At 37.4% G+C, this 72,089-nt stretch overlaps 5 protein-coding genes and 2 long non-coding RNA genes across 7 annotated transcripts; 5 read left to right on the forward strand and 2 right to left on the reverse strand.

The window, feature by feature from the left end:
- The first annotated feature begins 5,896 nt into the window (after nt 1–5,896).
- Nucleotides 5,897–8,072, forward strand: LOC112191621 (cytochrome P450 76A1). Its single transcript, XM_024331005.2, has 3 exons — nt 5,897–6,233; nt 6,342–6,982; nt 7,279–8,072. The coding sequence occupies exons 1-3, from the start codon at nt 5,897–5,899 to the stop codon at nt 7,900–7,902; spliced, it is 1,602 nt and encodes a 533-aa protein (XP_024186773.1). The 3' UTR covers nt 7,903–8,072.
- Nucleotides 8,073–27,033: 18,961 nt separating this feature from the next.
- On the forward strand, nt 27,034–29,465 carry LOC112193273 (cytochrome P450 76A2). The gene is made up of 2 exons (XM_024333349.2): nt 27,034–28,025; nt 28,676–29,465. Exons 1-2 carry the CDS (start codon nt 27,102–27,104, stop codon nt 29,288–29,290), a joined length of 1,539 nt encoding a protein of 512 aa, XP_024189117.1. The 5' UTR covers nt 27,034–27,101; the 3' UTR covers nt 29,291–29,465.
- A 2,906-nt stretch (nt 29,466–32,371) lies between these two features.
- Nucleotides 32,372–33,028, reverse strand: LOC112194210 (protein BOBBER 1). The gene has a single exon (XM_024334456.1). It carries the CDS (start codon nt 33,026–33,028, stop codon nt 32,372–32,374), a length of 657 nt encoding a protein of 218 aa, XP_024190224.1.
- Nucleotides 33,029–38,634: 5,606 nt separating this feature from the next.
- LOC121052276 (fe-S cluster assembly factor HCF101, chloroplastic-like) lies at nt 38,635–39,973 on the reverse strand. Its single transcript, XM_040516977.1, has 5 exons — nt 39,930–39,973; nt 39,431–39,511; nt 39,140–39,229; nt 38,974–39,027; nt 38,635–38,748 (listed from the first exon to the last, which is right to left on the reverse strand). The coding sequence occupies exons 2-5, from the start codon at nt 39,482–39,484 to the stop codon at nt 38,635–38,637; spliced, it is 312 nt and encodes a 103-aa protein (XP_040372911.1). The 5' UTR covers nt 39,485–39,511; nt 39,930–39,973.
- Nucleotides 39,974–42,140: 2,167 nt separating this feature from the next.
- LOC121052095 lies at nt 42,141–45,385 on the forward strand. The gene is made up of 4 exons (XR_005807972.1): nt 42,141–42,332; nt 44,121–44,521; nt 44,671–44,747; nt 45,194–45,385. It is a non-coding gene; the product is annotated as an uncharacterized LOC121052095 (long non-coding RNA).
- Nucleotides 45,386–49,003: 3,618 nt separating this feature from the next.
- On the forward strand, nt 49,004–50,616 carry LOC121052277. The gene is made up of 5 exons (XM_040516978.1): nt 49,004–49,433; nt 49,775–49,828; nt 50,173–50,217; nt 50,338–50,415; nt 50,536–50,616. Exons 1-5 carry the CDS (start codon nt 49,197–49,199, stop codon nt 50,614–50,616), a joined length of 495 nt encoding a protein of 164 aa, XP_040372912.1. The 5' UTR covers nt 49,004–49,196.
- Nucleotides 50,617–50,974: 358 nt separating this feature from the next.
- LOC121052155 lies at nt 50,975–52,157 on the forward strand. Its single transcript, XR_005808201.1, has 3 exons — nt 50,975–51,003; nt 51,881–51,970; nt 52,124–52,157. It is a non-coding gene; the product is annotated as an uncharacterized LOC121052155 (long non-coding RNA).
- The last annotated feature ends 19,932 nt before the right edge of the window (nt 52,158–72,089 follow it).

A 72,089-nucleotide genomic window follows, 5' to 3' on the forward strand; every position in this document is an offset into this window, starting at 1 on the left:
GTTGCGGTTTGGAACGCCAAGAGGATGGCGTGGCAGTGCAAAGCGTAGCGACGTGGGTCGGACGGATCTTGTCGGACGGTGCTGTACGAGGGGGAAGGGAGGAGCAGGCTGACTAGCTCGAACTGGTCTGATGGGCCTGGGGCAAACTTCCTTTCGGATTACCATGTTGGGCTGGGTTTCTGCCCTAGTCCAATGTTTATTTGGGCTAGGTTTTAGGGCCTAGGCCTAACCCTATGTTTTTTTAGTTTTATCTACATTACAATAATTCCTTGTATTAGGAAACTAGGTACCGATGTGCACTCTATGTCTCTGTAGAGTTTCTGGAGTAGTACCGAAGGAGGATATCCGCTATCCTTATGATCTGAAATGTATAATGAGTGGGTTTATTTCTACGTACCATTGTGGGTACTACCACTACCTTCTTGTCTGTCTATGTCCTTAAATGACAGTGGAAGGGTATGTAACGGCCTATTCTGGCTTGTGATGAATATATTATTTCGCCCGTGGGCTTGATTAAAAAAAAAATTAATAATAACCTCACTCATATAATTTACAAAATGATAATATGAAAAACTTAGCCATTTCAATAATTTAATTACTCTATAAATCTTAATTACATGTCCATTCCTTAATTAGACAATATACAATATAAATCTTTTATCCAATAAAAAAAAATCAAACACAAGGTATTGGGTTTCAAAAATTAATTTAGTCAACAAGAAAATGTTTTAACATGAACTATTCTCTGTTTTTTTTTTTTTTACTTTTTCTTTTAGCTATGCAAAAAAAAAAAAAAAAAAAAAGAATAATCATTTTTCTCTAATGTTTATTTTCTTTCTCTATTTGCTATACCTCATGGTTAATTATTTCAATAGTTATTAGACTTAGGTCATAATAGGATTGATTTTGTGCTCCCTCACCAATATGGGTTCAACATATATGATGATAGAAATTCTTATGTCACATGATCTTAAATTCTTAATTATAGTTTTAACTCTTATTAAATATATATAAATGCTTTAATAACTGTGTTTCTGTTGACTTCTCTAAGGTAGCTAGGCAGAATGCTACACCCAACAGCGGGTACCAAGATAACTTCGGGATCCTGTCAAAGGAAATCCACAACGTCAGAGGTATAAACCGTACTGGACGGTTTATGCCTCTCCAATGCTGAAGAAATGTTATGTGTATAATTTGACAGAGTAACACTAAAGGGAAAGAAGTTATTATCCTCATGAAGGTGGTTGAGTTAGATTTATATACTCTAATGTGGGACGCGGTTCCACGGTTTGCAGAATATCAATGGGTTCTAGTGCGTGCTTTAGCGAGCCCTACCGAGCTGAGTTAAGACTTGTGCTTCCCAAGGTGCTGCCTATTGTGGACACTGTCCTACTGGGTACCGGGCCCAACGCATGGCCTACCACTTAGGTGGCCCTACAGGGTCTGGCCGTAGTATGAAACCTTGTGACAATCCAAGGTATTTGCTGGTATGTACAATGACTATCTAGTGAAATTGAAAAATGAAAATGGATAAGGAAAATAATAAAGAATGCAATCTATTATTATTAAATTGGAAAGTCTAGATTAAAAAAAAAAATTGGTACAATTATTGTCCTTGAGAGTAATTTTATATGAGGATATATATGTCATTTAATAATTCATAATAGATCAGTGAGGTCACTGAATAAATTTGAAGGTCTGAATTTTTTTTTTGAGAGAATTGTCAACTCATTGCATTGATCAGCGAAATTACACATAATGATTCATCCCTGTGGGACTGTCAAAAAAGTCACTACCTAAGTAATTCAACATTTTTAAAGATCATGAAGCTCAGCCAAAACTACCCTAAAGCACCCATGAGAATCAAAGGGGCACGGATGCTACAGACATTTTTGGCGACATATTCTCAAAGAGACCCTATGAACTCCTTCCCCAGAGGAAACAGAGTCCTTACAACATAATAATAGTAAAAGATAAATAAAATCTAAGCCCACAGAAATAGGCCCAGACCCACACAAGAAACCCTAGCAGATGGAAGCCCAAAAGAGCACCAAGCCCAGCTGAAATTGATAAGGCCACCCATCCACTTGGGCAACCCAGCCATCAGCCGCCAACCACTAGTCTTCCTCCCTTCAACGATGCTGACGACAACTGACCTAGCAGTCCACCGTAACCATCGCCGCACCAAGCTGCAGTCAACCCCAGTCCAAGGTAATTGACGTCGCCACCTCTGTCGCAATCCTCGACCACCAGCAACAGAGGTCGAGAATCCACCCTAAGCCACTGCCCGAAGCTCCAGTCCGTACCCCGACCAGCCGCGACCACCAGATCTTCCTGCTCAGACAGCACCAAGCATCGAGACCCCGGGACCATCACGGATCCAGATTGCCCAGGAACACATCCCACCGCCGCTGCCTTGTGCGGCCCAAAATTATCATCTCTGCTGCCAAAGCACACAACCCCGAACAAGACAACAAGAAGAAAAATTTTGAGAAGCCGACAATGAGGATCCCCGCCGCCTTCAATCCCCCGTCGACCAGATGAGAGGGAAATCCCATTTCCTCCAGCCCAATTTGCAGAGCCGCCGCTAAGAGGCCACGGCCTCCACCCACCTCTCAGAAAGAGTAACCTAAGCATTTTTTCGTATCAATTTGGAGGTCTGAATAGAAACACTCCAAATATATATTGATTTTAAAACATAAAGGAGAATAATTTCACCTGGTAATTCTCAACCTGCCTTTCATTTTATTAATAGAATAAAAGAGTACAAAAAGGTTTCATACATAAATTTTGGTATAAAACTATTAATTATTTCCTTGTTAATTAGTTTTTTTTTTAATTTTTAATTTTATTTTGAAATGTGGCTAGTACGGCTACTCTCAAGCCTTGTTTAATGAAACTGAAGAATATAAGGGGAGGACATAGAGCCTAAACCCTATATTACAATAAGCATAAAGAGAACATCCTCAAATAATAGTAGGAGTCTCCACAAACTCTATGTATTCTAACAATCACCAATTAGCTAAGAGTGCATGAATAGCTACCCTATTTGTGTTGACATAGAGGTGACATACTAGAAAGATAACTCTATTTTAAAGAAGCATCATTACAAATAGCACAACTTTCCCACTATGTTGCTACACAGAAATAAATCCGACAACACTCTGTTTTATCCTACCACTAGGAGGTTGCGTCCATTTGATCCAGCAAACAGCTCGCCACCTCTCTAGGCAAGATAAGGCACACAGAGTGTACATACCGGGACAAAGTCCACGTTGCCCTACCCAAAAGTAGTAGGGACTTATTGCTGGTATAGAGCCATGTCTTACTAAAAGTAAATAACAATAAAACAAAGCATAAAAGTAAACTGGGTCAAGGATCAAAGCCCAACCCAACAAAACTACGTCAAGGGTCAAAGCCCAGATCCAAAGCCCAACAAACCCAAGCCTGAGTAACCAGGTGTAGAAATCACGATGTTCCCATCCTGCCGGCGCTACCGATTTCGTCCCACCACCGGTAGAAGCGCCACCATCACCTACCTCTCACCAGCTAGTCACGCTACCCTTTCTCAAATCAGAACCAAACCATCCAAATCAAATCAGGTCCAACCGATCAGATCTAAGTCCAGTGATTATCAGAGATGTCACTGCCCGGTCATCACCCTCAGGCGACCTCTGATCCCACAACACCGCCTCAAAATGCCCACCAGGCCTTCCACGCTCATCCCTAGGACAAGGCGACACCAGCCCTGATTTCCAGCCATCAACTCGCCACTACCCGTCACTGTTATCTCTTCCAAGCGCCCTGGACAGCAACGTCACCACCTTGCAGCCTTCTCTCTGACTGGGCCATCCACCTTCGAACACAAGGTTCTTTCTAGCCTTTCCGACGGTGCTGCCGCTGGGGTGTGCTGTCGGACTGGACATACAAACTTGCCAGGACGACCAGATGAGCATCCTAGGGTTTTGGGAGTGATAGCTCTTGCATTGAGGCTTGAAAATATCACAACCGAAATGTATTAAAATAAAAAAGTGTGTGTAATTTAATCCAACCATTAATTCATGTTGGTGTAAGTGCACGTCGGTACTCTAAATCCTCCATTTACTGTTAATAACTAAGTAATTTTTGATGTGATTAATTCTTTATAAACAGAACATTCAGAGAGATTTAGTAAAGGAATAGTTATGTTCATAACATTATCCTATGAACAATAAAAATGATTGGGCAGAATTTGGATAGGCGTGCAAATTAATTAATTTGAGAGAGAGTATTTTTCGAAAACATAAGCTATGTGTGTCCAAATGGCACCGAAGATGAATGATGAATGATGAATGATTTGTTATATTGAAAACTTTGTTTTATTTTATTTTATTTTTTAAGGAAAAGTACGTACAATAATATCGATTTCTAATAGTTTGTGCTTGGACCACAAAAGGTCATGAATGAGCTAAGCCTTGCTAAAGGCCCTCATTTTTAATCTTAATCTTAATTTTTTTTTTTTTTGAGAATAAGAAAACTTTATTAACTGAAAATAAAGATTACATAAGTCGGGAATGACCCGGTGTAGCCTCAGTATCATCCAATACACTGGGAATACAAACACTACTCATTTCCCTCATTTTTAATCTTAATATTAAATCTGTGTCCTCACTGAAAACAAAGGTTAATTGCATAAGCCAAGATCAGGTGAATCCAAATCCTATCAAAAGCAGGGACCAGAAGCTTGAAGTTAATCAAAACTAGATGCTCAAGTGAGGCAAGAACTCACTCACTATATTTCCTTTGTAAATTTTATGTCGGATTTCGCTCTTTTAAAATATAAAAGGTGTGAAATTATACAAAGTTCATAAATGTTGATGTTCTGCATATTTCTCGTTTTAGAGGAGTCGGATCATTTCATAGTTTAAAGAAAATGAAACCATTCATTATAAAACACAAAAATTATTTTATGCATTGGTAGTGCAAGTGACCCATAACTTATTACGTGATTTCAGCTATTGACATTTATAGTTAACTTTTTTTTAATATAAAAAAAGTGCACTTGATGTTATCCAATTGTCAATTCCTGCTAGTGCAAGTGCACGTCGATGCTCTGAATCTTTGATGAGAAAAATGAGAGAATGTATATCTTCTGGGTTTTCCATCTTTAATATCCACGCTTATAATATTATTTGTTCCCATAACTACAAGAAATTCTATGAATTATTAAAGCAAGAGAATGACCTAAAGATTGAGGTGATATGATCTCGTGCAAGTGCACGTCGTGTTCTGAATCTTTGTTGAGAAAAATGAGAGAATGCATATCTTCTGAGTTTTCCATCTTTAATATTCATGCTTATAATATTGTTTGTTCCATAACTACTACAAAAAATTCTATAAATTATTGAAGCAAGAAAATGACCTAAACATCTAGGTGATATTATAGAAAAAAACAGAAGTGATATAATATGGTACACATGGTACAAATGGTCCCAAAGCCCACTCCCCACCGAGAATGTTTAAGAAATTCAAGATACACGTAATAAAATTAAAGCATCATAGATTAAAATATTAAAGCTGTAGATTTCAAGAAAGTTGAAATAAATTCAACATGATTATATGTGTTTTTTTTTTAAAGGAAATTACATTGCTAGAAATTATTATAATTGTGTAAATTAACATTCTATATAAGTTTGAAAGCAGACGTAAACCACAAATTGCTAATTTAAATTGCTGTTTAAGGCATGATAAAGGGTTTTCTGGGTTAAATAACTTAAAGATTCTCCATAGAAAAAGACAAATCTTCTCATTTGCTAAGCGTTATTTGCTTCGCTTTGACACGTGATGTAATCAGAAATTATATATAAGAACGCTACTTGCTTGGGAAAAGAGACAATAAATTACACATACACCAAATATGGAGAGCTACAAGTTGGTGGGTTTAATCATAGGGGTGTTACTACCATGGGTTGCGTGGGTATCAGCAACAAAACTTCGACGGCATCGTTCCAAGGAGCTAAGGCAGCTTCCTCCAGGACCAAGATGGTGGCCACTGGTTGGGAACATTTTTCAACTAGGCTGGGCACGGCCCCATGAGTCATTTGCCATATTAGCCCGCAAGCACGGCCCTATCATGACCCTGTGGCTAGGGTCAATGAGCACTGTGGTGATTTCATCGAGTATTTTGGCTCGTGAAATGTTTAAGAATCATGATGTGGTGCTAGCTGGTCGAAAAATATACGAGGCCATGAAAGGTATATATATTTTTTAAGAATGTGAGACTTCTATTCATCAACTTAATTGTTAAAACCAATCATTTACAAAAGAAGTATCTTGTTTTTAACTTTTTATTTTATCCTCAGGTGATTATGGTAATGAGGGTTCACTCATCACCGCCCAATATGGTCCACACTGGCGCATGCTGAGGCGACTATGCAACACTGAGTTCTTTGTCACGAGCCGCCTAGACGCCATGCGTGGTGTTCGTGGCACGTGCATCGATCGCATGGTGCAGTTTATAGAGGATGCTAGTACTAGTGACAAATCCGATACTGGTGCCAATGTCAAGAGCATTGATGTGGGTAGGTTCTTTTTCTTGATGGCTTTTAATCTAATTGGGAACCTTATGTTCTCCAAGGATCTTTTGGACCCAAAGTCGGAGAAAGGGGCTGGGTTCTTTTACCATGCAGGTAAGGTTATGGAGATGGCTGGGAAGCCTAATATGGCAGATTTCTTTCCTGTTCTGCGCTGGCTTGACCCGCAAGGCATTAGGAAGAATACCCAATTCCATGTCGAAAAAGCGTTTGAAATTGCTGGAGAGTTCATCAAGGAAAGACTGGAAAGTATGGACAGTGATGGATATGATGTTGACATAAAGAAGACCAAGGACTTCAAGACCAAGGACTTCTTAGATGTGCTCTTGCAGTACGACTCGCAGGGTGATGGTGTTGATGAAGAGGCCTATAGGTTCTCATCTCCGAGAACCATCAACGTGATTGTCTTTGTAAGCAACCTACTCCTTTGAATATTCAACATATTATTTGGTATGTTATACAGATTTTGTTTTCTTATGTAAGTTGTTAATTAACTTAATTATGTGATTAGAAAATAAAAAGTTTGCTTAAAGCACACTAGCTAGTCGATCAAAGGTACTAACAAAAGTTTTAGTTGGCAATTTATCATATTTAACTAATCACGCAATTCACATGATAAGTAGCAATTGAAGTATACTAGTAGCAGGACAATTATTGAACCGTCTTCTAATTAGTCATTATATTAACTGGTATTGTATTACTTCAGGAAATGTTCACGGCAGGGACTGATACCACTACAAGCACCTTGGAATGGGCGATGGCGGAGCTACTTAACAATCCAAAAACCCTAAAGAAAGTTCAGACCGAGCTAAGGAGCACCATAAGTTCTGGCAGGAAGCTTGAAGAGAGAGACATTGAAAACCTCCCCTACCTCAAAGCAGTCATCAAAGAGACTTTGAGGCTTCACCCACCTCTTCCTTTCTTAGTCCCACACATGGCCATGGGCTCTTGCGAAATGCTAGGACACCACATTCCAAAAGACACCCAAATCCTAGTCAATGTTTGGGCAATTGGACGTGACCCCAAAACTTGGGAAGACCCTTTAATATTCAAGCCAGAGAGGTTCTTGGAGCCTAACATGGTTGATTATAAAGGACACAACTTCGAGTTCATACCATTTGGTTCTGGGCGTCGGATGTGTCCTGCTGTGCCCCTAGTCTCAAGGGTGCTTCCTCTAGCCCTAGGATCGCTCTTACATTCCTTTGATTGGGTTTTACCAGATGGCCTCAAGCCGGAGAATATGGACATGGCTGAAAGGATGGGGATAACACTTCGCAAATCTGTCCCCTTAGAGGTGATACCTATACCTTACAAAGGAGATGCTAAGTAATACTAAAAGGATCGTGCTTTTGGATCGTATTGGCTGACCACATAAAATGGCAGTTGATGTATACATATCATGCATACACTTTTTCGAAAATGTAATCCGGCCGATCCATTTAACCTTGCCCATCCGGATACTAGTAATGCGTTCAGTTTCAGAGCACCATTCACAGCAAAGAAAACAAGCAATGGGTCAATTGTAATATGGTTCTTGTAAATCTCTTGATAATGAATTTGAATGTGCGTATGTGATCGATGATATCCTGTCACAAAAATTCTCTTCCTTCTAACAGAGAATTATTTGTGTTTGTTACGCCCCTTATCTCAATTTATCGGTTTACTAGTCATTTGGATGGTAAACGACAATAATTAGCTTCAATTTTAACTTCGTTTCGACACTATTTTTGAGGGACTCCAAAGTTGACTTTTTCTTCCATTTGTATTTTGAGAAATCTTCATTCACAAAAGTTGTAGAGAACATTAAATTGAGTCCGTGGATGCATGACACGCTTAAATTGGAGTTCTTATGAAGAAGTTATGATCTAAAAACCAAACTTACCTTTTCGAGAAACTCTATTATAAATAGCAACACTTATTATTTCTATCTGAAACCCAAACTTCTCTTTTCTCTCAATGCTGACTTGTGGCCAAACCTGACCCGACCTTGAGACCCGATGGGCTCTTCGCAATTAAGTCGACCCAGACCACTGGACCGGTGGCGTTTGAAGCACCTCCTCAAGCCGGTGAGGTTTCTGGCCTCACCTTCCATCAATTTTTGCCCAGGAAAGCAAATCAAAACAAATTCCAACTTGGCAACTTGCACGTGCTTACTCAGTCAGAATTCACAGCTCCGGCCACCTTAGGAGACAAAACCTATTGGGTTTTGTAGTGCATTAAGCTCTTAGCAAACCCTCCAAATGGTGTAGCTCGAATCGATTAGAGGGAATCAAATTGAGGGTTTAAAGATTTCGGCCCCTTTTTTTGAGGTAAATTCTGGCTATTTCGTTTAGAATTTGACTTTGATGTATTGAGAATGTTGTTGGGTTTGTTGAAAGGAAGAGCTTGGCATAAGTCTTGTGCGATAATTTGGTTGTCGGAGTGGTGGCGCGTAAGGCCCACGAGCCATCGCTTGTGGCAGCGCATGCAACCGATTTTGTCAATCTGCCTTGCTTCGTCAGATACAGCTTGGCGACACGAACGTGTCGATATGATTTCGATTGAAATTGGTGGATGTTGTGTATTGATCGGGAATTTCCGAAGTTCGAAATTTCAGATGTCGATTCATGGAAATCCGCTCGTTAGATTTCCGTCATTTATGTTCTAGCACATTGGAACTGATCAAACGATGAAGATTGTGAAGTTTGAGTTAATTCTGAGGAGAACTCGAGCTTTAGATTTCGAAGGGTCAACATTATAGAGTTTTGGGTTTTATTTAACGTAAATTTTACTTGGACCTTTCGATTGGTTATTCATGAGTGCTATTATGTACAGGACGACGTATCGAGACTTTGCTCGACGAGGAATCCCAATGCCTAGCTGCTTTAGCCATGTGAGTGAACTTTTATTTTAAATAAAATGCATGCAATTATCTTTCTAATTAATGCTTTTAATTATCTTGTTGGTATATTGGATTTTGAATTCGGAAATGACTTGCGATTATTTCATTGGTTCAACTTTCTGTTAAGAATTTCGGATTTGAATTATGATTAGGGATGTTAATGGGTCGTGTCGGGTTGGGTTTGTGTCAGGTCAAGGTATTTGTCGTGCCTCAAGAGACTAATCCAAAACCAACCCATTTAATAATCGTATACAAAATTTAAATCCAAACCCAACCTATTTATTAAACGGGTTACCCGTTTCCAACCCGCTTGACCCATTTAATAAATAAGTCGTGTCGTGTTAAATAAAATGACCCATTTAAGGGTTAATAATGTGACCCATTTAACTAAAAAAATACATAAATTGATTAAATTCACTAAAAACTCCACAAGACAAAGAATATAAATAATTATATATAATTCATAAATAATTAAATTCAATAATTATAAAGCAAAATATTTCAAATTGTCTAGTTCTATGATCAAATACTCCCAACGTTCAAAATTTCAAGAAGAAGTATAGCATAATCGGGTTATACGGGTTTACTTTGTGTTGACGGGTTGACCCATTTATTAAATGGATCATGGGTTGACCTACGGCCGACCCACTTTTTAATCGTGCGGGTTCAACCCGTTTTATTTCGTGCGCGTTTCGAGTCGTGTCGGAATTGACAGCCCTAATTATGATTCTTTATTTGTTATTTTTGGCTTTGTTTGAATTGCAATAAGAATGAGATAATTTACAGCATGATTTGAGATTTCATTACTAGAGAATAATAGAAAGTAGAGGTGGCAAACGGGCCACTAAGCACGAGCACGGCACGCTTAAAAGCGGCCCAAGCCCGTTAGTGGCCCGGCACGACCCGAGCACGTTAGAATAACGGGTCGGGCTGGGCCTAAGAATATTGGCCCATTGGCCCGGCCCGGCCCGAGCCCGTAATGGGCCCGGCACTGCCCGAGCACGATATATTGTGGGCCGGCCCGTTACAAACACAAAATTTCATTTTGTTTTTAAAAATATTAAAAAACTACAATGATGAGATTTGAATATGAGACATTTTTATTTAAAATTTCATGACAATTCCACCAATGCTTTCTTTTATATTGTCAAAATAATGAAACAAAACATTATATCCCTGTTTTGACATAAGTATTTTTTCTAAATATTAAATATATGTTTATTAATAAAGACTAATCTCATAATAATACAACTATAGAATGAAGGAAAAAAAAGAAAACGAAAAAGAAAACTATAGAATGAAGGAAAGAATAATAGATGATTTGGTATATTAATAAAGATTAATCTCACAATACTATACTAAAAACAATATATTTTGAGTTTTTTTTCTTTCTTTCTTATAGTGGAATATAAAAAATTATTAGAAATCTAATCTTAAAAAGCTAAGATTAAGAAAAACGTTGTAGAATTTAATTTATTTTAATTTTTTAAATAGTTAAATAAAATTAATTTTTATTTGTTCAAATTAAGATTTTAAAATCGTGTTTTATAGTGGGTAGGCACGAGCACGGCCCGTTATTGACCCGGCACGATATAGGCTCGGGCCATGGGCCGGCTTAATGTTTAAGTAAATGGGCCAGCACGAGCCCGGCACGATAATAAATGGGCCGGCCCAAGCACGGCACGAAGCACGACTAGGCCCGCTTAAAATGGGCCAGGCCGGGCCGGCCCGGCCCGTTTGCCACCTCTAATAGAAACCTTACAGCATGCTTAGTTTTTATTTGAAATTAAATTTGAGAAAGCATTAAATTTTATTTTATTTCCTTGAAATTATTTATTTTTTATCCACTCACTCTAACAGTTTTTCTAATTGATTTTCCCTGGGCTTTTTGGTGCCCAATTTGCTGTGTAGACTGATTAGTTGAGGTTGAGTGTGCGTAGGAGTTGAGGCATATTGTTCACCGCTTCCATCTTCGTTGTAGGTTACACGTTAACCTACTTGTACTACTACTATGTTTTACTTAACGATCTAGGTTACTTTGATTGCTAAACTTCAGTTGTATTGATAAGTTGAGCTTCGAGATTTGTGTTTAAGAATTCATGTGAATTATTGTTGTGAGATGTTGTCAGTTATTAAAAGTGTATCATTTGTCTTCACAGGTCTGGGTAGTCCTCTTTTAGGGTAGATTCTGCCAAATTATTTGTAGGATTTCCCCTACAGTGGGCCCCATAGCTCACTTTAGATTTCAGAGTGAAATCTGGAGCGGGTTCTGTCAATGTCTCTGACTAAGTTTTAATTATGAAATTTTCTAATTTTTTGTTTTGTTTTTTTTAAATGTTAAATGAAAATTGGAGATTTCATATTAAATGAAAGTTGTGTTATAAACTAGAGAATAAGAGAGAGATAGAATAGAAAAACCGAATATAGATGAGGTAGAAGTTAATATTCATTCTCATGCATGGACCCCTTTATATAGGAGTTGAGTTTACATCTTAAAGACATAATTAAAAGATGAGAATTTATATGGAGAACCACATATTTATAATATTTACAACACTCCCCCTTGGATGTCCACCAATTTGTGATATGGTGTTGGATGCGCTTAATGTTGCCTCCTCAAAAACCTTGCCAGGTAACAAAAACCCAGTGGGACAAAAATAACCCTCGTCGAAGGAGAAAAAGAGTACAACACTCATATGTCCTGGGTAGCATATTTTGAACACTCCCCCGATGAGAATCTCCCCCTGATTATTGCAAGCTTTAATCATGTATGTAACAAAAATACAAAATACATGCACCATGTATATTGGATATGGTATGTCGATCACATAGGTGAGACCTAGGATTAAAATTTCTATATCTACATATCTATTGGAACTTTAAAAAAGGGAGATATCGGAAATATAAAAAATATATCGGGAAAATCCGGAAAAATATATCTTTTTTGAAAGAGTCAATTTATTGGAATTACATATGCATACATATGAATATCAACTTCATCTACATCCAAAAAGAGACTCTAGGTGGTTGAAAAGTCGCTCGTTGGTCTACGAAAGTGCAATAATCAGACCAAGACATGTGACCCATATAATACGAATTGTAGTGATGAACATGATAGTTATATATCTTTTTAGAGCTGCCGACTGTTTCCCCTATATGGGGATAATAAGGATGAATCCATATATAGTTCCTTCTGCAAAGTTACTTGGCCTCATTTGAATAATTGAACCTTTATCTTCTTTCTATTGTTCAACTACATACTACATAGAGTCACAGCTATATAGTACCAAATGATTCATATAATTGCACCACATTTTTTACACTCTTGTGCGGATCATAACCTAATTTCTCTTAGTCTGAAACTTTAATATAATTGAGGCCAATCGCATATAATTGAGAAAGATGAAGTGAATGAGTTACTTTTTGAAATTGCTTCAGCATAAATTCTCCTTGTCCAGATTCGTCTTCAGGGAATTATTCCTCACTTAAATTCCACTCCTCACTCGGATTTCCCTCGAAGGGAATACTTCCCACCCAAATTCGTTTTGATGAGATTTCTCTTCACCTATATTCACCTTAAGAAGAACTCTCCTCACACAGATTTACATTTAGAGAATTACTTCTCACCCAGAATCGCCTTGAGGGTATTTCTCCTCACCCAGATTCGTCTTAAGGAGATCTCTCGTCACACAGATTTGCATTTAGAGAATTATTGAAGTTTTCTATTATTATTTTTATTAGATTTTACAGATATTTCTTCATTTATCAAGGATATATCCTAAATATCTAATATATTGGAGATATTTAATAATATTGGAGAAATTTTACAGAAACGGTAGAAGATAAGATATTAACCCCCTAAGATATATCGGTCCCTCAAAAAATAGAGATATCAGGGGATATATCAAAACTAGCCAAATATTTCAATCCTTGGGTGAGACCATGTGTGCTTTGCATAAAGGGGACTAATCATGAATTTCAATTCATGCAAAGTTTAAAGTAATACCAATAAAACTTTGATGATAAATCTTACTTCACATGACCTTAGGCAATAATTTTCTATCCTAAAGTACTTGCAGATGACAATATTTCCCCTAATTTTTGGTATTATGAGATTTCCCTTTAGCTAGGTCCACTATAAGTGACTCTGAGATATTCAAATACCTCTAGTGAATTTTCATTGTGTTAGCATAAGTCATTATAGGGGAAGCAACTGATTTTTTTTTTTTAATTAAAAGTTCTCTTCTTTTTTTTAACAGAAAATGATAATTTTATAATCAAGCTGGTAACATTATAAAGGAACATGCTACGAGATAGCTCGTAAATATAAGTTTCTCACAAATAATGCTACACTTACATATATCTGTTAAACTAAGAAATACACACAAAAAAAAATACATAGCAAAAATAAAATCAGAACATCCACGCTCCATCTAACTGTGTGATGACCACAACTACATCAAAAATTCTGAATGAGTGTTCTCATCCAGACTAACTATTAGAACCTTTCATGGGACAATACTGAACACCCTAATTGTTGATTTTTTGCCCGTAGGGTTAAGTATTTTGTTGCAGAAGATGCGGTAATTAATTAAGTAAAAGAAAAAAATTGTAGGTCTAGCAGCAAAAGCGCAGGATCAAAAGTCACCCTCAACCTAATCCAGATGGTCCACATTCTTGGGAATAAGAGGGGCCCATGTATGCAGAAAAAAGGGACCAAACACAAGCCTAGGATCTATAGGCTGTTAGACCATAATTATATTTCCTTAAATATTGAATTTAACTTGTTTTTGAGACTATTTTAGTTTTCACTAAATCATTTTCTTATTTATCTAGAAATATTGCAAAAGTGAATGAAACATCCATTTTGGCTTTGAAGTAGAGAATTGGAGTTAGGAAGAATGACGGTCCAATTGTGGAGCAAAATGTTAAATTTCAAATTTCGGCGAACCACCACAAATGGTGGCTCACCACCACTCATAGTTGTGCCATGTATTTTCCGGTTATATTCATGGAGGAGTAAGGAGGAGGAATAACATTGTACCTATTCCATTACATTTATTCATCATCATTCTATCACAACCAAATCCCAAACATTTTGGTTCAAAATCAACTCCATCCATCATCTCTTTTTTCCACACCATCTCAACTCTCTATATTACCCAGAAGTTCACCATTATTAGGGTGTAAGTAATCACCATCTTTTCTCCATCATTACCTACCCTAATCTACACCACTCTCTCCTTACCTTTTTTCCTTTATTTTGGGATCTATTACCACTCAAATACTCTTCCTCCATGCCTCTTACAAGGTTATAGCTGCTCCTTTTTTCTTCTAGTGATCATTTCACACCTCTCTCTCCATCAATTTAAGCATTCCATCCCCCTACAAGCAAGACAACCACCCATATAACCCATTTGTTTCTCCATCTTCACCACAAAACCTCTATCTCCACCTCCCAAAATCCAAACTCATACCATCCATACAACTCTATCTCCTCCATCACCACTACCATTTCCTATCCTCTACCTCCAATAACACCACCACTACAACATCATTTCTTCACTCTCTTTTCTATCATCATTTTCTCGATCTACTCCACCTATTTATACAATACTTAATACAAGCTTCACAATCTTTTATCATCAAATCGTTAAGAGCAAGAAGGAGAGGGAATCACCATCATCACCAAGACGTGAGCTTGGGGACCATCTGACATACCACTAAGCCAACTCTATCCCTTTTACTCTATATTATATTTTTATGTTTACTTTATGAAGTTAGTATATGCAATTACAAGTGAGTAGTACTTTGTTGGGGCTAGGGTTGAAAACCCTTGCCAATCTTATATCAATTGATGTTATAATATGATGTGATGCAATTTTCTTTTAAATGCCTACATGCTAGTTCAAGAGTTGAATGCAAATGCTTAGACTTTACCACTTTGAGTATGTGTGTTTACTATGTTATGATACAAAGTTTAGAGATTGGTAACATTTGAATATTAAAGCATGAAAGCACACTAGGTGTGCATGTAGGGGTTGTGAATTTCAATCACTTAGAGATAAGTTTGGTTGGTTTTCATGATTTCTTTATCTCCAAACTTTATGCACTTAGGTAGTTAAGTACTACACACGAGAGGGGCTACTTGATATCACAAAAGAAGCATGTCTCTTGTTATAACCGAGATGGATGCAAGGAGAGAAACTCTTTAATTAATTTAGCATCATTCGTATCAAAATGCATCAATACTTGCAAGAGAGGTTAGTGGTAGACAATCTAAATCCTAACTTTCATCCAATTGATCACTAGTTTAGTTTAGAGTAATTTAGTTTACATTTGAGTCTCTAGTTGTTTTCAATTCAAACTATATTCAAAAAATAAAAATCAAATCACTACTCTATCTTGCACATATTCACCATGAACCTAGATTTCATTTTGATTCTAGGTTCATGATTGTACATTTGCATATTCTAGCTCTCCCACTACTTCAAAAAATTAATCACACAACACTAATCACACAACGGAACAGAAATCATCTGTTGTGTGTTTAAGTAAACTTTATTGCACAACGGTACTTGTTATATTCTGTTGTGTGAATGCCAACAAAATGAAAACTTTTTTATCAAAACTACATTGCACAACAGAAATAAAGTAATGTTTGTCGTCTGAGTCTTACAAAATTTAGCGACAGATTTTCCCTCCCAGAACGAGCTCACCAAAATGAAATTTGAACCATCACACAACAACTTTTTGTTATCTGTTGTATAACGAAGTGTTGTATGAACTTTGAGAAATCCTACTAGTACACCTAGTGCAAAATGCACAAATTTGTACAACAGATTGTCATGGTTCTGTTGTCTGAGCATGTAAGCAATTTGCACAGCGCGACAAAGTTCCAATTTGATGAAACCTATGTAGGCACAGGCGGCAAATTTTCCCTCCCAGCGTGCTTTGTCATCGTACACTCACACAATGGCGCTTTATTTATCTGTTGTTGGAGAAACATGAGACAAATTGAAGTCTCCCACCAAACAACTTAATTGAAACCTTTACTCCCACCAAACCCGATAAGTGCTCTTATTCCTTGCAAATTAAACAGCCCCGTTTACTCCCTCCAACCAACAACCCATATACTCGAAATCAAACCCTAGCCCCTCTCTCTCTCGCTGTGCCCCCCTCTCATTTCACTCCTCGCTCTCTGCGATTCTCTAAGTCGCCGAGCTCTCTTAGTCGTGAAACCACCCCCCTTCTCTCTCCTTCCCCTCTCTCCTCTACGAAATCCCTCTCTCTCTCTCTCGTGAAAGCTCTCTTAGTCTCTCGATCTGAAACCATGACCTTCGTCTCAATCCATCGCTTAAAACCATGGCCTTCGTCGTTTCAGCCGTCAAGCAAGAAATCCCCGAACTCTCCCGTCGTTTCATCCTAATTCTCTGACTTATTCGACGGATGCAGGATGGCCATGGAGACGGTATCGACTTTAGGAGAGTTCGCGCCGGAGTCGAGGTCAGTGATGAATTTTGTTCAAATTGCAGGCTAAGAAATGGTGAATTTCTAAGAAAAGTTGTCCTCTCAGTCCTCCCTTAACACTCTCAGTCCTCCCTCTCTCAATTCTCTCTCACAAACCCTAAAGCGGCCGATTTGGACCTCTCTCTCACCGACAAAAGGTTTGTTTACAGAAATTGAAAGGTTCTGGGTTCTGGGTTTGTCATTGGGTTTAGCGTTTTGGGTTTGTCATTGGGTTCTGCACCTGCATCTCTATGATTGGGGGGTACCAGGGTTGTCTTGACTTAAGATTTAGGATTTGTCTCAACTTTTATTTGGAATTGGGGGTTATCAAATGTTGCTAGATTTAGCGTTTGGATTGATTTTTTTTTAGATGGTTATATATTGTTTGGATTGCTATTGAATTGTGTGTTGTGAATTTCAGAACGCTGGGCAAAGCAATCAATGGCCACCTTGCTTGTGTGGGTGGATTGTATTACTTGGTAAATGCTTTATCATTTCTGCTTCTAAGAGAATGAAGAAGGCTGGATTGGTCGAAAAAAATATGGTGAGTTGGAAATATGTTTCTAGATTGCAGTACTGCCCATAGCAAAAGTTTATACAATATATTCTTCGTGTCTTCTTATAGCTTCGCCGGCACATGGAAGGAAGCTGTTCACAGGGGTAAGGTAAAATTACACTTCTATTTTGTGTTCAAAATTGCATCTGGTATTATGGTGTGCCAAAGGTTGCTTACCTTTTTGTTTCTTGCAGCTTGTTTTCTCACTTTTGCTTCCATGTTTGATATACTCTCAACTTGGACAAGTGATGACTTGGGAGAAAATTCTCAAGTGGTAAGAGACAATGATTTGGAGCTTCTTTTGAGGTTCACTCTCTGCACATTAATTATATATGTCTATAGGATCGATCATCAACTGGAGAAAATGATTTTTTTCCTAGAGAAATTGACAGATTGTGTCGAATATGTGAACTTGACAATGTGGTATATTTAATTGATTGTTTTCTGTCATATTATAATTGAATTTAAGTCTCACTCGTTTATGTTAGTGCTGCCATCCTTATAGTACTCTCTTACTCCAAATTTGATTTGGATGTTAAATTATGGTAATAGCTATGATAGAATGAAGCCCGAATTGATTTTGTTCCAACTTTTTCACACAATCACAATCAACTTTTTGGTCAAATTCTGGGCTTTGATATGCATAGGAATTGAATTTTTGGGTCATGTATTCCTGCTTCATTTTCTGGTTGTCTTCTGAGCTTTGTTTATAATAAATGCTAAAATAACAAGCAACATACTTGTTCTATAGGCATGGAAACATTGTATTAATGATATCATGCATGACTGATCTCCTTATTATATATTTGATTTAGAATAACTGATCTCCTCATTGAATACCTCCTTCCTTTTGTTCTTTATTAGAATTACCAGGCTATGGTGGCACAGCTTGAACACCAATTTCTACTCAGAAGACTGTCCTTAGGCTTGTGGTATTACTGTCAGGTGTGAGCTTCTCTTTGACAAATTTAGCCACTTTAAGGGTTCCTTTTTCTTTTCTTTTTTTCTTTATCAAAACTGAGTAAATTCTTTGCTGTGTAATACAAAAAGCTTCAGCTAATAATTTTATAGGTTAATTCGTGTCTTTATGTTACCTATTTTTGTTTGGATAATAGTAATCGCATAACTTTTGGCTGCTTCTTCATTTTTCAAGATGTTAAGACCCATTCTTGTGGTATTAATATGAAGTTACTGAAATAGTTTCTTTACTTGCTCTAGATGATTTATCTTTCCTTTCATTTTAAACAAAGAACTAACACACAATAAGAGTAGGATTGAGTAAACAAATGTTTACTGAAGTTCAATCTTTGTCAGCTCAAGTTGGGAAGCCAACTGGGTTGTTTAATTATGTCTAATTAGAAGAGTAAATACTGGGTGGATAGATATTGTTATTACAACTCATAAACAATTATTTATTTCTCATGACGTAGAAATTGCTTATTGTAGTAAAAGGAATTGAATTGGCAAAGTATATCCTGGAGTATGCTCAAAACTTGGAGAAAATGGTCATATTTCATTTATTCAAGGCCTGTTACAATGTTATGCTTTAATACGATTATTCTATGTTCATAGACAATTGTTTTCTGCTTTTTGGCAGGGGAAAAGTCGTCTTGAGGCACATGAACAACTTTGAGAACCAAGAGACATGGAGATAATGCTTTTTGCATTCTGCGCATTACCACTATAATTAGTAAAGGTATTGTGATGACATATATATGGACTCTCTCTAAACATATATCATTCTGTGTCAATATGCCACTAAATCATATTGAGAATGCCTTAGAAAAATGCTTTTGTTTCAAATAAATTTGACTATTTTCTTATAGCGCGCAATTCTAATAAGTTCTGCTTTCTTTGAAATTAGGGGGAGAGGCTGAAAAGCTTGTTCGGACACTTTACATGACTGCTATATCCTATCTAGACAACCATCTGTAATTTTCACGGATGAGGTGCACTATATTCCTAGAAACCTAGTTTTGGATTCATTTTTGGTAGGCACTAGCTTCCTCTGTTTCATCTTATTGGTGCTGCTATCTAGTATGCTAGTGCTTACATGTACTTCTGAACTTCATAATTGTCTAGGAGAAATTTAATGTGATTATTTGTGAGGTCATTGAACATTGAGGTCATTTTAACAGTTGCTGTAATACTAATTGCTATAGACATCCCAGTTGGAATATTTATACTTGATCTGATTCTTCAACTCTTATCTGATCCATTCATTAGTCAGTTGATCCATGCATAGAAAGCAATACTGGAATCAGCGGCTTTCAGTACCAATCCCAGTAGTATCCTTGGTAAGTATAATCGTAGTATGCTGGATTCACAATTACTTCTCATTAATTGGGTGTCCACATCAAATTTCTTTACTTTGGTGTCTCATATCTTTTATCATTGTTTTCATGAACTTCTCTGCCTTAGTTTCGCTTCAGGTTGCCTTGAGGCTCTGCTTTCAGCATACGAGCTATGAGCTTAGATCTCCATAGTACTTGCCTCTCGATCCTCTCAGTTCTTGAATCCTTGATCTCGAGCTCAGATTTAGGTAATTTCTCTTTTTTCTTAATATGTAATGGGGTTAATTTACTTGCATAGTATCCAGAACAAGTTCTAAGTTTTTGGTTAGTAATTAAGGCAATTCTCAGTTTTGATTTTGTTGCTTGCAGTTCTGTTTGGTATTTGTTGCTTGTAGTTTTGTTGTTATTTTCTTCTGCTGATTACTTCTAAATATATTGCAGAAAAACTAGGGCCTTGTGTACAATGAAGGAATTTGATTTCATTCCTCATGATCCTAAATCTGTAGAGTATAAAGCAATTGGAAAATGCTCTCAATCAGAAAATGCTTAAGTTACTTGGTGTTTCTTCAATGTTGCTGGTTGCCTCGTAAGTTATCAATGAAAATTGGGAGGGTTCAGCTGTAGTTCTTCTATGCATTTATTATGTTGAGTTTGATAACCTATTGGACTCGTGTATGTTCTTTCTCATTTAAGTTAGCTAGGATTCAAGTTAGTTGTTTTATATATGAATTAATGTGTAATATATGATCCAAAAAGATACTAATTTGTTCTCTCTGATTTGTTTTTTTTATAGCACATACTGATTTGCTAACCCATTGAGTTGTCTAACTTGTAGGGTTATTCCTAGTCCTTTTTCATATGACACAAAGACTATGCCGGTATATGAGAGTGAGGACTGGGAAGGATGCCTCCTCTACTGTAATAATCCAAAGCTCAAGAAGCAACATAAATGAGTTGGAGTGGGATCTTAGAGCTCGAGAAGCAAGTACTATGGATTACCTCCTTTCAGCATGTGAGCTACCAAGTTTGATTCATGGGTCTAGCTAGTAGCTAGGAATAGCTAGGGATGCTTTTGATTCATGTGTAGGTAGCAACTAGGAATGCTTTCTTGTTTGGTATATTATCTAGTAACTTGAATGTTTGGATGTTTGAAAAATGCTACTTGAATGATATGGATTAGAGTGTGGTTTTATATGGTAATATGGAGCATTATTTTTGGAAAGAGATTCTAAGTATGAATTACATAATGAACAAACAACAGCTCAAAATAATGTTGTGAGAACCAAGCTCAAACAAGAAACCTTATGTTGCTCACACAATGGTTGATACAAAGAATTTGTTGTGTGAACTAATAACCAACAACAAAAGAAAACAAAGTTCTATTGTCTGAGTAATCAACAGACAAGAGAGACAATTTCACTTTGGTTGTGTGTTATTAATCTCAGACAACAAAGAATGAGTTATATCTATTGTGTGTTATGAACCTCAGACAACAAAGAATGAGTTATATTTGTTGTGTGTTATGAATCTCAGACAACAGCGAATTGATTCTTCTATTGTCTGAATGTGTCGACACATCCCCGAGCATGCTATGACAGGCACATGCCTGCGCATAATTCACACAACGCAAACAGGTATTATGTTGAGCAAAGTATTGTCACACAACGGTGAAATCACCGTTGTGTGATTTTTCAATCACACAACACTCGTTTAGACCACAGTAAATATCTGTCGTCTGATTAACTTATTGTAGTAGTGTCCTTAGGTTCACAACCTAGTAGCGAAAGGAATCCAATCCTCGTAGATTTGACAACTTTTCTTAAATCTCTATACTATTAGTTGTACTTCTTATACTTGAGTGTGACTATTTGGCTAACATAAGCCACCATTAAACCTAGCTGACCAAATGAATGACCCAAAATTAGGCTCAGACCGACATCCAAATCCAAACCTGGCTTAAACCTCAGGCCCAAATAGCCACCTTGGAGACAACACCCGAACAGTATTGTCGACACCTAATGATCCTGACCAGCAGACATCAACGCCATGAGCCATACCATCATTTGCTATCCCGAGGCCAGCTAGCCACCACAAAGAGATCCTAAGCAAGATAGTACGTAGAACCAAAGCCTCCACGATCGTCACCATCACAAACCTTATCAGATCTGGCCACTGCATGTAGCCACAATCCAATCCAGTTAGCTGCCCCATATGGATCATAGATAAACTTGTATCCACGTCCTAGATGTTGGCTAGAACCAGTAACAGATCTGGCATGCCTAGGAAGAAAGGAAGTCACCGCATGGAATGACAGCCAAGATCAAGGCATGATTGCATCGAGTGAGGTCGCCGATGTCAATCATCTACATACAGTAAGGGACGACGCCAACAGAATCTAATTCCTCTGTCATCAAGTAAATGGAATGAGGAGATAGTCCGATTAAAAAGTAGGGAGAGAAGGAGGCTAGGTAACCCTAGTTGCCAATGCCTCTGTGAAAAAGTTCTCATGAGGTTTTGTTTTTCTTTAAACTTGTAAAACACAAGAAACTAATAGATCGAACAAAGCAACCAACAGTAGCCAAAATCAAAAAAAAAAATTACTTACTGAGAGAGATTGAGGGTTGCTTTATCAAAGTCAAAATGTGCGATAAGGAGGAATGCGGGTTTAAAAACCAGTCTAAGAGGCAAGGTTTGAATTATTACAATGAAAAAGAAAGCCACCGTAAAAAAAAGAAACAAATCATTTTATATGCCTTAACTCCTATACAATGGTATCACAAAGGGAATGCAACTTGTAGCTCCTCCATTTTGAATGAGGATATTGTATTCCTTGCAACTTCTTTCTTTATTTTTTTGCCTTTTGTTGAGTGCTTAATCTTGTATGAATACATACTAAAAAAAACTCTAAGGCCGTCGCCGACCCTACTGTGCGCAACCACCAAAGCCTAATATGAAGACTATGATTGTCTTCAATCACCCTCCCAAATCTGTGCACCATCTCATCCATTGATGATGTTACCTTCTCCTTTGCCTCATCTCAATGATGTTATTGATATCTCCATGCCAGAAGATCTAACGGTGCCCAATGTCGAGGAACTCAATTATACCTGCTTGAACGTCCTCTGTAAAGCAGCCCGCTCCGCTCAACGATCTGTGTCAATTTTTCTAGCGAGTTTGGATCCTTGATTGGGGTTTCAAGATTCAGGAAAGAGCACCAAATAGATTGTCCTAGCTTTTGACCTGCATCGAGATCAAAATAAGGTGCTAAAAGGGAGACCATGGCGGTTTAATTAAGCTCATGTGATGATACAGGAATATGATGGCATCACACCAATTCAAGATATCGATCTGACCTTGCAATTTTTCTTGGTTCATTTCAGCAACATCCCACCGTTGTTTGAGGAGCCTGACACAATCAAAGATATAGCTTTTGTGGTTGGTAAGTTCATCGAGATGGATGACAAACTGTTTGAGAATATAGGTAAAGTTAGGGTTAGGAATTGACGTAAAATTTCAAAATCCTTTTTTTTCTCAAAAAAGAAGAAGAAGAAGAAGAAGAAACTCTAAAGCTGGCACCTAGAGTTGAAGTAGAGATTTCATTCTCATTTGAAAATCTTATCGACAAATGTAATTGTTGCAATCTAATTTATCATGAGGGTGGACATTGTCCATTGGCTAGCACCCGAGCCACACTAAGCTTGGTGTGTGTGGTTCTATAGAACAAAGACTGGAAATTACAGGTCCTCCTCTAAGGTTTGTGACTAACAGGTTTGTGGATAGAGCCTTTCATTTTCAGGGTGTCCAAACGCCTATGTTACCATATGTCTGCAGGTCATTGTTTCAACTAAAAGAGGGAAGTAGAGGCTGTAAACCCATTGTGCTGCTTGAAAAGGCCTTAACTCAAAGGATGGAAAGGAGATGCCTGATGAATCAATGGCTTTAGTTCTGGTTGAGAAACCGGTGATTATAGAAGTACCTGTTACTGTACTTTGGCACCAGTTACTGAAAATGGCAACAACAAAGAAAGCACCTACTAGCAAGCAGGTACTTGAGAAAGCACAAGTAGTTGAGCCTGGGGTGGACATAACTGAAAAAGAACCTTCTGAGAAGAAAGTCTTTGTGAAAGCACCCACTAAAGACAAGGAAAACATAAGCGAAAAGCATAGCAACCCTCCCTCTCCTACCTCGTCTCCAAAGAAGCTTAAGATCCTATTGTAGGAGCTGTTCAAGCCGCTTATTGCTAATGCACCTACAAAAAAGCTGAAGGTGCCGGAATTTACAATTAAGTTCTCTACTCGGTCTTTGGGAATGATTGAAGTATCTGTAAATATTTTGGTATCAAAAGAACTCATGCAGAAGGAGATAGTTGAACCAAAGAAGAAACAGGGTAGGTCGTTGGGTCCAAGAATAAGAACTCTCCAAAATCAAAGAAGATTGCTAAAGCACAAACGTTTGTCTGACGTATCTCTCCAAACCTCCTAGCCCTACTGTGAAGGGCAAGGAGAAAATTTAAGTTTTGTTCTTGTTTTGAGCCTAGCCTATTTACTACGTTTTCGTTTCATATATGCATAGGCTCGCTTTTGAATAAGCAAGCATTGATTGTCTAATGGGTGATGCTAGCATACCAAGTCTTAAAATTGCCTATAGAGATGGCAAGAGAAGGTATGTATCCATGCCATTCTGACTTGAGTTGAATGAAAATTAATTGATCGATGTGTTGATTAAAACAAAGAATTGGTATCGCAAGGGAAATTAAACTTAAAAGTTAAAACATTAACATCGATAATAATTCATTACGACTGATAGCATGATGACTAGAACGATGGATAAAAGGTTGTTGGCAAGTACTACTTAATAGATGTTAGAGAGTGGAATAGTAATTTTTTTTGTTTTTTGAACAAGGACGTCAGAGTATATTTGATATAAAAGAACTATTGTGTACATAGTGTGGCTAAGAAGCCACTAATCTCCATGGGAACAAACCCACTCCAATACAAGTTAAAATCGGAAACTAGTGCAAACTTAGCAAGCTTATGGGCTGCCTTGTTAGCCTCTCTACATATATAAGTAAAACTAGAACCTGGTAATTCTCCAAACAACAAGAAATGTCTTCATAGATCATTCCCAAGATTGAGGTATAGTGGAATAGTACTAAAGTTATTGGCAATGGAATATTAAGACGCATGCATCATGGTAAGTTCTTTAATATTTTTGTTTCCCTAACGTTGGAGATGTGTTTGTCCCAATCTCTGTTTGATTTTTAACATACCCTAAAATTAAGATGAAGAATGGGGATGAGTACTGCAGCGATTTGATTCCTCATCAAAATCGTACTGGTATAGCTGGGCAGTTTTGTCGGCACTGTCCTAACCAACTGATTTGATCCTTCATCGGATTGGTGCCATCTTTGTAGTCTCAAGGTGTACGTGCTAAAAGGTTGTAGTTGTGTTTTTAATTTTTTTATATTTTTTTTATGTCCTTTAGATTTTTAATTTAAAGTTCAGGTCATCTAACCTGATATTTAGTTAGAATTAAGTGGCCATTTATGGTTTCGATTTATATTATTTATCCTGTTTGTAACTTTAGGAAAATTCTACAATATGTTAACGTATGACATGCATACAATTGCCTTAAAAGTGGTAAAATGAGTCCTCAAAATAGTAATATTAGTCCTCAAAATAGTAACATGAGTCCTTAAAGTGGTAAATTTTCTTAGTTACCACATGAGTCCTCAAAATAGCAATATTAGTCCTCAAAGTGGTAACATGAATCTTTAAAGTAATAAATTTTCTTAGTTTACCATATGAGTCTTGAAAATAGTAATATTAGTCCTCAAAGTGATAACATGAGTCCTTAGAGGGGTAAAAATAGTTGATATATGAGAAATGTTAACATACCATAGATTTTCCCGTAACTTTATGCTTTGATTTAATGGAATCTTTATCGTGATAAAAAAGAAAAAGAAAATATTCCTTCTCAAAAACAAGCTGATACCTTGCATAATAGTACAAAAGATGACAATGTGTGCATAAAATTCAAGTTTGTTTCCAAAGAAAACGACATAAGAATTTTTCTACGAATGCAAGACGACTTCTATATATTGTAGGTTCTATATCGTTGAACGAAGACGAACATTGCAGATGGTGTTTATAAATATCTCAATGTAATTATTTGCAATAAGCAATAATCAAACTGAGAACAAGAATCAATGATTCGCTGGCATTATTGGATGGTCATCACGTTGTGGAACGAGTCATATGTTATTTTATGAGGATTTTGCGTATCTGAGGGAGGCAAGAATCTCTGCCAATATCAATTTGCCTTCATAACTATGGAGTTCACACTACTGCTTAGAAGAAAGGCATTCATATTTAGCTAGGGTACATCAATGCCTCTCCAGATTTAGGGAAGTTCACCCTATATATATAGACACACACACACAGAGATTTAGAGCGAGGCCTCGCTCTGAAATTAAAGTGCGAGGTTGGAGTTTAGGGTCACTTTTCTGTCGTATATCCACATCTCGACCTTTCAGTTTTTAGGTACTAATATATAGATCATCTCTGCAAAATTTCAGCCAAATTGATGATTTTTAAGGTATCTAACTCACTTAAACCAATGGACGAACTGGATCTGTCAAACTTGAACCGTACTAGCTTTAAGGCAGTTATCAATGCTTTAACGACTATCAGCTAATGATCCAACACTTATAAGATGATCTTAACCATTGATAATTATAATCAATTTTTTTAAATAAACAAAAAGTATATTTAATACAATCTAACCATCCATTTATATTGGCGTAAGTGCACGTCACAACTCTAACCGCTGCAGAAGTAGTTTAATTCTTCTCTAGTGGTTCCATCGTAAGTCAACTATATGGTTCTAATCAAAAGCAATATTATAGTAGGTTGTATTATTTCATTGCGCTAGCTAGCTGTTCTTATCTAGAGATCATCGATCTATCGCAAGATCCAAGGTCGACAATCCATTTGCAGCAGGTTGATCAGATATACTAACCATATGTCGAAAGATGAATATGTTTACAGAAAGATCCAAATAAAAAAGTCTATTAAGTAATAGTGTTTATCAAGGGTTAGGTTGAATTGATACTGTACGTCAAACTAATAATTAATCAACTATCATTTCCTGACATATAATGCCTGTGTATATAATTGCAATTAATCGATAAGAGGCTCCATTTTCTAACTTACAGTTCCTACAATATGATATATAAACGAACGTACCGAGCTTAATTAGCTCACGTACTTCATTATTTCTTCAGCCAGATGGAGTACTTTCCCTCGAATTTTCTTGTCTGTTTTGTCATACCATCTCTGCTCTTCTTGCTCTTCCGGTGGAGATCAAATTCAGGTGGTAATCAAGGGCTTCCACCCGGCCCACCGGGATGGCCACTTCTCGGCAACATGCTCGACCTTGGAGCTATGCCGCACAAAACCCTCACCAGGCTGCGACACAAATTCGGTTCTGTGGTCTGGCTAAGGATCGGTGTCCGAAATACCTTGGTAATCCAATCCACCAAAGCAGCCACCGAGTTTTTCAAAAACCACGACCTGACGTTTGTTGAACGGAATATCAATGAAGGTGCTCGTGTTCACGATTACCATAAGGGGTCACTCGCGCTGGCCCCTTACGGGACACAGTGGCGAGTGTTAAGGCGTCTAGTGACCGTGGACATGTTGACGAACAAGCGTATCAATGAGACGGCAATGATACGCAGAAAGTGCGTTGAAAATATGCAAAAATGGATAGAAGAAGAAGCCTCTAAACTCAACGATAATGGATCATCGTCAAATGGAGTGCACGTCGCTCGTTTCGTGTTCCTCATGACATTTAATCTTCTTGGGAATCTAATGTTGTCGAGGGACTTGGTGGATCCAAATTCAAAAGAAGGATTGGAGTTTTTTGACGCGATGAGGGGACTGATGGAGGCGAATGGTCATGCAAACATGGCGGACTACTTTCCATGGCTGAGGTGGCTTGATCCACAGGGTGTGAAGAGAAGGATGAAGAAGCACGTTGGAAAAGCTCTGGAAATTGCCTCCGGCTTTGTGAAGGCGCGCGTGAAAGAGAGGAAATTGGTGGGTGGAGAGAAAACTAGGGACTTTCTGGATGTGATGCTTGACTTTGAAGACGATGGAAATCATGAATCAGCCAAGATTTCTGATCATCATCTCAATATTTTCATTCTGGTAAGTAGCCTAGCTCGGATTAACTTGGTTTGAAATCTTCTACGGACAAAATCATTCAAGTTTTTGCAGTTAATTATTAGTATAATAAATTAGAACTTTCATTGCATGACAAATTAATTATTTCAGCCATTTCAGTATATGCCTAATTAGCGGGCTAGGTTTACCTGATTACACTGAAAATCCTTTAAGTAAAAGCAATGCCTTCTTGAATACTTACCATAGTTATCTCTGCATTGAGTCTATTGGTACTTGATTACACAGGCTGATGGATTTCTCAAGTCCCGATCAGTTCAGTTGCTATATATTTTGTGTAACTACTTATATACCTCTATGTGCATGATGCGCTTCACATGAGAGGGAATATTAGACAATTAGCTCAATATATATTCATCAATTAAAATACGTACATTAGTTGCTTAGTTTAAAACGTATACAAAGATCTTGAAACTACAGAGTTTTGCATATCCTGATCGCTTGTCATTACACCCTTTAGAAGTTGTACATTCTTTCAATAACTAGACTCCCATTAACTTTTTTTTTTTAAATATTTTTTTTTTTGCATACTTCGATTAAGAGGCAAAAAATGGACTTTCATGATGATATTACACAGTTATGAACAACAGTACCAAATCAAAATTATTGCGGTGTAGGAAATATTTATGGCCGGTTCAGAAACAACAAGCAGCACAACAGAATGGGCACTGACCGAGCTTTTATGCAACCCAGAGACGCTAATCAAGGCCAAATCCGAGCTCAATCGAGTCATAGGTCCAAACAGAAAGATAGAAGAAGGTGACATTGACAATCTTCCTTACTTGCAATGCATAATCAAAGAGACCCTAAGATTGCATCCACCAATCCCATTCCTGGTACCAAGAAAAGCTGTGCAAGACACCAAATTCATGGGGTACTTCGTACCCAAAGATACACAGGTTTTTGTGAATGCTTATGCAATTGGAAGAGACCCAGATGTGTGGACTAATGAGCCTGATTCATTTAAGCCCGAGAGGTTCATAGGGTCAAAAATTGATTATAAAGGTCAGCATTATGAGTTGATTCCCTTTGGAGCTGGGAGAAGAATGTGTGCAGGTGTGCCATTGGGTCATAGAATGTTGCACCTTACTCTGGGATTATTGCTTCACCAATTCGATTGGGCACTTGGCCGGAATGTTACTAAAGAATCAATGAATTGGAATGACAGGCTAGGAATCACAATGAGAAAGTCTGAGCCACTACTAGCGGTGCCTACAAAGTGCTTGGTTTAGTTTACTCAGTAGATTCAATATTTGTGATATGTAGCAAAAATACTCGGTTATAATTTCCACTTTCGGTATCTTGCTATCTTGTTAATTTCCGTCATTCCTGTAATTTTTTCTTGTGCTTGGGGTTGTATAGCAGTACAAAAAGAATTTTATGTACAATTTCTCTCTATATATGTAATTTAAGTAAAGTGGAAGCGGTTAACTTTGTTTAAGAAATCTCATTCTTGTTTAAGGAAATTGAAATTGAGAGAGAATTGAGTCGTGCTTTCATTGATAATAGAAGTCTCTTTATATAGAGGATTACAAGACATAGAATCAGAGTTGTACAAGGAAAGTTAATCGTACAATTAATAGGATATCTATGAATATCTCCGAGAATATATCTAATTCCTAACCCTATTACAACTAGGTTAAGTAACCTAGAGTTTGGACCAGACACATATTCTGGATTTATTTGAACACTCCCCCTTGTGTCGCCCAAACGTGGTGCTCCTCTCGTTGCCTCATTAAAAATCTTGCCGAGTAACAAAAATCCTGTGGGACAAAAATAACCTCGGTCGAATGGGAAAAAGAGCACAACACACCCTTCACGTTTCGAGACCCTGCATGTACACATCTCCCCCTGATGTCTGCATCTCCCCCTGATGACTACGGTCATGGGAGTTCGGATAACTTCCTCAAACGATGCTACCAACATGTTTCTCGAAAGTGGAATTTAGGCAATGGCTTAGTGAGCAAGCCGGCCACACTATCCTCAGATCGAACCTAATTCACTTTGATTTTGAGGAGAGTATGTTGTTGCTGATTATCCTTGGTGTTGTCGCTTTTGATGTAGCATTGCTTCATTTGTTCAAAACAAGCAGCATTACCCTAAATGCTTGTAGGCTCATATGTGGTAGACTTCAAACCACAATTGTTCGAACATGCGTAATTATGTATCCAACTTCGTGAAGAGCAATGATCTCTGCATGGTTCAAAGATATAGCGACTAGGGTCTGTTATGTAGACTTCCAAGATATCATGGTCTTTACCCATGGAGAACACTTAACCAGTTTGGAAATGACTTTTGTGTGGGTCAGAGAGATACCCAACATCAGTAAAAACCTTCCAAAACACTTATGTCATTTTGGGATGGGGATAGAGGACGCAGGCCAGTGTTGGCGGCGTTCCTAGTGTGTGATGGGTCCGAATCAATCATCTCTCTGTAGGGATAGAACAAGCCCATATCAATCGTACATCTCAAGTACCGAAAGATATCTTTTACACCAATATAATGGCGTCGCGTTGGCGCAGAGGTATACCTTAGCTAACAAGTTCACTGCAAATGAGATGTCCGGTCTTGTGCATTGAGCTGAGTACAATAATGCTCCTATTGTACTTAAGTAAGGCACTTCTGCCTCTAGCACATCTTTGTCATCATCTTTTGGACGAAGATGATCCTTTTCAGGATCAAGACTACAAACTATCATGGGGGTGCTTGAAAGTTTGACCTTGTCAAAATGCCTAAGCATCTATCAACACGATGCTCGAGTTCCAAACTGAGACATAATCGTGTTCTCTCAAAATCCTTCGTCTCAAACTCGGATTTCAAGTGTTCAGCGGTTTCCCGTAACTCTTTAAGGGCTTCCAATGAAGATCATGTCCAACATGAACCGCGACAGAATCCGAAACTTATTATGGAAACGTGCGGGCATATCTCTTCCCAATCAATTAGTCAGTTTAGTGAGCGTTTCAACCTTATTGTGAACGCGCTCCGTGGTCTAGAGCCACTTGACTTGGGTAAATGAAGTTCACCATGAACCTTCATGTATATTCCGTATCTAGATCCCTATAGAGATACGTAGTGACCACATTCGTATGCGACATGTTCAGTTATTCGAAAACTACCAAACTGATAAGGTACTGGAGTGCAATGACATCCATTACGAGAGAATATGTCTCATCGTAGTAGATTTCAGGGCGTTTTGTGAGAAGCCCTACGCTATAAGGCGAGATTACTATATCTTTTTCTCAACACGCTTTCTAACGAAGACCCATTAGTCAATAGGTTTTATGTTAGGAGGTGTTGGCATCATTGGCTCAAAAATCTTGACATCAGGGGGAGGTATGATGTCTACATGTTCGATCTCGAAGAGTGAAGGACGTGTTGTGCTCTTTTTTCCCTTCGACCATGATTATTTTTGTCCCACAGGGTTTTTGTTACCTGGCAAGTTTTTTAGTGAGGCAATGATCAAAACGTCATCACCGAGTTTGAGCGGCACAAGGGGGAGTGTGGAAGGATGTCGACTACTCCACATTCACGCGCGTTGTGCTCTTTTTCTCCTTCGACCAATGTTGTTTTTTCCCACAGGGTTTTTATTACTTGGCAAGGTTTTTGACGAGGCAACTTAGAAGCGCATAGCAGAGGCAACATTATTGACATGGAATATCCAAGGGGGAGTGTTGTAAATGATAATGACTATTCATGCAATAGATATTGCTTAATGTATGCGATTGACAGACTCTTAATGTATGCGATTGACAGACTCATAATGTATGCGATTGACATACTTGTAATGTGCGATTGATTAGTACAGCTATTATGTATTGCCTTTTGTATACATGATGTAACCCTATATAAACCTCATGGTGAGATGAATACAATACAATTATCCAATTCTCTACAACAGGTTATTGTATTATCATTTTTAAGGCTGAGATCAATTTGCCTTCACTCGCCTTGAAGTTGGGTGCGACATACAAAAACTGCTATACTTGGTTTCAAACAAGATAGTTAAAGCCATGATCGAGCAGTCATCAATGCATATTCCTCGCATAAGGATTTGATTAATCGTGGATAAGAGTCCAATGTTTCTCTAGGACATACATGGCTAAACAACTTTGTGAGGTGAGATGTGACCTAGAAAGCAAAGGGGTAAATTGATTTGATTTTCAGCTACTAATTAAACTCAATGACATTGTCTCAGTCTGGATAAGAAAAATTGTAATAAGTTTTCATCAACACTGGATACATAGTCATAAAAGTAGAGAACAAACTCTAAAACAAATTATAATCGATTTCTTATTGTAGAAAAGAATGTGAACTTATTGCATCATCATAGCATTTGAAAAGTCCATGTCCGGGTGCTGAGCCATGAACTTCTTCAACAGCTCCTGCTTCTGCAGCTCATCACTAGTTGGAAGTCCCCTCTGCTTCTGTCTCTGATCAAACATCATCTTCTCCACAGTCTGACGTGTTTCAGAATCCAGGTCGGATAGTTTGCTGGGTTCAGGTTCAACCTTTTGAGTGTCTATTTCGGGATCACCTTTCACTAAAGACTTCCACCAGTCCTGTTGGTTCTTCTTGGTCAAAAGAATGGAGACAGCAGTCTGATCCTCTATGCTCCACAAACAATCATCAGGCTTGATTGACTGAAAGAGGTAACCATCAATTATAGGAGGCTGCCCTTTGAGTCCAAACTTGAGATGGTTTGTCTTCACCTCGTATACAACATCCCTTTTCTTAGTTCCAGCAGGCACTGGAATCAGTACGTTAACCTCCTGCAGGCTCTGCGTCCATGAGTATTTCTCAAAATCAAGACCATTCCCTTTGTTTGGAACTTTCAAGCCACTCTTCTTCCCTTTGTCTTCCTCCTTCACCCTCTTCTCTTCTGCCTTAACCTCTACCAATGATGGCTGGGAAGAAGGAACCTTTACTTGGTTTTCGTTTTGGTCTTCTTGGATGTCAGAGATTATCGCCATGGATCAATACAAGTTTAGAATGGATTAAATTCTTGTATACTGAGAGTATGAAAGTTGATATTTTCTATGATCTTCTGCTAGGTATTTATAGATAACATAATGGAACATACTTTGTAATAAAATCAACTAGGATTCCTAATCAAACTAAGACTAGAAAACATAATCAGACTAGGTAGACCTAATCAAATTAGGAGCAGTATCTACTCAGCCTAGGAGTGGAGTTAATCAATGACACTATTAATTGGTTTAACATTACACAAGTAATCCTAACTAAAAACCATAACAGCTAGTTAGTAGCATTGTAAACACACATTTCTAGAAGTTATGGATTTTCTTATGATTGAACTAATCTATGTGGAAACCATGTGATTATTAACAAATGTGCCTTGATTTAGCATTTGATGTATATTGTTTTTAGGATAATCTAGTTTCATACATAATATGGTATGTGTGTGTGTGTGTGTAGTGTGTGTGTGGTATATCGGTCACTGTGTAATGATTTCAGCTTATCTCCTTTTTCCTCATAAATTGCTAGATTAAATTAACAAATCAAATGATAAAAAAGAGCACATAATACATTGCTTCGGCAATCCTATCTGTTGAATAACAATAAACTTAAAAGTACTGATATCGCCATCATGAGGATAATTTTTCTCAACATAGATCATGACGTTTACAAACTAGCAGCATATGATTAAATGGTTAGTCATATGACCTTTACTTGTTTTATTTTGTTGATTGATAATAGTTTATTCTCTTCCAGTTTGGAGATTGATAAATGTATTTGTTTCTGTTGGTAGTTGAACTAGGACGCTCCAGTGACCAGAACGGAGTTTGCCAGGCGGCATTGATCCCTTGGAATTTTTTCCAAGGAAGGAAGCTGCTCATTGCAGAGGGAAAGTGAAGGGGCTTTCCCCCAAAGATGACTCATCCGAACCCTGCAAGCTGACTGCTTATCTGCATCACAAGGCTGGGATGACTTATGTCAAAGATTTAAGAGAAAGACCATATGAATGGTCAATAAATTCTTCCAAATACACTTACTGTACAAAGATTAATTAAGGAGCCTATTCATGGGTCTAGTGATTACACGCATTTTTTTGCCCGTAATTATGTTCTAAACACTAGAATTAAGCTAATCTCTAAAGTAATTATTATGTAATTAATATATTTTTATTTATATTGCAGTAAATAAGCAGAGTTGTGGATTTAGGAAGAAGTTGTGCGAAATTAGAGCAAAATGAGGTTTCCGACAAAAGAACGAAAGTCAAGCTTGAGTCAAGTACATTGAGAGGTCAGAAGAGTTATAGCAGAATTAATTAAACTAATTAATTTTAGTTTAATTGGAGAATGGGGACAGCTTAACAATTAATTAAACCAATTTGGTTTAATTAACCAAAAGGGAGCTGCGCACTGTTTTCTACTATTCTTTTTGGCTTAATTAAGTTACCCAGCCGCACCATCATATAGTCTTCCTCTACTCCCAGTGAACGACTACATGTCCCTTGATCCTCTCTCTTAGGAAGACGCCAGCCACCCATCTTTATTCTTTCTAGCTTCAAAACGACCACGTTTTTAATTAATGAGGGATTCTCTCTTCCTTCCACCCTACAGCCGCACACCCATATATATATTCCTTATCCCCCTCTCACAGAAGAACGGTAGCCGCACCACACCAAAAAAAGAGGCAGCCCTTTTGGGCTGCTCTCTCTCCTCCTTCTCCTCCATTTTCCCTCTTTTCTTTCTATTTTATTTTGAGATTTGAAGAACTACTCACATAAAGCTTCAAGGATCTATCAAAGGGCTCAACCCCTACAAGATTCAATATTTGGGTATTTTGTGGGAGTTGTAATTCAAGGCTAGTCATGCTAGCTTTTTAGCTATTTGTGACTATTATTGTTTTCTCCCACACTTCTCTACTCTTTGCTATTTGAATTTTGTAATCTTGATGTCTATGCTTATGGGTTGTGAGTAATTTTCTTGTTAGGGGTTAGGGTTGTGTCCCTAACCCAAATTTTGTGTAAAAGATGTTTAATTTAATGTAATGATGCAATTTTCATATGATGGATGCTTATATCTATTTTTGTTGGGTTAAAATGCATGTCTAGGAACCTAGTCAACTCTAGGGTGTGTATTTTGAGCATGTCTAGGATGGAGTTAGAGGCTTGACGCCCTTTAATTCCTAAGCTAGAAACCTTCAATTTCGTATTCAAGGGGTTATAAACATGGTGATTTACACCCGTTGCATGATTGCGCGGGCGGGTTGCTTAGTAGTCTAATTCCTCGATCTCTACGCCTCTTGATCGATGTAAATTAGTAACCCTTAATTGAACCGGCTCTAATTCATGTCAAGTGAGTTCCTACGACCCTTGAACCGGAGTAGGAATACCATGAAAGGGAATTTCGGTCCTTGAGCCTTGAACCGCCTTGGATACGACTACCGTCAAAGTAGGAAATTTGCATCTATATTAGATTAGCTTCCGACACATAGAATTTGGGTGAAGGAACCTCCCTAGCACCCAACATTCTCATTTTTTTTGTTTACATTTCATTTTTATTTTTATTGCTTTACATTCATTATCTTTTTGTTAAGTTGAAATCAACTCCCAAATATTGAACTCTTCCACTCATTTGTGCATATCCACCACTAGGTTCTTAGTTTTAATTAGGCTTTGGTGAAAATCAAAGCCGAGCATTGTTAGGGCTTGGTGCCTTAGATTAACATTTTTATTTATTTTCTTTGTTTGCGAAGTGTCTTTATTTCCGATTACCCAAGGATTGTGGGTTAGCCACTAATCCCCGTGGTACAATAAACTTTGGGCATAATATTTCCCTATCTTGACAACGATACGTACGCTTGCGTAAATGTGTATTCAAGTCATCTAGTGCAACGGGATAAGAAATCAATGTATTGTGGGATTGATATATTATCAATAATATAGATGAGTCTAGTCCTAAGCGAGTCTAGGTCATTACACATCTGCAATGGTAATAAAAATCGATCAGTGAGTTGATATTGTGGGATTGATATATTATCAATTAATGGTAAATGAAATCAATGTATAGTCACTCTAAGTCTAGACATACGGTAAATCTACTCACATTGTCAAGGAAGTCAAGAAACCTGGATCAGAGCTGCATAATATAAGGAGATATGCTAGGCTGCACGCGACTATTATTTTGGTTTACTTCGTTGTCTTTGGTTAATGCTCTACTACAAAGATGAAAAATGATCATTTCAAACTTAAAAACTTTTCTGATAGTCTATGTTCAGATTTCATAAGCTTCCTCAATTTGATCGAGGGAAAGTAGTTGCCATATATAGACAGCTGGCCTGGCCGGTCATAATCAGGAAAAGTAGTTGCCATAGACACAGGTTCCTTTAATTAAACAAAGTTGTCTACTCATTTTGGGGTGCTCTCTTCGCTTATTCATGGTTATACATTACCAAACCATGAGTTAAACATCAAATTACAAGACACTTTGCCCTACATTTGTAAAGTACTAAAGTGTTTATTATAGTTTCAGTTTCCTATTGCAGAAATGTTATTCTAAGAATAATAGGAAACAGCAGGCAAGTTGGAAGCTTACTAATAGACTTCACTTCACTGCATATCCAAGGCTTGCATACTGGGACGGATGAGGGATGCATGACCAACTGCACAAACTTCTGAGCAGGCTCCTGGAAATCCAACTGTCACTGCCACACAGTGGTTTATGAGTAGTCTTAAAGCAGACATTTTGGGGTAACATTGGTTTCGGCCTCTAATTCATTGATGCTTGCCATATTTGGGACCTGGTATGGGGTTCTGATTGCCATTTCAAAGCACCTGAACTTTGGAACCTAAGATGGATCATTATGCTTAGACTGATGGACCCTGAATATGTTCAAGATAAAACAATGTTTGAGAACTTTTATTGCAATAAAATTTAGAAGACAAACATACATTACATATGTCATAGACTCAAGAAACCTAATATGTTATTATAAACCAAAACAAACACGAGGCTTCAGTCACTACTAGAATTATGGCCTCAGACATCGGCCAAAAACCGATGAGAAAAAGAATTCCGACCGATGTGTTAGTGGGTGATGAGAAAGGTCCGGAAAATCCAGACATCGGTTTTTAGCCGATGTCTAGTATCAATATACACATCGGTTACACATACTAAATCGATGTAAATACGTTTAAATGATAACAAATTTTTATGTTTAACTATTGTTAAACCATCATTTTATTGCCTTTAATGCTTAAAGAAATATAGATCCTATAGCACAACTATGCATTTTAACATCGTTATTCATTTAAAACTGATGACTGATACTGTTTCACACATCGATTCCCATGAACGTTTCTTCTTGTTCATGATTTTGACGCGTAATTTACCTCATATCCCACGATTTCATATTCAGTATACACAATTTAATATTGTATAAACCGATATATTTACTTACATTAACATCAGATTCTAGGAAAAAAACGATGTCAATCATCTTATAATACATCGGTTCTGGTAAAATAACGATGTCTAATACCTTGTAATATATCGAATCATTAAAAAAAATGATGTCTGTAGATTTTCTTAACATCGGTTTTCTTGTCTTTATCGATAGTAATACTTATGCTGGACATCGATCTCTATCTAAAACACGATGTGCACTAGTTTGTGGCAGATCGATTCATACGTAGTAATTCAATTTCCAGTGGTTAATGGGACATCGATTTCGATTTTGAAACTGATGTATTTCTCTTAGTGGACATCAGTTTTTATGGTTGTGACTTCAAAATTTTCAAATTAAAAATAATAATAATTCAAATAGGAAATCATTTCATGTGGATTCAATGCACTCTCTTCAAATCAACAATACTAACTAGTTGAATGCAAAAAATTCTGCATACATAAAACCATCTAGAAGTTGATATACGTTAAACTACTTGGAAGTTGAAATGTTCCTATACTAGCAGCGAATCCATCTTCTCCTTCAATCCCGAGCTATTTTGTAGGATTGGTGATCCCTGTTTTCTGATTAATCAAGCATAATCACGACCACAGTTACTTTTTGCCACACTACACCTACTAGAGTTTGGCTTCCATCACAGTTTCAAGTTTCGAAAAGAATTTGGAAACAATAAGAATGAGATGAGACATAATGATGTAAGTACTAGCCCAACAAATGGAATACTGTTGCCTCCTAACCAAAATATTCTAAGGAGGATAATAACAATCAAGCCTCTAATTGGATAGGGAAATTAGAGGTAGCCAACCGCAGCTTTCAATAAGGCCTGCACGATTTAACAAACTGATGAAATGTAGATCTCGTCTTTTCATATATATATCTGCTTCTGATGTGTTGTGGTAGCTGATTTAGAAAATTAAGGTCATTTGAATGACCACAAAAGCATTCATACTCGACATCTCATAGGCTAAACAAATATGTCATGAATTAAGGTGAGAAAACACGTTGAGTTAAATACTTAACCTTGTTTAATTTCCTGACTCTTCACTATGATTTAACTGATTCAAGTACATATTAATTATGGTATGCAGTCAACTTGAGCAGAATCCTAACAACTTGCACCTCAAACATACCTTGTTGGTGAATCTTAGCACATATATTGTTGCACAACACATATTCCAAGCTCCTGAAATGTCTTAGAAACTTCACCTAGAGGATCAGCTACCACTTCAGGTACTCCACGATCTCCAGACGCAGATAGCTGCCAGATAAATGTAATCAAGGTTTTAGACAATTTCTGCCCACAGCAAATATACCATATTGAGATGATAAATTGATAAGAAGCAAAATTGTGACAATGTGTGCTCTGAAACAAAAAATTGAACTGTATAGAAATTGTATGGCCCTTGTTGTCAACCAAGCTAGTCTCAAGCATGCACTAGAGCAATTTCGAATGATAAGTGAACTGAAAAAACATAGGACTTACAGTTGGTCTAATGGGAAAATCAAATAGATTAGGGATACCAAACTGCTTTACAACTTGCAAACATGTGAATTAAACTTTTTCAAATACATGCTAATGCATGAACTGTAATACTAAGATTAATTAAGATATTATGTGAAGCAAGAAAGTAAATTATATATGTACATACCTCTGAGCCTAAGCCTTTACCAAATGGGTAATGACGCTTCCCATCAGCATCAAAATGGCTCATATTCTCAATTGCAGCAACACATGGCACCTAAATAGATGAAAATGACAATAGGGAATGGTTATATGAGAAACCTTAAATGAACTCAGCATAAACATGACTGAGTAAACTTTACTTCCCATTATTCCTACAGTATAAACAATGCGCACTTCTATGAAAAGTAATAAGAATATTATATGAACTAGTTAGTAATACAGAACTTATGCACAAACAAATGGCCACTAGTTACACACCTCTGTAAGTTCCTGTTATGTTCCAGGTAGAATATGAACCCAACTCACTCATCTTTTCTTACAAATAGCCAATTAGCCACTGGTAGAAAAAAAATGGTGATTTAGTAGGTTTATTCAGATTTGATGCCTTTCACAGTCCTGTTTTAGTAGTTAACAGACAAGATTACCCAATCACTCAGAAACAGGAAACTTAAATAACAAAGATAATTCTAAAAAGGGAGCAGAACCAATATATGTTTTCTTTTTCAAAACTCATTCTTTCAGCAAGAAATATAATCAAGAGTGTACACTGTATATATGACAGGTTTCTTAATCAAAGTAGGGGAAAAGGTGAGGATCAAACTCTTGCTGCCCAAATGGATACGTATTATACCATTGAAGCTATAAGCCCCCTCAAAGACAAGAGTTCCACTACTACTAATTTCAATTGCTAAATTAATATAGGGAATAAAAATTACAAAATTGATATATTTAAGCATCAACAGCTAAACCTTTACCCTGTATCAGTTTGTGAAGTAAATTGAACTGGGTCCTTCATCTCAAACTCTCAATCCGGAATTTCATATTAACGGTGTTGAAAAATCTGGACCGCTTCACCGTGAAGAACTCCGACTGGGTAAACCCTTACAGAAGCCTCCGTCTCCGTTGCTTTATCGACGCCGAACAAGCCACCGCCCCGAGTTGGTCGACCCTCACAGTCCAATACATTACTACTATAGTTGATATTGATTTCCAAAAATCAATTAACCATATATAGCAAAAATCTATAACTGTAGAAACCAATTCTCAACAACTCTACTACTTGCGTATCAAATCAAATGAAATTCCAGAACACTGAGTTTTCCTCTTTCTTTGAGAATCCATGAAAATTAAAGCACCGTCATGATGATTGGGAAAAATTAATAGAAAATATGCAATTGGGAAACAAAATTCAGTTAGATGGAAATGCAAAAGGGAAGAGCAGAGAGCAACGGTTACCAGGAACCAAAAAAATCAGTTGTTTGTTCAAGATACCTGCAAAATATAGAGAAAGCAACTATGAACAAAAGTTAACCCCAGAACTTGGAGCGAAGGACGGCAGAAAGTGGAGCTGAGCTCCGGCGTTACCGAGCTCAGCTTCCCTATGACAAGCCCAACAAACAGAAATTCAGAGAGGACGGTGAATCGAGGACTTTCCATAACCAAACCAACATTAACAAAAGTCCCAAACACAAGCAAAAACCCCAAGATCGATTTCATGAAAAACAAACAGATTTCTCAAATTAGCAGTCTCAAGATTAGAGCAGTACCGGGATGCCGGAATCAGAGGCTCCATGGGCGGAGTTCTCAGGAAGCATCTCAAGCTTCCGTTTGAGAGGATTTAATGGCCGTGGCCATGGCGGCAACAGACTATTCAACTTGGCCGCCGACGAAGGCTTCGAATCCAGGGCCGTAAAGATGAGATCTGAAGGTGGAGAAGCGTTCTCGTTGGAGGCTTTATGCTTTCACCGAGGCCTGCCGGACTAGGGTTTGGCAACTGGGGCGGCTCCATCATCTCCCCTAAGAAATTTTGGCGCAGCTACAGAGACTTCATTTTCGTCAATTTTAGATAGAGACGGAGAGCATTTTAGAGAGAGAGTAGGGTTTGGAAAGACAAGGGAGCAAGAGAGAAGGAGAAGAGAGAGAGGTGATGGTCGGAGGTGGAGATGGAGGGGAAGGAGGGTCACATTGGAGAATGAGGTCGACGCGAAGAAGGAGGCGCGCTGGAGTTGAAGTGAGAGTTAGTAATTAGGGTTCAAAAGTTTCAGAAAAGTGAAAAAAAGTCTAAGTGTTGGGGGGAATGAATATTTTGGTCCTCCCGCGTTTCTGAAATTTTCAACTTAGTCCCTCCGCGTATTTTCAAAATTTTCGAACGAGACTTTACACATCGGTTAATTTAACGACCGATGTTTATAATCACAATAGAAATCGATTTTTCACAAACTGATGTTATGATGTATTTTTTACATCGCGTGCAATTCCGACCGATTTAATAGTGGTGATGTCTATTGACATAATTCTAGTAGTGAGTGGTGCCAAATCTCACTCAAGTACCCTATCTCCATACATGTATGACATGAGAGAAATTCAAAAGAATAGCCACATATGTCAGACTGTAGTCTAATCTCGATTAACAAACTTAATTGATTCAACAATCACGTACTCTCTGCAACCCAAATGCAATTACATAATAGGATGATATTCCAAGGAAATGACCCAACTCTACACCAAAGGAAACAGATTGTAGAAGCAGAATTGCAACAATCAGTATTATATCTGCTTTCCCTTTCCCTGACTTCTTGTTCTGGGTTCACTACCACAAATGTGGGCTAAGGATACTAATGCATCCCCACGTTTAGCCTAATGGTGATAACATAATTTTATTATTACCTATTAATCTCATTCTACAATTTAGTAGTGGAGCATTGCTTTTGATTGGTGTGAATATCTCCCACCAATTACTGCTAATGGTGCATATCTAATTTTATATAATTTTGAACTTATCATTTGTGAAGAGAAACGTGACACGTAACTTGGCTACTTGGCTCAGTCCTAATTAAAGCCTATCAGTTATATATTTTAAAATAATAAGCCTTTTTGGTGATAGCCAAAGCCCAAATCATAACACCATCCAGAAAGAAAAAGAGTAAAGAAAACGAAAACACTCGAGGTTTTTGGGTTTCTAGATCTGGTTTGTCTCCCCCCAATCTCCATCATCTGGCTCTTCTGCTGGATGAGATGATTAGTCCTCATGGATCGAATGCCTTCAAGTTTGTTTCAAATTGAATTGTTCTTGGTCCTTACCGCTACAAGACACTGATTCGAAGTGACGAAGTTGCATGCAATCTCAGCTCTCTCTCGATCCTTCTTCCTCACACCAGGTTCAATTTCTTTGCTTGATTTCAATTTATTTCTATTTGATTCTCGAAAAAGTGTTGGTGTGCTTTGTCAATATGTTTGGATCTTGGGAAAATGTTGAGAAAATCTAGTTTTGAATTTTAGGTTCTTATTAACCATGATTGTGTTCGAATTCGATTTTTTGTTCCAATATGTCTTCTTTGTTTGTCATATTCTGTTCTTTCTCATAACACCATCGGTTGGTTCTCTCTGCTTAGACTTTGTATTTTGTGTTTTGGTGCTGGTGTTTGACTACATTAAATAGTGTAATCTTAGGTGATTATAGTTCCTCTGGGCTTTTGATAAATATTTCTGGACACCACATTTCTCGACCTCCAATCTATTTCTCACATGTTTTGCCTCTAGCTAACTTTGATATATCTAGTGAATTGAATTTCACTGATGCCTTTTTTTCTTCTAATTACAGTTTATGTTCCACCAATGGTTGTATCTGTCTATTCCAATAATCTTGCCTATCCTCACATGTCTAATGGCAACACCTACTTGCTGGTGCCTGCATGTAGTTTAAGCCTGTCCTTACTGGAAATCCCATGGGGTTTGGAAGGTTTACTAAACCAACTGGTTATGCAGTGATTGCCTTTGGTGTAGTTGGAGCTGCCATGCATTGAGCTAGTTTTTTACTAGAAATCAAATGCAGAATCACTAGTTTAGATTTCTTAAACTACACAAGATTATATGAGTTGATATACATGTAGGTGTTAGCATGCTTATTCCTATTATTATATGAGATTGTGATGATCTTGTTTGTGTACCATAACAGGTGTGCAATGTTATAGAATTGTTGGCTACTGTGAGTTTGTTATCTGAATACTTGCTCCTGTGTTGTTTCTTCCCTCCAGGTAGGCCTGGCAACAGTGCGGTCATGGGCGGGTTACGGGCGGACTTAACTGGTTGGCGGTCTTAACAGGCTCAATCCGTTATAACCCGTTATCTTAACGGGTTATAACGGGTTGAGCCCGATGGGTTCACGGGTTACCCGTTGGAACCCGTTAAGACCGCTAAGGTTTTTTTTTTTTTTTTTTTTTTTAAATTTTAAAATTCTTTTCTAATCAATTACCCACTAAAACCCGTTAATAGTTAACAATAAATTGGCCATTGAAACCCGTTAACATAAAAATGAATTTATTATTTTTTTTTTTGCATTTTTTTAAACTCTTTTTCACACCCATTATCTATTAAAACCCTTCTTAAAAAAAAAAAGTTTTTATTTTATATTTTTTTTAAACCCTCGCCAACTCATTACCATTAAAACTCTTTTTCATTGTTGATTTTCATTAAATCGAACTATCAAAAGTTAATACATATTGGGCTCACAATTCTTAAAAAAAAAAAAAAAAAAAAAATCTTTTTTTTTTTTTTTTTTCTTCTCTTCTAACCGGGTTCGATGGGTTCCGTCGGGCAACCCGTTTCCGCCCGTTAACTAACGGGTTGTTAACGGGTTGGCAGCCCATTAACACGTTAAGTTATCGGGCGGAAATAAATGGGTTTTTAGCGGGCGGTTAATGGGCGGTTAACGGGTCATGGACTGAATTGCCAGGCCTACCTGCAGGTCTAAGGCAATTTCTTGATTGTGGTGAACATGGAATTTGTTGGAGAGCTTATATGTTTGACAACCCATCGGCGTACTTGGGCTCATTGAATTTTTTGGTTATAATTTTTACAATTTCTTTCAACACTTCTGCTCTAAATAGCCTACTGCTTATAAATTTGGTTGTGTATCTAACCAAGAGAACTTTGTGTTATTTTGCAAGGTTATGTGAACAGAATTAAATTTCATCTCATGGAGGGAAGGGTGGAGGTTAGAGAAGTACAAAAATTAGAAGGCAACCAACATTGTTTTTTCTTTATGTTTCTCATAAATGCTTACTACTATCAGATTTTATTGAATTTCCTTGTACATCTGACATTTGTATCAGTCTTAAATTTTATATTCTTATTTACACCAAATAGAGAATTACTGCCTTAAGTAGATCTTTCCAGCTTTTGAGGCCTATTGTTAACTAACTAATATCACTGTATCGGGGTGATGAGGTGAATATAATTGTCAAAGTCAAAGGCTAAACCGCTCCATGGAAAGCTCTCAGAAGGGAAATATAATCATGAGGATATCATCTTGTCCTTGATTCATCATCACTCTATTTGAACTTTTTAAGTAAGATTCTTAAATGACTGGTCATATGCAATTTCATTGCTAGTTTAAATCTAGTTTGTAGATTTTTAAACTGATGAGTTATGTAGCAAGACTACTTTTAATGTATGTTTTATATGTTAAATTGACATGTAGCATTTATTATTTTGTAGGGGGTTATAATCTGAAACAAAAAGCTGCAAGAGCTTATGAACGAGGAGACAAAAAAAAAAGTTGTCCACTCAATGAGGTACGCCTAAAATCTATTCTTTTGTAAATGTGAATAATGATGTATAGTTCTAGTTCAAGAAAACATATTTATGGCCTGAGTATTCCTTGACCGTGGTTGGAATGGCTTTGCATACAATTGCAATAATTTTGAAAGCATAGTCTAATAAGTGGCCTGGGTAAATATGCACCCTCCATAAAAGTGGGCTAATACCACCATTCATATATATGATTGTATAGTTGCAAGCGGTCAAAGACTTGACGCATAGTACACTAATGTTCAATATAACCTAGTTTTTAACTCACTTTCTCTGTGTCAGCCATAGATGTTTAATGTATGAGCTCTAACTAGCTTTAACTACATAGTCAATGTAAATGATAATTTTTTGTTTTTAAGTTTCTTGCCAGAAAGAAATTTCATTGCAGGTTGATATTTCTTGGCTAACTTGTGTGTTTTTCTGCTTGCAGGAGTAAGCTATGGACTTTGTAAATTGTACTTGCAGTTCAGTGATAGAAGGGGAGAGATGAGAAGCAATTTCTGGTTTCATATGAAAGAAGACAATAGCCAACTTTGGAGTCTTCTAGTCTAGGAGGATTTATATTTATATAATATTCAAAATAATTAAGTTTTCCATGATAATTTTTTTTTAAATGAAATATATTGAGTCTATTGGTGTGGTGCTAATTATAGTGATGTATTCAACAACATATTCCACCAATCACAACATTGGTGTGTTGAGTCATCGTCACCAATGCATGAACAGTATCCATCAATTGAGGCACCAAAAAACTGATAGTAAGCCCATGGGTATATGTCACGGCATCAATACCAACCCCTACAATAATGGTGACTGTTTTGGTGCCTATTGCTTTTACACACCCTTGATTGGTGGTCTCAACCTCAATTCACACCATTATTAATGGTGTTCAAAGCCCAAGTTTGTGGTAGTGGTTGTTATACTATATAGATAATTAAAGGCATAAAGCTGAAACTTTCGGACCGGTTGTTACTTGACTCCTCCATCCTAAGCCCAAGATATTTAGATATATAGAATGCTATATGCAATTTAACTCTCCAGTCTCCACCTGACCAATGTACCTATAACGATGAAAAAATGGAAACAAGAAGAAATTTTTTTTTAATACCGGTAAGTGGTAACTAACGTAGATCCAAAATATAGTCTAACAAGAGTTGTTTTGTACATAATCCTCAACTGGACACCTTATAAAGGGATCATCTTTTACAGTTTGCTTAGCTAAGAATCAAACTCCGAAAATGAGGGCTTGTTCTTCGTGAAATTCTAGTTTCTGAGACCAGGCACTGTAACATGCATAACCAAATCAAACCCTATTGTCTAAGAACAACCATAATAGCTGAAGAACCGTACCTGATCTTCTGTAATCTCTTCCTCCTCCGGAAAGAATTGGAAGCCTATGGTTTAATCTGCTGGGCTTTTTCGATACGGGCTAATGTCAAGCTAAACTTTTAACAACACGGATAAGCCGAAGGAGCCCAAAGATATTATGTACCGGATTTGATGACGTGGCTTTCGTCCATCAGCGATTCCCAATTTCATAACAGAAAATTGGCGGGAAAGTAACAGAATCGGTGTTGTAACAACCTGGAGAAGCGTCACGTGACGAGAATAACGGTTTCATGCTGACGTGTCCTTAAGCTAGCCCATCGGCGACTCTCTCATACTCGTTTAGACTATCAGTCTCTGGCTTTCAGTCTCAGCTTTACAATTTCTCTCTGTCTCTGCATGCCTCATTCTATTTTCCCCAAATTTTCAAAACCACAAACCCTAAGGTTTGTTTTATACCTCTTAAATTCAATCTGATTTTCTTGTTAGTACGAAGCTCGAGCTAACTTCATCTCCTTCTCCGGAACCAAAAGCAGAGCTTTCGTTTTGCCGTAATTCCCTGTTTCCCTTACGATTTCTTAATTTGTCTTCTCAGGCAAGATTTCCCTGATTTGCAAGAGCATGGCGACCAAGTATCAGTACTTGTTTTTGACGGTGCTTTTCATGGCGGTTGTTATGGCTTCTCTGACTGAGGCTTTTACTGATCCACTCGACGGTAAGTTCTAAAATCTTTCAATTTCTTCTTGATTTTCTAGGAGAGTTTGTCAGATTTGTTGATTTTATGTACTTATGTAAGATTTTTTTTTTTTTTTTTTTTTTTACAGTGTTCGTTATCCCCTATTTGGCTACTTAAAGTACAAGAAAAGTATAAATGGATTAAAGAAATAGAGTAAGATCGGAATCTTCAAACTTCCGGTGCCGGAGAAAAAGTGAAAAAGAGAAACAGAGTTTTGAAGCGAAAAATTAGATTTCTTTTGGGAAATTTCCGTTTAAGCCAAAGAGAGAAAGGTCAGGTAGTTGTACGACAAAAGTTGAGTGCAGAAAGAGTGTTCTTGGTTTTCTGGAAAGTGGTGTCATGGGCAGAAAGAAAAATGTAGCTTCATTTTTTGATAAGAACTCTTCAATTCATATTAATCTAAAGATAACGGGATGTGTTGCACCAGAAAATACATGAAAATGATTTCTTTGTGTGGACTGGAGTTTAAATGTTCAAGATTATGAGATGCACACCACATACTCGACGAAAGTCCCCGCCAGATGACTGACGCAAGTTTTAGACCATTTGCTGTTTATCGATCATTTGTGTGTTTAGCCTCATTGCTGATTTCCACCAAGTTTATTCTTTTACTCTATGCATTACTACAGCCACAGCTCTTCAAGAGCTTTACAAATCCCTTAACAGTCCACCACAGCTGACGGGTTGGAGATTGGGTGGTGGCGATCCTTGTGATGAATCGTGGACTGGAGTGTCATGTTCTGGGTCTCATGTTACAGAGATGTAATGCACATATCACCCTAGGCTTGATTATGTCCCCTACTTTGGATTTTGGAGTTTATATTACTGAGAATTAACTTCCCCTTTGATCTTATGCAGTGAGCTTCATGGTCTAAACCTTTCTGGGTTTATTTCTGCTGGGCTCCATAATCTCTACTACCTGAAGCGAATGTAAGTGGTCTTAACCTGGCTGCTGTTTTATTAGTTTTCTCTATATAGTTGGTGGAAAAGTAGAAGCACTCCAGTGGCTGAATCCTTTAATTTCTTCTTTTAGGGACATTAGTTCCAATAATATCAGTGGTGATATTCCGTATGTGCTACCGCCTAATGCAACTCATATGTAAGTGATGTCGATATCCTCGCTGGTGAACATCTAGTTTACCTATATTAATATTTAAATTGATCATTAGTCTCTCACTTGTGCAGTGACATGGCATGCAATTCCCTTACCAATAGTATTCCGCAATGTTTAGGTGGCATGAAACATCTTCAATACTTGTGCGTTACTCTTTCCCCCCAACTCTTTATTTACTAAAGTAATTGTCAATCGAAAGTCATACGCAACTGTTGTTTTGTATTTTTACTTTTTATTTTTTCCATTGCAGAAATCTGAGCCACAATACGTTATCTGGAGCCTTAGGCAACATTTTTACTGGCCTCAAGAATTTAAGACAACTGTAAGCTTCTTTCAACATAGTTTTTTAATGTTCAATTTCAGTGAAAGGAATAAGAGCTTTCAATATTAGTCAAAGTGGAATGAAAAGAAGCACAATCACTAGTACAACAAGTTAATCACACAACACTAATCACACAACGGAACACAAATCATCTGTTGTGTGTTGAAGTCAGTTTAATCATACAACGGTGCTGGTTGAATTCTGTTGTGTGAATGCCAACAAAGTGATAACTTTTTTATCAGAACTACATCACACAACGGAATTAATTATTATCCGTCGTCTGAGTCATGAAAAATTTAGCGGCATATTTCCCTCCACTCTTGATTCTTGGTTGCCGCTTGAAATCTGAAATTTGGGGTACTTGGTACAACTGTGCCTGAGATTTCCGTTGTGTGATTGAAAACTAGAAGCCAAATTTTGAGGAAGCTTGCTTGAATGTGTTTCACTAGGTAAACAAAGTGCAAGTTGTAGAAGTTGGACAACTGCAGTTATACATTTCTGTTGTGTGAAGTGGGAACATAGGCGGCAATATTTTGAGTGAAAATGCTGTAGGCGGTATGTTTCCCTCCATGTTTTGGTATTTTGATTTTATGTAGTACACTCAGACGACTGTTTGTTTCAGTTTCTGTTGTGGGAGTAACTTAGAGAACATTTTGCTAGGTTTAATTGCCACATCGTGTTCGGAAGAAAAAAGCAAAACAAAACAAAACCCAGCAGTCCTCTCGAACCTGTCGATGCTCTCTCCACATTCAGTCCTCTCTCTCAAACCCTCTCTCAGTCTGAGCCAAAAGCTCAGAGCTTTCCCTTAATCCTCTCATCCAAAACCCTCAAATTTCAAATCCCCTAATCTTCATCTCATCCAATTGCTTCTCCGATTTGAATATCAACCTTCAATTCAACTCTACCATCTCCATTTCGCCGTCTTTTGCTACAAAATGGCATTCCCTGGCTGTTGTTACCCTTTTCTAGGTCGTTTTTCTTCGTCTTCGAGACTGCACTATACCAAAATCTTCACCTTCGTATTTCAATTTGCTCTTATGGCGATCCGCATCTCCCTAGGATTTTCCGGCTTCGTGGCCCATAACCTAGCCTCCTCTGCCAATATTCACGTCAATAATTGCTGTGGCATCCACAGGTGCTGGGTCAGGTCTCTGCTATTCGGCACTAACCAGGTAAAGATAAAAAGTATATTTTGTTTCCGTATCTCTGGATTTGAAACTTGGGGTTGAATTTGTATTTTATTTCGTTAATTTTTTCCGTATCTTTTGTTCGTGTTGAATCGAACTGCTTTTGTTTAATATCCTGGACGTAGTGAACGGAGTTGAGAGATGGATTTAGCTCACTGGCAATTTCACAGAATGATATTTGCTTAGTGGTTTGTTTATATAGGCTCGTTGCTATATGCTTAGCATAATGACCGTGTTTTTGTGTTGTTTTTGTTCTAATAAATTAGGGATTGTGATGTTCAGACTTATGAACAGATGTTGATTCTATTTATGTTTGAATTTTGCAGATTAGTGTCTTGGATGTGGGGTTCAATGTGGTTTTTAGCGACTTAAAGGCCCAGGTAATGCTCTTTACCTCTAATTATAATGTTATTGTCTTATCGTTTCCGTGTAGTTTAGTTGGAATTGTCTTGTTTTCCCGTTCTAGATTTGTGAAAGTTGAACTTCTAATTTGAGATTGGAGCATTGGATTTAATGCTGATGGCTATGTATAAGAATTTGATATTGTCTTATAACAACTTTCTGTTAATTATAAGAATCTATTTGGTTTTCTTTGGTGGACTATCATGGGGAAGAGAGAGGAGGAGGAAGAATTAAGCCCTTAGTCGCTGTTTCCATTTTGCCTTTTTATTTTAGTATGTAATGATGCGATCTTAGCCTGACCCATGTTCTGTAATGGTTTCAGTTGGAAGCTCTGGTGACTAACAATGCTAGAGAATCAGAAATCCAGGTACTGTATTTCTTTGTTCGCATATATAGGCTCCCATTTACTTGGAGAGTTCTCCATTTTGTACTCACTTGCATTTATACATTCGTATCTACATGTCCACTAACATAAATGTCAATCTAGGGAGTCATTGGTGAAGTGCCTGATATTATACTCAGATGTGTTAGTCGAGATGAGGCCGCCTTGGCTGTGGCTCAAAAGGTCAGTGCTACTCTTTCGAAGAAGTTTTTTTTTTTTTCATGTGTTCGCCTATAAAGATAATTGTGAGTTAGCTTCTGCTGAAAGCTTTACTTTGCATTTTTGACTCAACATACATTATAGAGTTTAAGGCATTGTTTCAATATCTTTGCGAGGATTAGGAAGCTGAAATATTTAGGTAGAATGCTACTCCAGGCCCACTGAAAATCTCGACGTCTGTTCTCCCTATAATGTCCTGGCAAAAGAAAAGAAGAAACTTAAGGCAGTCTGGTCTACTGTGACACTTAAGTCACTCCTCAGATTAGAACTGCAGTGACAAGAAATTACTCACTTGGCTGCATCTGAATTCCTCACTTCTGATCTGATCCCCTGCATATAAGCACTAGCTTTCATTTCTTTCTTAGTTCGCACAAGAGAAAACTGAGAATTGATAAGTCACTCCTCATTTTTAGAAATGCAGTTTTAATGAGGGAAATCTGATGATCATCCCGGTTAATGATCAAATATCAATAACTGTTGTTAAGCAAAGTTTTTATCTTCTTGCTTTATAAACCAGAGTTTCTTTGTTGATGGAACTAGATCAATTGAAAGGTACTGAATTTGGCTATTGATATTTCATATTTATATCTTTGTTGTAGTCGCAGACTATAGGAGGAACTCAAATGTCATTGTTCTAAATTTATTATTGTCCACTGTATTATAGACATTTGTTTTTCTTCTTTAATATTGTGATTGATATTTAGCAATTCATATCTGTAACAGATGCCTCTGGGGATTTAATGTTGGAATTGATGTCAAGGATACCCACAATGTTAATTTAGATCAGTTTCCAAGTCTTAGCTATAGTCTGGGGATTTAATGTTGGAATTGACGTTTGCTAGATTTTTTTGGTGAAGATTATGGCTATAGTCTTAGCTGTGCGATATACAGTTTCTTTTTCATTTGGGGATTCATTTGACTGAACTGACTACAATTGGAACAAAGTTTTCTTTTCAACTTCAATTCAGTTCTCTTTTCCTGACTTCATTTTTTGCAAATTTCAATTCTATTTTATATACTTCTTCTGCTTAATGGGCAGCAACATGGTTCGTGAATCGTGAACAATAAAAATCATTAATTAGTCTCTATAGACATGCGCATATTTCCTTTCTTTCTACTTAGACATGCATATCTTCCCTTTTCTTTATTCTCTTTTCTTTTTTTTTCTTTGTCTTTTGTTGGAAGTTAATTGATGAAAAGACATGATTCATTCCAGAGCCAAGTTCTGATTTTTTTTAATTCTTCAATCCATGGTCATCATAAGAAGTTTTTGAACTGATAGTACCATACCATTCAGCGTTTTTTGTGCAGGAATTGATCTTTCTATTGATTTTATTTGATTGTGACCTTGGTATTTTGTGGTTTTAGCGTTTAATTGCTTCTGATTAAGTCAATACTTTGTGAATAAAGTTTGTATTCATTGTTTCAGGTTTGATGCAAAAAATTGTAGCTGTCATTCTTCTGCTGCTGTTCCTCAGTCTGTTGTCCCTTCTTGTTTCAATCTTTTGCTTTTATTCAGGTTTGTTTTTCTATCTTTTCAGTTATTCGGGTTGCAATGTATAAATGAAGTAACTATCTGTAACCATTGTTCCTCGAATTGTTATAATTGATTACATTCATCTTTTTCTATTCTTTGTTTGAGAAAGTGAACACCGATGTTTTTATTCTGCAGATTTGAGGAACAGTTTGTTGTTGCGTTGTTTAGCTCCTTCAAATTCAGGTATACATTTTGAAACAGTATTAACTGCTTATACTCTTGCTGTGAAATTTATCATGATGTAGTGGAGTTTGATTTCTAATTGCTAAAGTTGTCTCTCTGTTTTGTTTATGTCATCTGATGTCTGAGGTACAAGTTTGTCAGTATGTTATCGAAGAGTAATAGAATTAAATTGGTTCAGGATTTGATGTTCTTGTTGAACAGACCTTTTGTTATAGCAGACATGTTAATTTTTGTTGAGATAGATATGGTGTATTGGTTTATTTGGTGGCAATGAGTGCCCTTTTGTATTTGGACTGACGGTTATGATGTGTGGATGCAGAGTTGATCAATGTTGGGCAGAAGCAAGATGCATTGCAATCGCTTCATGATCTTATTACATCAAAGAGATATAGAGCATGGCAGAAGCCACTTGAAAAAATTATGTTTAAATATGTGGAGCTTTGTGTTGACTTGCGCAAGGGTAGATTTGCCAAGGATGGTCTGATTCAGTACCGTATTATATGTCAACAAGTAAATGTCAGTTCCTTGGAAGAGGTGATCAAGCACTTCATGCATCTGTCAACTGAGAAAGCTGAGCAGGCACGTACCCAGGCTCAAGCATTAGAAGAAGCACTTGATGTTGATGATCTCGAAGCAGATAAGAGGCCTGAAGATCTAATGCTGAGTTATGTCAGTGGAGATAAAGGAAAAGATAGGTCTGATCGTGAAGTTGTTACTCCTTGGTTCAAGTTTTTGTGGGAAACCTACATAACAGTGCTTGAGATCTTGCGCAACAACTCAAAGTTGGAGGCCCTTTATGCGGTACTGTATTTCTTGTTCAGATAAAGATTCCAATTGGTTGTTTTGATCATATTGTTCATTACCATTTGTGTTCATAAAGTTAAAATAGTATGTAAAATCTATATTCATGGGTCTCTATGGTTCTTATACTTTGCTTCCCTTGCCTTCTGATTATTTTGTGATCTCTATGCGTTCTCCAAGTTTCTGTTACTTCTACAGTTCTACTGCTATTGAGAGGATTTGCATGGCTTGTTCACGGGCTCTAGTTTTTCCTTGTGCTTTGATGTTGTTTAGATTAATTTTTTAAGTATTAATGTTGCCATTTTTATGGCCTTCCACTTCATGGCTTATTTGTTTTTGTTTTTGTGTTATAGTTCGAGTCAGAATTCTCATTTAGTATCCAAGGCTACTCGTTTGTGGGAGTCGACAGTAGCCCGTAAAAGTAAATCCAATCATCATCCTTGTAGTAGTATTATCAAATTGTGTCACACAATTATGTATTCATTTATTTAGTTCTTTAATTTCTGGTTAGATTCATACTCAGTTAATCAGTTTGATAATTCAACTCAATCTCCATCACTTGTAGGTCAACATGAAGTTCTTGCTTCGGGCCCTATCGAGGATTTAATCGCTCATCGGGAGCATAGGTAATATACTGTCAAATATCATTTGAATTCACTAGAGGTCAATCAGCAATTTACCTTTGCATGCATAATTTTCCTTTATAGGTACCGCATTTCTGGATCTTCTTTGCTTGCAGCTATGGATCAGAGCTCTCAGGTTCCTTATGCAGATGTCTTATCTGTCCAGTCTGGTGATTTTACTCCTACACATGTAGATGATAAAGAGCAGAGTGATGGTTCATATGTCAATATTAACAGAGAAAAGATGAAGAATACTTTAGATTCATCCCATTCACAAGTAAATGATGAAACTCTTCATCGAGCAGATGAGAGAAGTGGAAGAGTCCACCCAACTGTTGACGTGGCAGAAATTATCAGGCGTTGGACACATGCTTTACAGCGTATTCATAAACAGTCACTTCATATGGTAAGCACTTGGAATTATGTTTTTGATTTTGTTGGGAAAATGATTTGAAAGATTGCATTCTTTTAGTTGTGCTTATATGCTGACTTGGGTCTATAACCTCTCAGTAATTGAATCTGTATTGTGCAAATGGTAATTTGTAGGCAAAAGCTAATGAGGGAGAGGGTCCAGAAATTCTAAGAAGTGCGCATGAAGGCAGTTCAAGTGGTCATGCCGAGTCATTAGCTGCAACACTAGCTGAACATCAGCAGCACTTGGTTAGCTTTCAGGTAAGCTTATGCTTTAACTGAACTGGTTATGGCTAAAGTGCTTCCAGCTTCTCAGTTTGGACTTATGTAGAAGTTAGAACCAATTCTTGTCTAACATGGTAGACATCTAACATAAACTTGTAATGAAGTTGTTATTCATTTGAATATTCATATATAACATTAAATTAAGTATTTCAATTTGAGTTATTTTTGTTGGTATGAGGGGATGTGGGATAGTGAATCCTAGTATGCTTGGACTCCTAGAACTGAATAGACATCGTAAGTCAGGCAATTATGAAATTGAGACACAAGTGGTGGATACGCCTTCTGGAATTCCTGCGATGCAAAATTCATTTTTCTTGAATGTCCTTGTATAATCATCTGATGCCGTGCTGAGATTTTCCAATTGTAACTTGTATAGGTTCTCATTAATCAACTGAAGGAAGTTGCTCCAGCAATACAAAAGTCAATATCAGAACAGGTTGACTTCTTTACTTCTGCTTGTATTGTTATATAATTTCTTAGGGATGTTGTCTCTAACATAATGGATTCAATACCTAGTTGGGTTTACAGCTGTGTCGTGTTAGTATTAACTTATCGGCCACGATGAAACATGTGACTGCAGTTTGCTGCTATGATCTTCTCACTGTTTTTGTAAGATACATGATAAGAAGGGCACTGTGTTAATTTTGTTCACCAGTACATGTTTATGGAATTCAAATCCATGCTATAGTCAACAAGAAAGCTTTTGTGTTGGGTGCCCACTTACCTGATTACAGTTCTTTAGTGACCCTTTTTCTTAGTTATTTCTGTTAAGTGGCCAGGGTCTGCTATAGATTTGCCTTCGTAGCATGTTGGTTTATTTCCTGCTGGAGTCGATTTCCCTAAAGTAGGCAATATGTATGTGTAATGTGCCAAGCAAACTTTTTTTGTCCTCCTCAGTGTTTTATGTTGAGTATTCCGTATCCGCTTGTTCTCTTTGAGTATCACTGTTCTGATTATATTCTTTGACTGTCATGCAGGGAAATTGCGAAACATCTCTCTCTTCCTCCAGTCAAGCTACACTGCAGTATGCTTGCTGAGGATGCCATCAAGGCAGCTGTTAAAGACTATCAAACAAAGCTGGCTAATGAAGGATTGCTTATCATCTTTGCCTACAAGAGAGCTTCTGCAAGAGCAAATGAAGGTGCATTAAAGGAAAGCAGTAGTAATCTATGTAGTTTAGGTCTTCCTAGCTAGAACATTTGACAAGTACAGACTCAATCTCTGTTGTCCTTGCTTGAATTATAAGGATTGTAGTACTATTTCTATGGTCATATATTGAGCATTATTTTAAAAAAAACGTTTATATGGATATTCTTCTTGTTGTCCAAGTTTCATTCATACAACACAATACAAAACAATGTGTTGTATGACTGTAAAAGAAAACAAAATTGTTGTGTGAACTAACAACCAACAACAAAAGAAAACAAAATTCTGTTGTGTGAGATTCATAACACACAACAGAAATAAATCATCTCTGTTGTCTGAGTGATCAACAGACAAAGGAGATAATTTCACTTTGGTTGTGTGTTACATGTCTCAGACAACAAACAATGAGTTATATCTGTTGTGTGTTATTAATCTCAGACGACAAAGAATGAGTAAAATCTGTTGTGTGAGATTCATAACACACAACAGAAATAAATCATCTCTGTTGTCTAAGTGATCAACAAACAAATGAGATAATTTCACTTTGGTTGTGTGTTACATATCTCAGACGACAAACAATGAGTTATATCTGTTGTGTGTTATTAATCTCAGACGACAAAGAATGAGTAAAATCTGTTGTGTGTTATATATCTCAGACAACAAAGAATGAGTAAAATCTGTTGTGTGTTATGAACCTCAGACGACAGCAAAATTTCTTTCTGTTGTCTGACTGTGTCGCGGCATCCCCGCGCATGCCATGGCAGGCACATGCCTGCGCAGAATTCACACAACGGAAACTAGTATTCTGTTGAGCAAAGTGATATCACACAACGGTGAAATCACCGTTGTCTGATTTTTTAATCACACAACACTCACTTAGACCACGGTGAGTTTGGTCATCAGACAACAGAAATTCACCGTCGTCTGATGACCTTTTTGTAGTAGTGAATTTTTAAAATGTTGCTATAGAATAGTTTTGCTGAAATTCATGGTATTGAATTGGGTGAAAGTGTGACCTAGTTGACATACTGACGTTAAAGTTTGAACTTTGCACGGTTAGAAATTTTAATAACATTCTTTTCTTATTTACCTTCAGGGATTTGTCCTATAATAACTTTACCGCTCTGCCAAGTTCGTTTGGATCCCTCACAAATCTCAATGGATTGTAAGTTTTTTACCCTTGTGTTGTTCTCTTGAACTTGCTGGCATATACTGCTTGGAATATCAAATTTCCCTAATTCAGCGGGGTGCATCTGCAGGTACTTGCACGATAACCGTTTGACTGGATCACTTACTTCTCGGTCCAGTGCTGACAAGAAATGGCTTGTCGTTGTCTGGATAAGCTTTGTAGTCGTTGCAGCTGTGTTTGCTTGTTGTATGGCATCATACCATTGTACTGCTCAACCAGGTCAACACCGCATTGGTGCTGCTGCTCAACCTGATCAGAACGACAGCATTCCCGCCGTTGCTCAACCAGGGCAGCAAGCTGCCATTGCTGCTGCTGCTCAACCAGGCCAACAACCTGCCGTTGCTACTGTTGCTCAGCCAGGCCAACAAGCCCCCATTGCTGGTTCTGCTCAATCCCCCTTCATTGTTTCCCCTGATCCTGATGTCTTACCTGCCACTTACATCTCCTCAAAGAAGAAACGGAAAATATCCTTTGGAACATTTGAAGGTGGTACGTGGCAGATTTCCGATGGAATTAGATATCATACTGCAGATTCTTGTGAGAAAGTGATAAAACTGGCATCTCCTGCTCCGAGGGTTGAGCAGCCAAGGAGAAAGATGAGTTTCATAAACCAAGACAATGAAGTACAAGAGTATGCAATGGTAGATGATGATGATGATGAAGAATGTAAGAAAAAGACACTCCAGTAGTTCAACATCAAAACCTGAAGCTCAGAGTTACGAATATGGAGGGCATATGCCATCTAGCTGAACTATTTTTTAGCCGTTTGATGACCGGTATTTTGTAGTCACTAGTCCATTTAAATCTTTGGTACGGTCTTGGTGATTTTTCAAGTTGTTCCCTCATCAGTGAGCTACATGCATGCATAAGCGTTTTTCTTTCAAGAATTTTTATGCAACTTTTTGCTTTCTGGCTGACGAGGATTGTAAAGAATGGAATTTGGGTAAAGATAGTAGCTAGAGAGATACTTATTGTTACATTTTGTTGAGTGATACACTTGCGAAGATGAAGAAAGGAAAATTCATGAATTTTAGAGACAATACACCTATGAAGATTTGTGAACTTATTTGTTCAGTTCTCAGATTAAGTGCAAAATTTCTTAGCAAGTTTGCCAGTGGCTTATTTTATATTTTGTGCCTACTTTCTCCAGAATAATTATATTTTGATTTTGTCCTGCTCTGACTTATGGATGTAAGTAATGAATTATAAATCGTCTGCTGTCCAACTCCTGCAATCTCATCACAGTCTGCTTAGATGGCTCTAATTAGAATCAATGTTGGTAGAGTACCTAATGTATAATGATGGATTGATGGGTTAGGACCTTGCCCTCCACAATACCAAATCACAAAAGAAGCTTATACAAGCTTAAAAGTTCAATACTGGAGGAACAAAGGACTCTGGTTTAATAAGTCTGCTAGCTGCTACGCTGTTATCTCTGCCATTGGTTGGCCCCTAACCCCTTTATCAGCTACTCATGGGTTGGCCCCTCTAGTATTGATAGGATGACTCCGCCATTGCTTGTTAGGGATTGACTCTTTGTAGCTGGGTTCACACTTCTAATGAAGATATATTGTTTTTGATCTTGAATGGAATATATGCTGATTTTTCAACCATAAAGACTATCATTGTTCGACCGTTACCCAGGTGATACATATGTTAAAACCATATATTCATGCTCACAATCATATGCAAATAATTCAACAACAATCACAACAAGACCAAAACTTACCTTCAGCAATCACAGGCATGGATTCCATCTTATGCAGCTGCAAACTCGATCACTAGAATATAGCCTTCTATTGCTTACCAACTTGCTTCTCAATGGACAGAACAATATGCAAAACGTGGTAGTAACAGGGACCAAGTTCAACTATTTATATAGGATAGTTAACCTTTAGATTCCTTCCATTAAGGTCATTCTTAAGGGACAAGTCTCCTAATTAGAATCCTAATGCATCACAATCTTGTAACCTTTCTTGTAGACTAAGCAATGGATTACTATCCTTAATGAATTGATACACTGCTTCATTAAGTTACTAGTATTGATATCAAGCTAATCATCATATACATTATGATAATTTGTGACAAGTCCACATTTGTTTCTTACAATCTCCCCCTTGGATTGACACATATTATACTTGATGATTTGCACCAGATAATATCAAAATTAATTTAACTTACCAAAGTGCGCGCCAGATAACAAACTTGAATCATAAATCTATTCCAACATGGTCAGATCACAGTTACTTATGCAGAGCAAGAAGATCATAGTTACTTATGCAGAGCAAGAAACAGTATACATTTTAACAAAAATGCAGAGTTTCAAAACCACAGACACAAGCTCCTGCAATCTACATATGTCAATCCAGAAGTGATACGATATATGCTAATGTGTATCAACAAGAAGGCATATACCAAGTCCTACTTTATGTTTCTTAAACCAGAAACTCAAGCAAATTTACTGAACACTGATGGCTTAAAATTATTGCTTGAACCTTAACATCAGGCTATGCATGATTTAAGCCATCTGATAGCAAGTATGATATTCAAAAAACAAGATGATAATTTCCAAAATAAAACAATGAAGCTGCAGCAAAACCATATTTGGAAATACCTCAAAATTTCATTGATAACTTTAAACTGTCATTACAAATAAGTTATGATAAACAAAACTAAAAGATCACAACTGAAAACACAAGAACTCAAAAACCTCAGAATTTTACATGCTCCAACTGGACTAACTCTCACTGAATCTAAACATCTAAGCAAGCCAGAACTCCAATGCTTGCTGTATGCTTCTAGAATGCAGCCACTGACAATGCCTTGGTAAAAGGATATGCTAGCTGTGAATTTGTGTCAATACTCAAAACAGCTATCCCACCATGCTTTATCCTTTCTCTAACACTATAATACTTCAAATCAATGTGTTTAGAATTATTTGATCTTTTACTGTTTTTGCTAAAGAAAGCAGCTACTTCATTATCACAATAAATCACAAATGTACCAGCCACAATGTGACTTAACACTTTGGTCTGCATCAAAAAAATCCTGATCCAAAGTCTTTCACACACATTCTCATATACTACAATAAATTCAGCTTCCATTGTGGAAGTTGAAACAAGTGTTTGTTTCATGGTCTCCAAGCAATGGCACCTCCTGCAAGCATGAATACATATCCACAAGTTGACTTCTTGGAGTCTGGATAATTCCCTACAAAATCAGAATCTGAGAATCCAACAAGTTTCAGATCCTCCACTTGCTTATACACCAGCATATAATTCTTGGTTTTCTACAGGTACCTCAACACTTTCTTCCTAGCTACCCAATGTTCATGTCCTGGATTAGACTGAAATCTTGATAAAATCCCTACTGCATGCAAAAGGCATACATGAGACTTCCTACAAGTCTGGCATAAGGCTTTGACTCCATATTCTCTTTCTCAACTTCACTTTTGGGATTACAACCTATAGTCTTTTGTTTGGGGTTAGGTTCAACTAATTCCCAAACTACATTTTGACTCATGGAATTAATTTTTGCTTCCATTGCTAGCTGCCACTGATGTGACTCACTACTTCCAATGGTCTGATTAAATGTAGTTGGATCATTGTCCTCTGCACAGTCCATTTCAATTTCTGCTTCTTGCAGATAAACAATGTAGTCACTCTCTTCCCCCCCCCCCCCCCCCATAAGTTGGTTGTCTTGCTCTCTGTGATCTTCTAAGCTGAGGATTTTCAAGATTAGGTTGAGCTACTGGAGGATTTTGAGGTTCTACATCAGGAATTGGTTTAGGTAAAATTTCCGGTTCAGCTTGATGATCATTAAGATGCATTTCCTGATCAGGTACTTGATCTTGTGCATCTTGATTTTCTGTAATAGTTTTTGTTGCTAATGGTTCTTGTTCTAAAGGCAATGCTACACTTATATTCTCATCTGACACAATTTCCTCAAAATCTGAGGTTAAATCCTCAAAATTTGTATTGTGAACTTTTTCACTTAGAAACTTTACTTGATGTGTTTCAAAAATTCTAGGTGAATGATGAGCAGAATATAATTTATAGCCTTTAATTAGATTTATCTGGATAACCTATAAAATAGCAACTAACAGTTTTGGGGTCAAGTTTGTTCAACTTGGATTATAAATCCTAGCTTCTGCATGAAATCCCCAAATATGGCAGTGATGAAGACTAGGTTTCTTGCCATACCAAAACTCAAAAGCAATCTTTTCTATAGCTTTGCTAGATGTCCTATTATAAATATAATTTGCAGTTTTTAAAGCCTCACCCCACAAAAAAATTAGGCAACCAGTTGTACACATTATGCATCCAACCATGTTCAAAAGGGTCCAATTCTTTCTCTCTGCAACACCATTCTGTTGTGGATTATAGGGAGTTGTGTATTGAGCTTTAATTCCATTGTCTTGCAAAAACAAGGCAAATAGACCCTTTTGTTGGCCGGATTCAGTGTACTTGCCATAGAACTCACCACCTTTATCTGACCTCACTGTTTTGATTTTCTTTTCGAGTTGATTTTCTACTTCAGACTTAAAGATTTGAAAGCTTTCAATGCTTGTGCCTTTTCTAAGAGTAGATAAACATAATTGTATCTAGAAAAAATCATCAATGAATGTGATGAAATACACATTTCCACAGATAGTTTGATGCCTAAATGGACCACATATATCAGTGTGTATGAGTTCTAGTAAATTTTGGCTTCTACATGCAGTCTTCTTTCTTGTATTGGTTATTTTTGTCCCTTAAAGCATTCCACACAGTCTGTTAGATCAGAAAAATCAAGTTCATTTAGGATTTTTTTTTTCACCAAAATTTTCAGTCTCTCTGTTAAAGTGCTAGTACTGTTTGTGTTATCTTGACGCAGTCGGATTGAAAACTAGGTTTACCAGTAATAAACCTAAAATAAAGATTCTGGAGTCCACCAGAAATAAAAGAGAAAATTCTCAATTTTGATTGATAATATGATAAAAGATAGTTCTGCAGCCGTTTAAGGTAGCTTATATATGGGAAAAGAAACCCTAGGGCAACTAACAATGAAACCCTAAAGCCCACGGATTAAAACAAAACAAATCCAAAATAAACTAGAAAACCTAAAATAAAAAGAATGTAAAACTAGCCTAAAAATATTAAATCACGAATCGGATAATTAAGACGATACATTTTGGCCTAAATCTGATAGGGCTTACTAAAGTGAGTCTTGAATATTTCGTCGTTCCCATTCTAGAAAGGTATCATGCGTCTCAAAATGACATTCTGGCCAAAGGTTGATCAAATCTAATTGTGAATCAAAACCTGTCTTTTTGTACGAGTAAACCAAAAAGTCCAAAACCAAATCTTCTTGAATATTCCAGCGGCTAGTAATCTCATTACACGTGAGTTACCTATTTTCCAATCACTCTTCTTGATTCTCCGCCGCTTCTTTACTTTTATAATTTTTCGGCTAAACTGGGTCCATTCTCGTCCTACATCATTCTCCTCCACTATGAAAGAACTCGCCCTCGAGTTCCTCTTGAATAAAGGACAAGAATAGGTAGACAAAAGACCTGAGAAAAAAATATACAATTGCACCTGTAGATTATTGGCCTGATCCTCTGTAAATTTTGATGGCACAATCATGAAGCCAACACCATAGATGAGTCTGTCATATGAAATTTGGCTGTCATAGGCAACCTTAGTAGATTCTTCTCGGATCTTAAAGTTGAATTCTTGAATGACATCGGGTTCTGAATGGTTTATTTCAGGCTCCAAGACTTCCTCATTATTAATAATGATGTCTACATAAGCAATTTCATCTTTAACCTCTTCTTGGTCTTCAGCCATGAATTCTTGTGGAGTTTCTTCTATTAGAAATTCTTCTGGCTTTTCTTCAATTAAACTATTAATCTCAACAGGCAAAGAAAACTCTTTGGACTTTCTTATTCTCAAAAACCTTAGGAGGGTAATTCTTGATTGAAAAATCTCTAGGCAAAAATTTTTCGTTAAGAAGACCTTTCATCTTTCTCCATGTTCGAACACGCTCTTTTCCTTGCCTCTGACGAGAACTCTGCAATTGATCCCACCAATAAGCAGCATCTTTTTTCAGCTTCCGAGAAACCATCTTAGCTTGCTTGTATTTTGGAACCTCTATGATCTCAAAGAATCTATCCACTTCAACCTGCCAATCCAGAAAATCCTCCATGCTCATGTGACCAAAAAAGTAAGGAATATCAGCCTTGGTTATGAGATCCTCAGAATCATAATTAATATCACCTCCACCACCACGTGGAGCTCTAACTCGCTGGCCTCCTTCCCTGCCTCTATTCCGATTATTGTTGTTGTTGTTGTTCCTCTCACCCAACAATCCACAAATTTCTCCAATCTGATTATTCATGGAATTGATGGCAGCAGTAAACGCTGTTGTAAGAGCTTCGATATCTGATTTCGTAACTTCACCCATTGCTAATAAGGCAAATAAAAGAGACAGGGAAGACCTGCTCTGATACCACCTGACGCAGTCGGATTGATAACTAGGTTTACCAGCAATAAACCTAAAATAAAGATTCTGGAGTCCACCAGAGATAAAAGAGAAAATTCTCAATTTTGATTGATAATATGATAAAAGATAGTTCTGCAGCCGTTTAAGGTAGCTTATATATGGGAAAAGAAACCCTAGGGCAACTAACAATGAAACCCTAAAGCCCACGGATTAAAACAAAACAAATCCAAAATAAACTAGAAAACCTAAAATAAAAAGAATGTAAAACTAGCCTAAAAATATTAAATCACGAATCGGATAATTAAGACGATACATTTTGGCCTAAATCTGATAGGGCTCACTAAAGTGAGTCTTGAATATTTCGTCGTTCCCATTCTGGAAAGGTATCATGCGTCTCAAACGAACATTCTGGCCAAAAGTTGATCAAATCTGATTGTGAATCAAAACCTGTCTTTTTGTACGAGTAACCCAAGAAGTCCAAAACCAAATCTTCTTGAATATTCCAGCGGCTAGTAATCTCATTACACGTGAGTTACCTATTTTCCAATCACTCTTCTTGATTCTCCGCCGCTTCTTTACTTTTATAGTTTTTCGGCTAAACTGGGTCCATTCTCTTCCTACATCATATCTTCAACAAGTAAAATTTCTTGTTGAGCCATTGAACAATTTAACTGTAAATAATCATTCATAATAACACCATAACCAATTTGAACATAATTTTTAGAAATAAGAATTCCATTACTATCAATAACAAGTCTACAACCAGATTTGACTAAAAGAGAAACTGAAACCAAATTCCTTCTCATGGAAGGTACATAAAAAACATTGTCCAAAACTAACAATTTTCCTAATCCTAAATCGAGCTTTAAGGTGCCAATAGCCTTGACTGCAACTCTCATGCCATTGCCCACACACAGGTTCACTTCATCACTTTTTGGGATTCTTCTCCTTATGAATTCCTGCAAAGAATTAGTAATATGAATAGGTGAGCCTGAATCTATCCACCAAGACTGTGGTTCAACATTTATAAGATTAATTTCTAAGGAAAAAACTGTATTAGAAAAAATCTTACCCTTTTTGGCTAACCAGTTCTTATAGCCAGTGCAGTCCTTTTTTCATGTGTCCCACTCTTTTGCAAAAGTAGCACTTGAACCTAACCTGTTTTCCTTGGCCACTGCAGTTGTTGAACTCTTAGTTATGGCTTTGGTAGGCTTGAGCTTGTTCTAGGGCTTTTTCTTCTTAGGTTTTTCTATGAGGTTTGTGGCTGTAACAGGTTCCTTTTCTTCCTTGATCCTAGCTTTCTCATCCACATAGATGGATATAAGTTCATCTAAAGTCCAGTTTCCCTTTTGAGAATTATAACTGGTTCTAATATGACTAAAACTCTTAGGTAAGGAATGCAGTGCATAATGCACCACCTGCTCATCCCTAACCCCCATCAAGAGCTCCCTGAGTCTACCATTTATATTGATCATCTTCATAATATGCTCTCTAACTCCCCCTGAACCCGTGTACTTCAAATCATGAAACTCCTTAGTTAGCCTAACTGCTTCTGCTTTTTCACTTTCTTTAAACTTAGCACCTATGAGTTCCAGAAGATCTGATGCTAGCTCAGGCTCTTCTATACTTCCCCTGACAGTCTTGGACATAGAGGTACGAATAAGATTTTTAGCCATCCTATTGGATCTATGCCACTTCTTGTAAATATCAGTTTCTTTCTTGGTGCTCTTTTCATTCAACTCTGTAGGCTTATCCTCAGTAAAGCAATAATCTATATTCTCATGCATTCCCATGTAATTCTCTACAGAGTCTAGCCAAGCTCTATAGTTGGTTCCAGTTAGCATCAAGACACTGTTCAAATTCATGTAGGAGTTACCTAAGGAGCAAGAATAAAATTCAAGTGAGTTCTCAATTTGTAATGAAAATAACTTTAAGTTTTCTGTGTTTTATTAAGCTTTAAGCAACCAAAACAAGAACAATCCAATACAAGATCATACAGAAAACTTAATCAATCCATACTCGCATTCATGTCAGTCCACATATAAAACAACATTAAGCATCACTTTTGAGCAGAAGCCTAATATCCTGTAGTTCTTTATCAATATGCCATGCTTAATCAAAATATGTTATCCAAGGAGATTCATCCACATCTTTAACTAGAAGAAAAATTTCCAAGTATCCAAATATATTTCCATTAAGCATGCATACTGTTGTCTTGCATTCTAAGATCATACTCGACCACTTCTTTGGAAGATAAACAAAAGCATAGTCTTAAAACACAAGACACAACTTGAGTTTTGTTATACCATATGCTTTCTGCCAATATCAATGAAGAATGCTTTATACACCATGTTCACTTATGCCAACAGAAAACCACAAAACTTATGAGCTTTTCACTTCATATTCTACCCAGATCATTATCTTTATAAGAAAATTAAGCTCTTGCATCTTCAGTTTTAACAATATGTAAAATTTTGGGAGATTCTTATTCTTCATACATTGTCACACGATCACAGATAAAATATCATATAAGCAATCAATTCATCATGCATATTCAAGCACAACCAAAGTTGTTTTGATTCCAAGAAACCACAGAATCAAGAAATTGTACATTTCATCCGGTCACCATCTACTCTAGCCTAACACAAGCCGGTAATGCAACTAGGGTTCTTGAGCACAATCAAAAACTCAATTATCATGCTATAAATCGAAAACAATTTTCACAGAAAAACCTGATTTTGCTTTTTCCCCAATTTGCTGCTAAAATTCTCAGCGGAAGAATGAACTTGATATTTAAATGCAGCAATCGAATCTATTGGCTTCTTGATTCACAGCAATCGAGGTTTTGAATCCCCTCTAAAGATGAAAACATCTCACGCGTTTCTAAATCTAGTTCCAGACCTCGTTCTTGATCAAAACTAACCGTTGTGATACAACGGTCACTTGTTCTTGAGGTTTTAGTCGGGTTTGGGCTTGGATAGTCTGCATGCTGTGACTGGGCCTAGAGTTGTTAACAGGCTAACCCGTAAAGCAAAGAAATATATATTTTTTTTTTGGTTGTTTTGCAAAACCCTTAAATCGATTTTTATGTCAAGCAAAACTAAAAAACATATTTGTGAGCCTATGCTTTGATACCAATTGTTAAAACCATATATTCATGCTCACAATCATATGCAAATAACTCGACAATAATCACAACAAATCCAAAACTTACCTTCAGCAATCACAGGCATGGATTCCATCTTATACAGCTGCAAACTCAATCACTAGAATATAGCCTTCTGTTGCTTACCAACTTGCTTGTCAATGGACAGAACAATATGCAAAATGTGGTAGTAATAGGGACCAAGTTCAACTATTTATATAGGATAGTTAACCCTCAGATTCCTTCCATTAAGGTAATTCTTAAGGGACAAGTCTCCTAATTAGAATCCTAATGTATCACAATCTTGTAGCCTTTCTTGTAGACTAAGCAATGGATTACTATCCTTAATGAATTGATACACTGCTTCATTAAGTTACTAGTATTGAATTACAGTTTGTATCCATGTTAAACTAGGATTGATATCAAGCTAATCATCATATACATTATGATAATTTGTGACAAGTCCACATTTGATTCTTACAACATACATACCTGAGCTCCCGGAGTTGAATCTGATCCCGGCCTCACATAGAGTTCTAGCTACCGTACATGAGATTTTCACCTTATACGGCTCCTCGTTAAATTCTTTTGAAGTCGGACCCTCCCTGCAGTGCGCCTCTCTTTGAATTTTCCGGTCATGCAATATGATCTCGTAAACACCAATCTCTCTTATCGAGCTTCGTACAAATTGTTGGATCTTGAATTCAATGTTGCTTATGAATCAAGACCACTTTCTTTTGCTCCTGTGATTGCACTACTTGCCAAGCATAAGAACGACACTATAACTGAGAAAGGAAACTTTCAAGGAAAGATTCTTTTGGTACGAATCGTATTACTTCGGTTGCTCATTGATCTAACTGAGTCTGTCAACAACAATTTTTGAGTTTACAAATGCACGCTTCAATCAAATAGCTAGGAAGTGGTAGAGTTTGTGATCAGTAGAGTGGAAGGTCTTATAACAGACACACAATGGTTTTAAATCTTTTGGTAGACATGGTAGTCGTATTTCTGGAGGATACAATAGGTTATACTCATTGTTTTGGTAATACAGATCATCATGCTAGGTCTGGATGTTATAATGAAGTCTATGCTCCACATCACGACATCCAAGATTAAGGTTTGTGTGGCCAAAATGGGTTACATTGTTAATTGTCATGATACCTTCACACCTGAAGCTTGTCAAATCTGCATCCCTACATGCTATAATTTTGGTTAGACTGCTCCCGTACACAGCTTGTCAGAGATGTGCTCCGAGCCAAGCTATTGCTTCTGGCTTTCATCTCCAATGTGAGATTTGAAGAAAAAAACTTATGTTTGAGAATGAAAGATTTTAGGGAGATTGATGAGAGAATTGTATATTTCATTATTGAGAATAGGAGCCCTATATATAGGGATTACAAAGTATATGTTCTAATAATACAAGGAAAACTATTCCGAATAGGACTATGAATTTTAGAACATTCTCTTCTATTACAATCATGGAACTAATCCTAGTTTGATTAGGCACATATTAGTCGATTTCCTTCAACACTCCCCCTTGTGCCACTCAAACTTAATGGTGACGTTTCATCCGTTGCCTCATTAAAAACCTTGCTCGAGTGAAAAACCCTATGGGACAAAAACAAGCTCGAGGAGGAGAAAAAGAGTATAACACGTCCTTCACTCTTCAAGATTGAACATGTAGACATCATAACTCCCCTCCCCTTGATTGCTACAATCGTGGGAGTTCAGATAACTTTCTCAATCCGATGCTCTTCACATGTTTCTCTAAGGTGGATTTGGGTAACGACTTAGTGAATAAGTCTGCTACATTATCCTCTGATTGGATTTGATTTACTTCAATCTTTAGAAGTGATTGTTGTTGCTGATTATAAAAGAACTTAGGCGATATATGCTTGGTGTTGTCGCCTTTGATGAAACCTAACTTCATTTGTTCAATACAAGCTGCAGTATCCTTATAGATGCATGTAGGTTCATCCGTGGTAGACTTCAAACCACAATTTCCTCGAATATGTCTAATTATAGACCTTAGTCATATACATTCACACACGACTTCATGTAGAGCAATAATCTCTGCATGATTTCAGGAAGTAGCAACAATGGTCTGTTTTGTAGACCTCCAAGATATCGCAGTGCTTCCCATGGTAAAGACATAACTCATTTGGGAGCGACCTTTGTGAGGGTCAGAGAGGTACCCTGCATCAGCAAAACCCATCAAAACATCATTGTCATTTTGATGAAGGGAAGGAGGAGGATGCAGTCCACCTTGGACGGCGGCTGTAGCATAGCCGGTGGTCATGCTATGGACGGTGGTAATTTTCCTCTTGGGGTCCGGTCCCAATTTTCCATCATTCCTCTTCTCTCTGTAGGGATAAAATAGGCCCATATCAATCGTACCTCTTAAGTATCGAAAGAATGTCTTTACACCAATCCAATGGCAGCGTGTTGGTGCAGAGCTACGTTTAGCTAACAAGTTCACTGCGAATGAGATGTCCGGTCTTATGCATTGAGCTAAATACAATAATGTGCCTATTGCACTTAAATAGGACATTTCTACCTCTAATAATTCTTCGTCCTCATCCTTTGGACGAAACGGATCTTTTCCAGGCTCAAGACTACAGCCAATCATGGGAGTACTCACAGGCTTTGCTTTTTCTTCATTAAAGCGCCTTAGGATTTTCTGAGTATATGCAGACTGATGGATCAAAATCCCATCACTACGGTGCTCGAGTTCTAAACCGAGACAAAACCGTTTTTTCCCAAGATCTTTCATCTCAAATTCAGATTTCAAGTATTTAGCAGTTTCCTTTAACTCATCTAGAGTTCCAATTAGGTTCATATCATCGACATAAACTGCTACAATTGCAAATTCAAAACTTTTTCTTTTAATGAACACGCATGGGCATATTTCATTGTTAATATATCTCTTCCCAATTAAGTAGTCACTTAGACGGTTATACCACATCCGTCCGGATTGTTTTAATCCATATAGTGAGCGTTTTAATCTTATTGAAAATGCACTCCGTGGTTTAGAGCCACTTGATTTGGGTAATTGAAGTCCATCTGGAACCTTCATATATATCTCTGAATCTAGATCCCCATAGAGATATGCTGTAACCACATCCATAAGCTGCATGTCAAGTTTTTCGGAAACTACCAAACTGACAAGGTAGCGGAACGTTATAACGTCTATTACGGGAGAATATGTCTCCCCGTAGTCGATTCCAGGGCAGTGTGAGAAACCTTGCGTCACGAGGCAGGCTTTATATCTAACCACCTCATTTTTCTCATTACGCTTTTTAACAAAGACCCATTTATGGCCAACAGGCTTTACATATGGGGGTGTCTGCGTTATAGGCCCAAATACCTGTCTCTTTGCTAGTGAATCTAGTTCAGCCTGGATCGCATCTTTTCATTTAGGCCAATCCGCTCTTCGTTGACATTCTTCGATAGAGCGAGGTTCGATATCATCATATTCTATAATTCATTTTGCAACATGATATGCAAAGGCATCATCAATAGCAAAAGAATTTCTATCCATCATCTCGTGTACACTAGTGTATTTCATGGAGATCTCTCTATTCTCTGGAATTGGTTTTGAGATTGGAGGATCCCCCAATGATGTCTCTTGGACATAACCATAATCCAGAATATTCTCATGAGATGGATTATTTACATCGATGATTAATGGATTATTTTGCGCCAAACTCGTTTTCTTTCTTGGGCTAGAATCCATCGAACCTTTGGGCCTCCTGCGCTTCCTTGTAGGGAGCCCGGCCTGAGCCATTGTGCCATCACCATTATAGGCGGCGGCGCCTTGCCCAATGACACTAGGGATGGCACCATGTCCTCTATTTTTAGGGACTTCAATCCTTGCAGGCACGTGTGCTGCAGGTATGTGTGATCTCGTCACTTTAGCGATATCAGAAAACGCATCAGGCATTAATTCTGCTACGTTTTGAAGATCGAGAATTCTCCGCACTTCAGTTTTTGACTATGCTGTTCGGGGATCAAGATGAGACAAAGTGGGGACAGACCACGACAATTCATGTCGTTCCTGTTGAACATTTATGTTCTTATCTCCCCCTAACAACGGGAAGACTGTCTCATCAAAGTGACAATCCACAAATCTAGCAGTAAAGATATCGCCTGTCAAGGGTTCTAAGTAGCGGACAATAGTTGGAGAGTCATATCCAACATAAACACCTAATCGTCTTTGAGGACCCATTTTGGTGCGCTGTGGCGGTGCAATTGGCACATAAACTGCATACCCAAATATGCGTAAGTTTGAGACATCAAGCTCATACCCAGTCACCATCTGGGACGCAGAAAAGGTTAAGTGGCAGTGAGCTTCAGATGAATAAGCACAGCTGCATATGCAATATTGCATAGCCCCAAGCAGAAATAGGGAGATTTGTGCGCATTACCAATGCTCTAGAAACCATTTGTAGTCATTTAACGTACGACAACTTCTGCGAGACCATTTTGGGTGTGAACATGAGGAACATGATGTTCAACTTCAATCCCAATGGACATGCAATAATCATCAAAAGTGTTGTAAAAATATAGTAAAACAATTTGAGATAATTTGAGAGAGAGAGAGAGAGAGTTTAGATGTAGAGAAAGGGATGTGTGTTATTCATCTCACCATGAGGAGCCTTATATAAGACTACATGGTGTATATAAAAAGGTAATACTCAATTAAAATTCAATCACTCCTACAATTACAACATATCAATCACCAATCTATAGGGATAGGCACCTATTACTCAACATCTATTTACATGATTATCCACAAATATTTACAACACTCCCCCTTGGATATTCCATGTCAATAGTGTTGCCTAGGCTGTGCGCTTCTAAGTTGCCTCGTCAAAAACCTTCCCAAGTAATAAAAATCCTGTGGAAAAAAACAACCTTGGTCAAAGGAGAAAAAGAGCACAATGCGCTTAAGTGTGGAGTAGCAGTATCACAGCTTTAGAGATAGGTGAAGTCTTCTTATCAACATCATAAGTAGGTAGTATGTCTACAAGAGGGATGCATTAGAGTTGCTACACCAAAATCTTGCCCGGTAAACCCAGTGGGAGAAACCCGTGGTCGAAGGGAAAAGATGAGCAAATGCATATATATGTTGAATCAAAGCATCTTCTGGATGCAGTAAGTGGGGTGACCATGCTAAAGATGTGCCTTGTCAAAACCTTTCCAGGTAATAAAACCCTGTGGGACAAAATAACCCTGGACGAAAGACAAAAAGAGTACACTATGGTCAAGTAGGTATGCTTCGGGATACTCCCCCTGAAATTAAATATTAGGTAATTCAGATAATTCACATAGACCAATATCTTGTACATGCTTCTAGAATGTACACTTTGGTAGTGACTTGGTAAAGAGGTCTGCACGATTGTCTTCAAATCAAATCTGCTTAACTTCAATCTTCTGATGCTCCTGTTGTTGCTGATTGAAGGAGAACTTCGGTGCAATATGTTTAGTGTTGTCTCCTTTGATGAAACTCGTCTTTATCTGCTTTATGTAAGCAGCATTATCCTTGTAGACAATGGTCGGTTCATCAATGGTGGAAAGCAGTCCATATGTGCTTCGAACATGCTTTTTTGATGGCTCTCAACCATATACATTTATGTATTGCTTTATGAAGGGCTAGAATCTCAGCATCATTCAAAGAGGCAGCAACAAGGGTCTGTTTCATAGACCTCTAATAAATTGTAGTATTTCCAATGGTAAAGACATAACCAGTTTGGGAACGTGCCTTGTGCGGGTCTGATAGATAGTTTATATCAGCATATCCAACAATGCGAGCATCATTTTAAGGATCAA

This window comes from Rosa chinensis, chromosome 3 (assembly GCF_002994745.2).
Source record: "Rosa chinensis cultivar Old Blush chromosome 3, RchiOBHm-V2, whole genome shotgun sequence".
Classification (NCBI taxonomy): Eukaryota; Viridiplantae; Streptophyta; class Magnoliopsida; order Rosales; family Rosaceae; genus Rosa; species Rosa chinensis.

Bases quoted from the DNA above. Each gene is read 5' to 3' on its own strand.
- LOC121052277 (XM_040516978.1), top strand. From the start codon at position 49,197: ATGGCATTCCCTGGCTGTTGTTACCCTTTTCTAGGTCGTTTTTCTTCG. The intron at 49,829-50,172 runs GTAATGCTCTTT...TAATGGTTTCAG, and splicing joins TTAGCGACTTAAAGGCCCAG to TTGGAAGCTCTGGTGACTAA. The intron at 50,416-50,535 runs GTCAGTGCTACT...CATACATTATAG, and splicing joins CCTTGGCTGTGGCTCAAAAG to AGTTTAAGGCATTGTTTCAA.
- LOC112193273 (XM_024333349.2), top strand. From the start codon at position 27,102: ATGGAGTACTTTCCCTCGAATTTTCTTGTCTGTTTTGTCATACCATCT. The intron at 28,026-28,675 runs GTAAGTAGCCTA...ATTGCGGTGTAG, and splicing joins ATCTCAATATTTTCATTCTG to GAAATATTTATGGCCGGTTC.
- LOC112191621 (XM_024331005.2), top strand. From the start codon at position 5,897: ATGGAGAGCTACAAGTTGGTGGGTTTAATCATAGGGGTGTTACTACCA. The intron at 6,234-6,341 runs GTATATATATTT...TTTTATCCTCAG, and splicing joins AATATACGAGGCCATGAAAG to GTGATTATGGTAATGAGGGT. The intron at 6,983-7,278 runs GTAAGCAACCTA...GTATTACTTCAG, and splicing joins CCATCAACGTGATTGTCTTT to GAAATGTTCACGGCAGGGAC.
- LOC121052276 (XM_040516977.1), bottom strand. From the start codon at position 39,484: ATGAGTGAGTTGGGTTCATATTCTACCTGGAACATAACAGGAACTTAC. The intron at 39,028-39,139 runs GTATGTACATAT...ACATGTTTGCAA, and splicing joins GTAAAGGCTTAGGCTCAGAG to GTTGTAAAGCAGTTTGGTAT. The intron at 38,749-38,973 runs GTAAGTCCTATG...TTTATCTGGCAG, and splicing joins ATTTTCCCATTAGACCAACT to CTATCTGCGTCTGGAGATCG.
- LOC112194210 (XM_024334456.1), bottom strand. From the start codon at position 33,028: ATGGCGATAATCTCTGACATCCAAGAAGACCAAAACGAAAACCAAGTA.